We start from the raw sequence: 72,089 nt of genomic DNA, 5'->3' as shown, positions 1-72,089 counted from the left end.
CAGGGGCAGAAAAATTAGGCCTTAGGCACTGGTGGCAAAGCACAGAAAAACAAAATTTCTTACTAGCTATCAGCAAGAAAAGTGAGGTGGAGAAGGATATTCCATCAGCAGCATAACAGGACAGTCACTCAGCATCAGCAGTCTCAAAGGGATCTGACATTTCAACACAAAATTCTTATTCAGTAACATCAGCATCAGGTGCTGGTAGCTGGTGTTGATCCAAGCCTGATTCATTTTGATGAAGGTCAGTCGATCAACAGAGTCGGTAGAGAGGCGCACCCTGTGATCGGTCACAAAGCCTCCAGCAGCACTGAATGTGCGTTCTGAAAGAACACTGGATGCAGGGTAAGCCAGTAGCTCAATTGCGTACTGTGCAAGCTCTGGCCAGTGATCCATCCTCAAGACCCAGTAAGCCAGAGGATTTTCCGTGCGGACCATGTAAACCAGACGCTGGCGATGGTTGCTGAAACCAGTCAGACCTTGGGGCTGCGGACTAAAAAAATGTCTGAACGCATCGGTCAGACGGCCACCTTCTCCACCGCTCCTTCTCTGACTCACCGAAGCCTCAGCAAGACGTTGTCCAGAGCCAGGTTTTGGTAATCCCCCCGGTTCTGGGAACGCATTGCACAGACCCTTCTGCAAGGCCTCCCGCAGAAGTTTCATCTTCTGCTCCCTCTGCGATGGCAACATAAGGTCCGCTACCTTACTCTTGTAACGTGGATCAAGGAGAGTTGCCAGCCAGTAATGATCCCTCTCCTTGATAGCATGTACACGAGGATCCTTACGCAGGCTTTGCAGGATCAGGGAGGCCATGCAGCGTAGGTTTGCAGAGGCATTTGGTGCAGAGTCCTCTGGGTCACTGAGGACGACAGGCTCCGCAGCCACCTCATCCCAGCCACGTAAAAGTCCACGTGTTCCTTGGGACTGTAAATGATCCCTTGAAGACTGCTGCTGTTGATGCTGAGTGGTAGGCTCCACCTCCATGCTGCTGATACAATCCTCCTCCTCCTCATCCTCCTCCTCCTCTTCCTGTGTTCCAGGTGGGCAAGCAGGAACAGTGTCTGGATAAAGGGGGCCTTGAGAGGTAAGGAAGTCCTCCTCTTCCTCCCTCTGTTCTGCCTCAAGGGCCCTGTCCATTATTCCACGTAGGGTGTGCTCCAACATGTGAATAAGCGGGACAGTCTCACTGATGCATGCACTGTCACTGCTCACCATCCTCGTGGCCTCCTCAAATGGTGACAGGACAGTGCATGCATCCCTGATCAAGGCCCACTGGCGTGGTGAAAAAAACCCAAGCTCCCCTGAGCCAGTTCTGCTGCCATATTGGCACAGGTACTCATTGATGGCCCTCTGCTGCATGTGCAGCCGCTGCAGCATGGCCAACGTAGAGTTCCATCTGGTGGGCATGTCACAGATTAGGTGGTTCTTGGGCAGGTTGTATTCCCTCTGGAGGTCTGTCAGCCGAGCAGTGGCATTATATGACCTCCGGAAATGCACACAGACTTTTCTGGCCTGCCTCAGGACATCCTGTAAGCCAGGGTACCTGCCCAAGAACCGCTGCACCACCAAATTGAGAACATGCGCAAAACAGGGCACATGGGTGAGTTTTCCACGTCGCTGGGCAGAGAGGAGGTTGGTGCCATTGTCGCTGACCACCATTCCAGGCTTCAGCTGGCGTGGCGTCAACCACCTCTGAGCCTGCCCCTGCAGAGCTGAAAGAACCTCTTCCCCAGTGTGGCTCCTGTCTCCCAAGCACACCAGCTCTAGCACCGCATGGCATCTCTTGGCCTGCATTCCTGCGTAGCCCATCGTACGCCTACGGAGCACGGCTGGTTCTGAGCCAACATCACCACAGGAAGAGGCCACAGAGGAAGAAGAAGAGGAGGGGGTGGAGGAGAGAGGTGTGTCACAAGCAGTAGTAGTGTTTTGGCGGAACAACCTCCAAAACTACTGTACCTTGCCCTGCGTCTTTCCCACTGCCAGCAGAGTCACCCAATGGGCCGTAAAAGACAAGTAACGTCCCTGTCCATGCCTGCTGGACCATGAGTCAGCGGTAAGATGCACCTTACCACTGACCGCCCTGTCCAGTGAGGCATGGACATTGCCTTCCACATGCCGGTAGAGAGCTGGAATCGCCTTCCGTGAGAAAAAGTGGTGTTTGGGTACTTGCCACTGAGGTACTGCACATTCCACAAACTCACGGAAGGGGGCAGAATCTACCAACTGAAAAGGTAGCAGTTGAAGTGCTAGCAATTTTGCTAAGCTAGCATTCAACCGCTGGGCATGTGGATGGCTGGGAGCGTACTTCTTTCGGCGCTGCAGCAGCTGGGGCAGGGAAATTTGTCTGGTAATATCAGTAGATTGCCCGCATGTACTACCATAACTACATTGTGACACACCTATTTCTACACCTTCGGTGCAGGCTGCAGAGAGGACTGGGGGTCTAGTGGGGTTGGAGGTCACAGAAGGGCAAGGGGAGGACCGCTTTGGTCTTTGGTGTGGGTCTTTTTGGTATGCCTGCCAACGAGCTGCATGGCAGGTCGACATATGTCTGGACAAGCATGTGGTGCCCAAGCAGGTGATGTTTTGGCCACGCGAGATACGCTTGAGACATATGTTGCAAACAGCAAAGGTATGATCTGATGGACAGGTTTCAAAAAAGGCCCACACCAAAGAACTTTTGCTGTACCGTTGAGACACAGCAGCGCCACGTAATGCAGTTGGTGTGCTGCCCTTAAGCTGACCCCTGGAGGGCATCCTGCCTCTTTGGAGATGTGCCTGTGCCTCGTCCTCCTCTTCCTCCTCCTCCTCTCTCCTATCAGGCACCCAGGTAGAGTCAATGACCTTGTCATCCCCTCCCTCCTCATCATCACTGGCGACAACCTGGCAGTATGCTCCAGCTGGGGGAACATCACTCCCAGATTGTTGTCCCTCTCGGCCACCCCCTCTCCCTGGGCTCACATCAATGCCTTCCTCTATCAGTGTTCCGTCATCGGAGTCTTCAAAACGCTGCACATCTTCAGCTAGCATGTACCCAACACTGTGTTGAAACAGTTCGGGGGACTCCTCAGGAGGACACGGTGGGACTAGGGAAGGATTGTGTGATGCCATTGTGCAGAAGGTAGAGGATGCCTTGGCAGCTGCTTTGCCAGACAAACTATGATCAGTCTGTGTGAGAGAGGATGAGGAGGATGAGGACGGCTTGGTCATCCACTCAACTAATTTCTCAGCATGTTGAGGCTCAACGTGGCCAGCTCCCGAAAAGAAGGATGAGCGGCCACTGCCACGTGCTGAAGAGGATGCACCACATCCATCACCAGCGTTACCTCTAGATGCAGAGCCTGCTTGCCCTCGTGACTCTCTGCCTCTCTTTGTCCTTCCAGCCATAGTTATGCGTTCAGGTGTTATGTAACAAAATAGTCGCAGTCACACCAACTGCGTTTAGATGGTATTAAATAGCAACCACACAGTAAGAGCGACTTGGCTCAAGTGTTATGTAACAAAATAGTCGCAGTCACACCAACTGCGTTCAGATGGTATTAAATAGCAAACACACAGTAAGAGCGACTTGGCTCAAGTGTTATGTAACAAAATAGTAGCAGTCACACCAACTGCGTTCAGATGGTATTAAATAGCAAACACACAGTAAGAGCGACTTGGCTCAAGTGTTATGTAACAAAATAGTCGCAGTCACACCAACTGCGTTCAGGTGGTATTAAATAGCAACCACACAGTAAGAGCGACTTGGCGCAAGTGTTATGTAACAAAATAGTCGCAGTCACACCAACTGCGTTCAGATGGTATTAAATAGCAACCACACAGTAAGAGCGACTTGGCTCAAGTGTTATGTAACAGAATAGTCGCAGTCACACCAACTGCGTTCAGATGGTATTAAATAGCAACCACACAGTAAGAGCGACTTGGCTCAAGTGTTATGTAACAAAATAGTCGCAGTCACACCAACTGCGTTCAGATGGTATTAAATAGCAACCACACAGTAAGAGCGACTTGGCTCAAGTGTTATGTAACAAAATAGTCGCAGTCACACCAACTGCGTTCAGATGGTATTAAATAGCAAACACACAGTAAGAGCGACTTGGCTCAAGTGTTATGTATCAAAATAGTCGCAGTCACACCAACTGCGTTCAGATGGTATTAAATAGCAACCACACAGTAAGAGCGACTTGGCGCAAGTGTTATGTAACAAAATAGTCGCAGTCACACCAACTGCGTTCAGATGGTATTAAATAGCAACCACACAGTAAGAGCGACTTGGCTCATGTGATATGTAACAAAATAGTCGCAGTCACACCAACTGCGTTCAGATGGTATTAAATAGCAACCACACAGTAAGAGCGACTTGGCTCAAGTGTTATGTAACAAAATAGTCGCAGTCACACCAACTGCGTTCAGATGGTATTAAATAGCAAACACACAGTAAGAGCGACTTGGCGCAAGTGTTATGTAACAAAATAGTCGCAGTCACACCAACTGCGTTCAGATGGTATTAAATAGCAACCACACAGTAAGAGCGACTTGGCGCAAGTGTTATGTAACAAAATAGTCGCAGTCACACCAACTGCGTTCAGATGGTATTAAATAGCAACCACACAGTAAGAGCGACTTGGCTCAAGTGTTATGTAACAAAATAGTCGCAGTCACACCAACTGCGTTCAGATGGTATTAAATAGCAACCACACAGTAAGAGCGACTTGGCTCAAATGTTATGTAACAAAATAGTCGCAGTCACACCAACTGTGTTCAGATGGTATTAAATAGCAACCACACAGTAAGGGCGACTTGGCTCAAGTGTTATGTAACAAAATAGTCGCAGTCACACCAACTGCGTTCAGATGGTATTAAATAGCAACCACACAGTAAGAGCGACTAGGCTCAAGTGTTATGTAACAAAATAGTCGCAGTCACACCAACTGCGTTCAGATGGTATTAAATAGCAACCACACAGTAAGAGTGACATGGCTCAAGTGTTATGTAACAAAATAGTCGCAGTCACACCAACTGCGTTCAGATGGTATTAAATAGCAACCACACAGTAAGAGCGACTTGGCTCAAGTGTTATGTAACAAAATAGTCGCAGTCACACCAACTGCGTTCAGATGGTATTAAATAGCAACCACACAGTAAGAGCGACTTGGCTCAAGTGTTATGTAACAAAATAGTCGCAGTCACACCAACTGCGTTCAGATGGTATTAAACAGAAACCACACAGTAAGAGCGACTTGGCTCAAGTGTTATGTAACAAAATAGTCGCAGTCACACCAACTGCGTTCAGATGTTATTAAATAGCAACCACACAGTAAGAGCGACTTGGCTCAAGTGTTATGTAACAAAATAGTCGCAGTCACACCAACTGCGTTCAGATGGTATTAAATAGCAACCACACAGTAAGAGCGACTAGGCTCAAGTGTTATGTAACAAAATAGTCGCAGTCACACCAACTGTGTTCAGATGGTATTACAGTAGGTGTTTGTGATATTGTGCTTTTAGCACGACAGCGTCGCGCTGATACTCGGCGACAGGGTGCCGAGATCTCCCCGACACCTCGCACTCACTGGAATAGTGACAGCACATCCCAGCAAGCGCGTCATAGAAGCGACGGGAGATCCGACTTGGATTCCCGCCAATTCTACACGTGTGCGGCGTTTGTTATGAATCCTGAGGGGGAAGTCCCCGCCGGATTTTAAATAAAAATCCGGCATGGGTCCCCCCCTCAGGAGCATACCGGGCCCTTAGGTCTGTTATGGGTTGTAAGGAGAGCCCCCCTACGCCGAAAAAAACGGCGTAGGGGGTCCCCCTACAATCCATACCAGACCCGTATCCAAAGCACGCTACCCGGCCAGCCAGGAAGGGAGTGGGGCCGAGCGAGCGCCCCCCCCCCCTCCTGAGCCGTACCAGGCTGCATGCCCTCAACATGGGGGGGTTGGGTGCTCTGGGGCAGGGGGGCGCACTGCGGCCCCCCCCCACCTCAGAGCACCCTGTCCCCATGTTGATGAGGACAGGGCCCCTTCCCGACAACCCTGGCCGTTGGTTGTCGGGGTATGCGGGCGGGAGGCTTATCGGAATCTGGGAGCCCCCTTTAATAAGGGGGCCCCCAGATACCGGCCCCCCACCCTAAGTGAATGAGTATGGGGTACATCGTACCCCTACCCATTCACCTGCAAGAAAAGTGGTAAAAACACAAATAAACCACACAGTGTATTAAAATATTTTATTTTTCTGCTCCGGAGGCCGCCCCCTGTCTTCTTTATTAGCTCTTTTACCAGGGGGGGCTTCTTCTTTGACGTCTTCGGGTGGGTGGGGGCCGCCGTCTGGTTCTCTTCCACCGCCGGGGGGGGGGTGGCTTTTAAAAAAGCCCCCACCCCCCCGGCGGGTTTCCTCCGGCATCTTCGGCGGGGCTCTTCTTCTTCCGCTATCCCGACGGGTCTTCTCAACTCTCCGGGGTTCTCCTTCTGTCTTCGCCGCTCTCCGTTGTTGACTCGGCGCACCCCGGTTCTTCGTCTCGCTGTCCGGTGTCTTCTTCCGTACTGTACGTCTTCTCCTTCCGTGCTGTGATGAGTTCTTCTTCCGTGCTGTGACGTCATGTTCTTCACTTCTCTCCTTCTCCCGATGTTGACTCGCCGGTCCTCCTCGCTGAAATGACGGATGCGCGCCTTGCATCGGACCTATATAGGCCTCACAGTCCCATCATGCTCTGTACCTACCCATGTGATACCTACCCACGTGGTAGGTATCACATGGGTAGGTACAGAGCATGATGGGACTGTGAGGCCTATATAGGTCCGATGCACCCGCGCACCTGTCATTGCAGAGAGGAGCCGGCGACGTGTCAACACCGGGAGAAGGAGAGAAGTGAAGAACATGACGTCACAGCGCGGAAGAAGAACTCATTACAGCACGGAAGGAGAAGACGTACAGCACGGAAGAAGACACCGGACAGCGAGACGAAGAACCGGGGTGCGCCGAGTCAAGAGCGGAGAGCGGCGAAGACAGAAGGAGACCCCCGGAGAGTTGAGAAGACCCGTCGGGATAGCGGAAGAAGAAGAGCCCCGCCGAAGACGCCGGAGGAAACCCGCCGGGGGGTGGGGGCTTTTTTAAAAGCGACCCCCCCCGGCGGTGGAAGAGAACCAGACGGCGGCCCCCACCCACCAGAAGACGTCAAAGAAGAAGCCTCCCCTGGTAAAAGAGCTAATAAAGAAGACAGGGGAGGCCTCCGGAGCAGAAAAATAAAATATTTTAATACCCTGTGTGGTTTATTTGTGTTTTTACCACTTTTCTTGCAGGTGAATGGGTAGGGGTACGATGTACCCCATACTCATTCACTTAGGGTGGGGGGCCGGTATCTGGGGGCCCCCTTATTAAAGGGGGCTCCCAGATTCCGATAAGCCTCCCGCCCGCATACCCCGACAACCAACGGCCAGGGTTGTCGGGAAGGGGCCCTGTCCTCATCAACATGGGGACAGGGTGCTCTGAGGTGGGGGGGGCCGCAGTGCGCCCCCCTGCCCCAGAGCACCCAACCCCCCCATGTTGAGGGCATGCAGCCTGGTACGGCTCAGGAGGGGGGGGGGGCGCTCGCTCGTCCCCACTCCCTTCCCGGCTGGCCGGGTAGCGTGCTTTGGATACGGGTCTGGTATGGATTGTAGGGGGACCCCCTACGCCGTTTTTTTCGGCGTAGGGGGGCTCTCCTTACAACCCATAACAGACCTAAGGGCCCGGTATGCTCCTGAGGGGGGGACCCATGCCGGATTTTTATTTAAAATCTGGCGGGGACTTCCCCCTCAGGATTCATAACAAACGCCGCACACGTGTAGAATTGGCGGGAATCCAAGTCGGATCTCCCGTCGCTTCTATGACGGCTCTGTCTCCATCGCGGCAAGCCAGCTCGGCGCTGGCTCCCGCGATGGGGCTCGTAGGTGCTCAATCTCGCCGAGAAAGAGAGCGAGATTGACACAAAATCGGGTTCACCTACTGTAAATAGCAACCACACAGTAAGGGCGACTTGGCTCAAGTGTTATGTAACAAAATAGTCGCAGTCACACCAACTGCGTTCAGATGGTATTAAATAGCAACCACACAGTAAGAGCGACTAGGCTCAAGTGTTATGTAACAAAATAGTCGCAGTCACACCAACTGCGTTCAGATGGTATTAAATAGCAACCACACAGTAAGAGCGACATGGCTCAAGTGTTATGTAACAAAATAGTCGCAGTCACACCAACTGCGTTCAGATGGTATTAAATAGCAACCACACAGTAAGAGCGACTTGGCTCAAGTGTTATGTAACAAAATAGTCGCAGTCACACCAACTGCGTTCAGATGGTATTAAATAGCAACCACACAGTAAGAGCGACTTGGCTCAAGTGTTATGTAACAAAATAGTCGCAGTCACACCAACTGCGTTCAGATGGTATTAAACAGAAACCACACAGTAAGAGCGACTTGGCTCAAGTGTTATGTAACAAAATAGTCGCAGTCACACCAACTGCGTTCAGATGTTATTAAATAGCAACCACACAGTAAGAGCGACTTGGCTCAAGTGTTATGTAACAAAATAGTCGCAGTCACACCAACTGCGTTCAGATGGTATTAAATAGCATCCACACAGTAAGAGCGACTAGGCTCAAGTGTTATGTAACAAAATAGTCGCAGTCACACCAACTGCGTTCAGATGGTATTAAATAGCAACCACACAGTAAGAGCGACTTGGCTCAAGTGTTATGTAACAAAATAGTCGCAGTCACACCAACTGCGTTCAGATGGTATTAAATAGCAACCACACAGTAAGAGCGACTTGGCGCAAGTGTTATGTAACAAAATAGTCGCAGTCACACCAACTGCGTTCAGATGGTATTAAATAGCAACCACACAGTAAGAGCGACTTGGCGCAAGTGTTATGTAACAAAATAGTCGCAGTCACACCAACTGCGTTCAGATGGTATTAAATAGCAACCACACAGTAAGAGCGACTTGGCTCAAGTGTTATGTAACAAAATAGTCGCAGTCACACCAACTGCGTTCAGATGGTATTAAATAGCAACCACACAGTAAGAGCGACTTGGCTCAAATGTTATGTAACAAAATAGTCGCAGTCACACCAACTGCGTTCAGATGGTATTAAATAGCAACCACACAGTAAGGGCGACTTGGCTCAAGTGTTATGTAACAAAATAGTCGCAGTCACACCAACTGCGTTCAGATGGTATTAAATAGCAACCACACAGTAAGAGCGACTTGGCTCAAGTGTTATGTAACAAAATAGTCGCAGTCACACCAACTGCGTTCAGATGGTATTAAATAGCAACCACACAGTAAGAGCGACTTGGCTCAAGTGTTATGTAACAAAATAGTCGCAGTCACACCAACTGCGTTCAGATGGTATTAAATAGCAACCACACAGTAAGAGCGACTTGGCTCAAGTGTTATGTAACAAAATAGTCGCAGTCACACCAACTGCGTTCAGATGGTATTAAACAGAAACCACACAGTAAGAGCGACTTGGCTCAAGTGTTATGTAACAAAATAGTCGCAGTCACACCAACTGCGTTCAGATGTTATTAAATAGCAACCACACAGTAAGAGCGACTTGGCTCAAGTGTTATGTAACAAAATAGTCGCAGTCACACCAACTGCGTTCAGATGGTATTAAATAGCATCCACACAGTAAGAGCGACTAGGCTCAAGTGTTATGTAACAAAATAGTCGCAGTCACACCAACTGCGTTCAGATGGTATTAAATAGCAACCACACAGTAAGAGCGACTTGGCTCAAGTGTTATGTAACAAAATAGTCGCAGTCACACCAACTGCGTTCAGATGGTATTAAATAGCAACCACACAGTAAGAGCGACTTGGCGCAAGTGTTATGTAACAAAATAGTCGCAGTCACACCAACTGCGTTCAGATGGTATTAAATAGCAACCACACAGTAAGAGCGACTTGGCGCAAGTGTTATGTAACAAAATAGTCGCAGTCACACCAACTGCGTTCAGATGGTATTAAATAGCAACCACACAGTAAGAGCGACTTGGCTCAAGTGTTATGTAACAAAATAGTCGCAGTCACACCAACTGCGTTCAGATGGTATTAAATAGCAACCACACAGTAAGAGCGACTTGGCTCAAATGTTATGTAACAAAATAGTCGCAGTCACACCAACTGCGTTCAGATGGTATTAAATAGCAACCACACAGTAAGGGCGACTTGGCTCAAGTGTTATGTAACAAAATAGTCGCAGTCACACCAACTGCGTTCAGATGGTATTAAATAGCAACCACACAGTAAGAGCGACTTGGCTCAAGTGTTATGTAACAAAATAGTCGCAGTCACACCAACTGCGTTCAGATGGTATTAAATAGCAACCACACAGTAAGAGCGACTTGGCTCAAGTGTTATGTAACAAAATAGTCGCAGTCACACCAACTGCGTTCAGATGGTATTAAATAGCAACCACACAGTAAGAGCGACTTGGCTCAAGTGTTATGTAACAAAATAGTCGCAGTCACACCAACTGCGTTCAGATCGTATTAAACAGCAACCACACAGTAAGAGCGACTTGGCTCAAGTGTTATGTAACAAAATAGTCGCAGTCACACCAACTGCGTTCAGATGGTATTAAATAGCAACCACACAGTAAGAGCGACTTGGCTCAAGTGTTATGTAACAAAATAGTCGCAGTCACACCAACTGCGTTCAGATGGTATTAAATAGCAACCACACAGTAAGAGCGACTAGGCTCAAGTGTTATGTAACAAAATAGTCGCAGTCACACCAACTGCGTTCAGATGGTATTAAATAGCAACCACACAGTAAGAGCGACTTGGCTAGGGCACAAGTAAAGGTCCGGAGGGGCGTGACCGGATGCAGGAGAGAGTGAGAGCGAGAGTGGAGGTGTGAGTGGAGAGGACCTGCCTCCCCCCCCTGTATGGAAACCTATGCCGTGGAGCTGTACTTAGCGATGGACCCACACCTCAAGCAAAGTCTGTTCTAAAAACATACCTTGCCGTTTGTGTTTTGGCGGCTGGGCTGGAGACTGTGTTCTGCGCGTTGCCCGTGGGTCTCTGGGCTGTGTGTGCGGGTGTCCCTCTAGCTGGGAGCCGGCGCGTGCCTGCACTGAGGAGCGGGAGCGGGAGGTGATTGGACCCGATAGTATCTGTCTCCCGAGTTCCCGAGTTCTCGCGAGAGTATGAGACCCCGCTAGTGTGTCCTCCCTGCGTACAGAGCAGAGCTGAGCTGGGGGAGCGAATCGCTGAACCTGTGACACCGTGGAACCTGCGCTAATAGACGCCAACAGAGGAACCTGTACTGGACGTAAGGCTGCTGGTGGTAAGGAGATACCTGCTTCAACCTGTGGGAAGAGACAGTTCCCTGCATCTGTGACTATTTGTGACTATTCCTGGGCGCTTGCTGAGGGTGGATGTCCCTGGGTTTGATTTATGATTGACTTGTTCCCAGGGAAAGAAAAGCGAGGGGGGAGCAGGAAGGGGGGCAAAAAGTCTTGGGGGCGGATTTAATTAACCCTCGAGAGAAACAAGAAGGAGAACTGCCCTTTTAAAAAGAAGAGGGGAAAGAGAGAAAGATAAAGGGAAATATAATACAATTCCATAAATTGCTTAGCAGATGTGAACCTGCGCCAAGAAGGAGGTGGCGTGAGCAATTCAGTACAATAATTGTATATCAGCGACCGTCTTGTAGCAATTGTTAAATTGATTGCAGAAAATAAAAGAAGAAGCGCACTGTACTATGCACTTTATGCACTTTATACCTGTTTTACTGTGTCGCTGATTGGTTGCACCCTCTACGGTTCTAGCGTTCCCCAGACTATAAAAACCAAGAGATAATCACTCAGCAAAAAGAACCAGGCAATAGCCCACAATCCTAATGGGACACAAGCCTCACGGCAGCCGCATGTTGCCAACTATTAGAAGCGACTAGTAGTTATCCATCCTTTTTTTGAGAGACGCTCAATACATTCTTAAACGTACTTTGCTCGTTTGCGAAAGTGTATCAGTCCATTGATACAATTGCTGTGCGTTGCGGCTAATTGGCATACACGGTATACACGGTATACACGGGTTAAAAGCCAACTAAACACACTCTCTACCCCGATGTTCACTATGTCCAAAAGTGCACCCCACGTAGAGGGGGCTCCCGTCACAAGGTCCGCTAAGGACAAGGACAAGGACAAAGAAAAGGGTAGTCAGGTAGCAGCAGCCAAACTTGAACGTTTTTCCACCCCTCAAAGCCCAACTCTCACTCCCCAGCTAAGGGGGGGACGGCATCGGCTGCAGTGCATCCTAAGGGTACACTACCCGCGTCAGCAGATAGGCGGAGCCTGGGGACAGTATCAGCAGTACCCCCCAAGACGCCTAACCTAGTGAACCCTACCGGTCCTAAAAATCATGCTAACAAGGGCCCGGGTGGGGGGAGAAATGAGACCGGGGCAAAATTGGCTGAAGAGACCAATGCAGGACCCATTGTAGACACTGCACCGGAGTTATCTCAGGAGTCCACACTAAAAAATGTTAAAACAAACACGTCAGGTGACGTAACAGCAAGCGAGGGCGAACCTACATTGAAAGATCTTTTACACGCCATAAACGCTTGCAAGGACTCAATCACTGGCCTAGAGACCCAGTTGAAAGGCATTAAGGAGGACTTATGTTCAATGGGGGACAAACTGAGTAAGACTATGGAAAGAACCACCATCCTAGAGGAAAGATTAAGTACGGTTGAGGACGAACTATACCCGCTTAGGCAAGAAATCTCCGGGCTAAAGAAACAAATGGACATGCAGGGGGCTAAGATTGATGACTTGGAAAATAGAAGTCGCAGAAATAATATTCAAATTATTGGTATACCAGAGAGGAGTGAGGGAGCCAACCCCATAGAATTCCTCGAGGGCTGGTTTAGGGAGACCTTTGGGGCCACAACTTTTTCATCTTTTTTTGGCATCGAACGCGCCCATCGGGTCCCCTTTAAACCGCGCCTGCCAACTGAGCGCCCTAGACCACTGCTTGTCAAAATGTTCAACTATATCGATAAAGTGACCCTGCTCCGAAAAGCAAGAGAAAAAGGAGAGATTTTGTATAATGGGGTTAAAGTCTCACTGTATCAAGATTTCTCCCCCGATTTGCAGAGACGCAGAGCCGAATTTATTCCAATCAAGCGAACTCTTCAAAAACATGCTCTACTTTATCCAGCCCGCTTGCGTGTCTCTGCCTTGGGGGGAACTTCCTTTTTTGACTCACCGGCAAGCACAGTGAAATGGCTGGAAGACAATAAGAAAGACATCTAAAAGTCTTAAGAACCCAGGGAACCTTTGTGTCTTCTTTTTTTTTTTTTTTTATTATGCTTTTTCTAGAGGCTCAGCTATTTATTTGCACTTTGCACTTTCTCAACACATTCACTAATTTAATTAACACAGCAATATGGTAATATGCCGATCACTGGTTAGTTAAACCACAGGAAATTATAGGAAATTTTTTCCCCTATATAAATAAAATAAACACTTAGACTACACAAAATGGGAAGAAAAGAAAGCAAGAGGCACTGAACGGTAGCTGGGGGGGGGGGGGGTGGGAGGGAAGAGGGTCGCATGATTGAGTGTGGTAGAGGGAGGTATGAGAGTTCATCAATGATGAGTAGTATGGAGGTCACAGGTAGAGCCCCTTGGGGAGGCCTAAGAGGGCTAAGGGTGGGAGGATTGAGTAGGACGGGTAGGGAGAGGAGGGTGGGATCTAGTGGGGGGAGAGGGGGAAAGGGGGGGAGGATGGGATGGGGTACACACCACTGCTAAAAATTCGATGACACTATTTATAATTTTCTTACTTAGTTTGTTCCTTTTTATTACCTTCTTACTTTTTAGGGTATGTCGAAGCAGGTAGACACTTATTGGGGTTTCCCCCTTCTTCCTTTTTTTTCCTTCCTTTTTAAGGGAGGGGGAGGGGGGACAGGGGGGGAAACAAGGAGGGGAAGAAGGGTAGGAAGTAAAGAAGAGCACCCTGGGGAGCCTCTCTCATATAGCCAGTACTTTATTTCCAGATGTTTATGTTTCCAGTGGTGTTTCCCATTGAATGAATGAATGAATGAATGACTTGTATAGCGCAACGCATGCGAACTGAATCGCCTCTGGGCGCTTTTTCCAGCCAGTATCTGCTTGGTTGGTGCGGTCATTTTTACCCCGTAGGATCATGACACGCTAGGGACACACAGTCATACACACATATTGGTATACAGAACTTTTATGGTTGACCAGATTTTGGACTTCCCTCTTCCCTTTTTACTGCCAGGAATTTTTTTTTTCTCTTTTTTCTCTTTTTCCTTTTTTTTGTTTGGTGTTTCCAGACACAAATTCGGTATGGGTCAAAGGTCCATGCATTTTTACGACTGCATTAAATTTTTTCATTTGGATCCCTCTCGATACAGACAAGAGAGAATAAAAGGGGGACCAATGTTAAATTTAACTATAGGATATGGTAGATAAGACGTTCTGTATAAAATCTCTGAATGTGCGTGGAATGAGAGACTCCATTAAGAGAATGACCATTCTAGATATGTTGGGGGTGAGAGGAGCAGGCCTGCTCTGTCTGCAGGAGACGCACTTAACCGCAAAGACAGCCGCACAGCTGAGCGGCCCAAAATTCCAGTCCACTTATGACTCGTACCACTCATCCTATTCCAGGGGAGTGAGCGTGCTGGTGGGGAGAGGAGTGGTATTCTCCTGCAGAGAGAGCAGGATAGACGACCAGGGAAGGTTTATATTTTTATTCTGCTCCATTGAAAATAAATTATTTGTGATAGCCAGTGTCTATATCCCTCCTCCATTTAAATTCGATGTTCTACACAAATTGATAGAGTTCACATTGGACAAACCAGGGATACCGATACTTATTATAGGAGACTTTAATGAAGCCCTAGATAGGACTCAGGACAGGTTCCCGCCGGGAAATAGACCTAAAACAAAGGGAGAGGATCGACTAGCACTATTTCTGGATGAAGTTGGACTATGTGATATTTGGCGTACGTGTTATCCGCAGGAACGCCAATATTCCTGTTTCTCGAAGACCCACCATACTTTATCCAGAATAGACATGGCGTTGGGCAACGATGAGGCAGTAACACTGGTAACAAATATAGAATATGGCCCAAGAGGTATCTCCGATCACTCACCAGTTGAGCTGATGATAAAAGCTAGGGGTAAATGGTACCCCAGCGAATGGAAAATTAGTCCTCAATGGCTCGAGCTAATGAGCGAACATGATACGGTGATGTTTGCTCTTAAAGAATTTTTACAGATAAATTAGGGAACTTCACCAGTAGGGGTGGTATGGGATACCCTAAAAGCCCACCTCCGAGGTCTCCTGATTCAAAAGATAGCAGAAATTAAGAGGAAGAACAGAGAGGGAGAGTGCGAGGTAAGGAACCAGTTGCTACAGGCAGAGAAGAGATACATTGAAGCCCCAACCCCGCACAGCTTAAAAGAGTGGTTAGAAAAACAACAGACATACAAAATTACTATATTAAAAAGAACAGAGGGGAAACGTATATTTCAGAGACAGAATCAGTTTGGAGAGGGAGAGCGAGTAGGGCGTCTATTGTCTCTACTTATTAGAACTAATTCCCCCCCCTCCACTGTTACAGCAGTCAAGTTAGCAAGTGGGGAAACATCTATCGACAAAACTGTAATATTAAACACCTTTAGAGAATTCTACGTATCCCTTTATAGCTCCAAGAGGAGGGAGGGGACCGAAGGGCCGGGAAACTTCCTACAGGGAATGTCCGTCCCTACCTTGATGGAGGAAGATAATATTGATATGGAGATGCCAATCACTCTAGGTGAACTAAAACAGGCAGTGGCTGGGATGTCAACTCAAAAGTCACCTGGCCCAGACGGGTTGCCCGTCGAGATCTATAAAAGATATGGCGATATTCTGCTACCAGAACTCCTCAAGACATTAAACTGGGCATTGACCCATGGAACACTCCCTACCTCTATGATGGAAGCTACCATCATTGTCCTACATAAGGAGGGGAAGGATCCAATTGAGGCCTCGTCGTATCGCCCCATATCACTCCTATGCACTGACGCCAAGATTTTGGCTAAAGTATTAGCAACGCGCCTAAACCGATATATTCAAGCGCTCATACATTACGATCAATCTGGCTTCATCCCTAACAGGTCAACCAGTATTAATATCAGGAGATTATTCTTGAACATGCAAATTCCAACAGAAGGGGTGGGTTCCAGAGCTGTCTTGGCCCTGGATGCCGCCAAGGCCTTTGACAGTCTGGAATGGGACTACCTATGGAAGGTCTTGGAGAAGTTCGGGTTCGGCCCCAGGTTTATTGGTTGGGTGAAGCTGTTATACAACCAGCCAAGAGCAAAAATTAAAATCAACAACGAACTCTCTGATATCTTTCAATTAGAGAGAGGAACTAGACAGGGTTGCCCACTCTCACCCCTTCTGTTCGCACTGGCGATGGAACCATTGGCTATTAAAATTTGAGGATCAGGGGGGGCGTGGCCAAGACCGGCATGTGAGAGGACGCACTTCTCACAGCTCCTGCCTGATCCGACAATCGATCCTTCCCCGGCGTCTCTGATCCGGCTCTCTTCGACCCATCAGCTGGCTACCGAGTCCCTGCACCGCCCGAATCCACCCCCGGCCCTCTGTACTAGGGGAAAGACCCGCTGCGGAACGGCGGAGATGACGGGATCGGACATCCAAGATGGCGCCGCCGCGGCCCTCTCGCAGCGCACACCACGAGCTGATAAGGCTAAGGAAGGCACTGCCAGGAAACCACCAAAGACACAGGGTAAGGAGCAGCCGAGGGACATGCTCTTCTTTGCCCAAAAGCTCAAGGGCCCTGCTTGCACTGGGGCGGGGGGGTCGGCAGAGGGCGGAGGTGGTGGAGGCCGTGCAGCACAGCTAGAGTGGGGACATGAGATGGAGGAAACACCCCATAGCTCCAGGGCAGAGACAGATGCTGATGCTCCCCCCCCTCAGATGATACACAAGATAATGTGGGGCAACCGACGCTGGCAGACATACTAAAGGCGGCGCAGGTGGGCAATGCTGACATGAAGGAGCAGTTTGGGGGCCTGAGAGAGGAGGTGTCCCTTCTGCGGCAGGACCTCCAAAAAGTCAGGGAGAGAGCAACCGCTGTTGAGAGCAGAGTGAGTGACCTGGAGGATAAGCTCCCACATATAGCGACAGAAGTCAGAGCGGCACATCGTATGGCCCAAGACACGCTTAGCAGAGCTGAGGACACAGAAAACCGTTTACGCAGAAATAACGTTCGCATAGTTGGTCTCCCTGAGAAGACAGAGGGCAGAGACCCCACCATGTTTGTGGAGAACTGGCTCATAGAAGTGTTCGGGAGGGAAGTTTTCTCGCCATTTTTCACCGTGGAGAGAGCCCATAGAGTGCCGGGCCGACCCCTCCCACAAGGGGCCCCCCCCCGGTCGATGCTGGCCAAGCTTTTGCACTACCGCGACAGAGAGTCAGAGTGTCGTTTTACCCGGACTTCTCGGCCGAGGTGCAGAGGAGCAGAGCAAGATTTGTTGAAGTCAAAAAACGCCTGAGGGCTCTACAGTTACCATATGCCATGCTCTACCCGGCCAAGTTGCGGGTAACCGCAGAGGGGCATGCGCAATTTTTTGAGTCCCCCAGGGAGGCTATGGCCTGGCTGGATCATAATGAACAGGCCCTGTGCCATCGCAGGGCTGATGTGGGAGGAGACTGACCATGTCATGAACTGTGACACACTGACTGTGCTTCTGCTATGGGAATGATACTTTCCTCACATTGTTGAGCTGTTGCTCTGACTTTTGAATTACCCTGTCTGCAGGTTCGGTTCTCTTTTGTTTTTTGTACCAGATGCCGGGGAAATTTCTTCACTTTTCCAAAGCGCTAGGAAACGAACTGTGACTGTATTATGCAAATGAATAGGACTTCAGCTGAAATGTTGAGAGGAGTAGTGGGCTCACGTTTGAGCCGGATTGGAGTGCCTGATCTTGCCCTGTTGGCAATATGCCTGACCATGTTCGGGTTCCATCTGGGCCCTCCAGGGAACTGGGACGGCATGCCTGGATGGGACCTGCCTAAGCACCATTGCACTACTGTTTGGGGGCACCGTTGTGCCTGGTTATATTTTGAAGTATTCATTGTACTACAGTCCAAGGGAGTATTGATTTCCCTAACGTTTTTTTCTCTTTTACTTTTTTTACTTTGGCCACCTGACACTTTGCTACCGCGAAAGACTACCCGCATCGCCCCTCATGCCCGATTACTATTTTTGCTTTTGCAATGGAGGGCACCCCCCTGATCTCCTGGAATGTTAGGGGCATGAACTCCCCCCTGAAACGCACAATGATATTTACATGTATGAAGAAGTTTTACCCTGCTATCCTATGTTTTCAGGAAACGCATTTGACACATGATACCACAAGTTGTTTGAAATACTCATGGGTGGGCAGGGCTTACCATTTCACTCACACCTCCTTTTCTCGGGGTGTGAGTGTACTGGTACACAGGTCCCTGGATTACCAGGAATATGCCTCTAAAGTTGACCCAGAAGGGAGGTTTGTGTTTTTACATTGTCGGATGGGAATTTTGAACTGTATTTTGGCGTGTGTCTACATTCCTCCCCCATTTGACGCTCGGGTGTTGAGGCTCCTCTTGGAATTCCTGGAGGGTAGGCCTGACCTCCCGATGCTGCTTGTGGGGGACTTCAATAGCTGGTTGGACCCGGGGCTGGACAAACATCCGGCACCCGGGGCGAACCCTCATAGGGCCACCCCGTTGGCAAGGTTGTTACGGGAGGTGGGTTGGCTGGATGTGTGGAGACACCGAAACCCCACAGCTAGACAATTCTCATGTTTCACGAAGGCTCACGGGTCGTTATCTAGGATAGACCTGGCGGTGGGTAACTCTGCGATGCTCCCCTCGGTTTCGGACATTGCATACAGACCTAGATGTATTTCGGACCACTCTTACATGGTAATAACACTTGTGGTGTCCCATCCATCTGCGCTTCCCAGAGCGCCCTGGAAGTTCAATGCCTTTTGGCTTCAGCTATTTAGTGCCCCGGAGGAACTAGAGGGGAGCATCCGGAGGTTTTTTACAGACCAGCCAGACCCAGAATCTATCCTTACTGAATGGGAATCCTTTAAACTGTACCTTAAATGTCTGCTCAGTGGGGAGGTCAATAAGGTTAAGAGGCTCTCAGGGAGGCTCTGGAGATGCAGGTCCACACACTAGAGACTAAGTATGTCCAGGACCCCACTGAGACAGCTAAAGGGGCGTGGCAGTCGGCTCAATCTGCGTATGAGCACCTGCTCGCCTCCACGGCCGAAAAAACGTTTCTTCACCAAAACTGCATTCTTTGAGGAGGGAGAGACGACGGGCCGTCTCCTGGCTAGGATAGCGAATTCTGAACAGAAGTCCCCAGCTATTGGGACACTGCGGACCGCAGCTGGGCGACTGGTTCAATCTCCCGACCTTATCATACAGACACTAGCGGATTTTTATGAACAGCTGTATCACCCGGCTTCGACCTATAGCACTGAGGAACTGTCCGTCTATCTGGACGGAATAGCATTTCAGCGTTTATCCCTTTCCCAGAGCTCGGAGCTGGACTTTCCCTTGATTCTAAAAGAATTACAGGAGGCAGTGGCGACCTTCCCCAACTGTAAAGCCCCAGGGGGTGATGGAATCCCCATGGAGATTTATAAACAATACTCTGAGATCTTACTGCCCAGGCTACTGAGGGTATTTAATGCTGCAAGGGAGATTAGTGCCCTCCCATCCTCCATAGTACAATGTGGGCTAAGGCACACATTGTACTAATCCTTAAACCGGGCAAGGACCCAGTGGATCCGGCCTCATACAGGCCGATCTCACTACTCCAGTCTGACATCAAACTCCTTGCGAAGGTGCTGGCCCTCAGGTTAAATAAGGTGATCACCTCAGTCATACACCCGGATCAGGCAGGTTTATGCCCAACAAATCTACGGCCATAAACCTCAGAAGGCTATTTCTTAACATGCAGTCCAGGGCAGATAATGTGGGGAGGAGAGCTCTGCTGTCGCTCGACGCTATGAAGGCCTTCGATAGCGTGGAGTGGCCGTATCTCTGGGGGGTGCTGCGGCGATTCGGATTCGGTGAGGTGTTTATCTCCTGGGTGCGGTTGCTGTACCATCTCCCCCAGGCGGCTATCAGAGAGGCTGGGAGAGTGTCTGTGTCATTTGCTCTGGGCCGGGGTACGCGGCAGGGGTGTCCACTGTCCCCCCTGCTGTTTGCCCTAGCAATAGAGCCACTGGCGAGTCAGATTAGGGACCATAGGGGTATCACCGGCTTCTGCTATGGAGACAGACAGGAGAAGGTGATGCTGTACGCAGATGACACAATGATCCTGCTGGGTGATACTGAGCAATCCCTGAGCAGGACAATGGAAACGGTAGTCAAATTTGGGGAGTTTTCGGGCCTAAAAATAAACTGGTCTAAGTCTGCTTTGATGCCCCTGGATGACACCCAGCTGCAACATGGAGACAATGTGGGTGGTATCCCGGTGGCCACCACCTTTAAATACCTAGGAATACAAGTGACGCCGCGTATTGGGGAATATGGCTCGCTGAACATCTCCCCGCTGCTGGCTAGATTTCGCTCCCGGGCCAAGACGTGGAATGCTTTGTGTATGTCAGTTGCAGGCAAAGTGAATCTGATTAAGATGATTCTCATGCCTCAACTGCTCTACATGCTGCACAACTCCCCGGTGGTTATTCCCCTTAAGACCTTTAGGATAGTTAATACCATCTTTCGAGAACTGATCTGGAAGAACCGCCCACCCAGGATAAAATTAGAGCACCTGCAGCGCCCCAAGGAGGAGGGGGGGCTTGCCCTGCCGAATCCTTGGCTGTATTATCTGGCGTCGCAACTGCAGCATTTGATAGGTACCATGGTTCCAGAGGGGGGGCAGTCAGACAGGGTCCCCAGCGCCTCTGAGCATATTATGCTCAGGACGGTGGGAGGAGCGTCGATCCCGACAGCACTAGAGTCCTTGGCCTTTGAAAGACCCCATAAAAGCTTCCCCACCTATAGCCTAAGGCCCCATACACACGAGAGGATTTATCCGCGAATACGGTCCAGCGGACCGTTTCCACGGATAAATCCTCTCAAAGATATCCGCTGATTTCGATGGGATGGAGTGTACACACCATCCCATTGAAATCCGCGCGGAAATCCTCTGCCGATGACGTGTCGCGCCGTCGCCGCGATTATGACGCGGCGACGGGCGCGACGCTGTCATATAAGGAATTCCACGCATGCGTCAAATCATTACGACGCGTGCGGGGAATCCCTTTGGACGAATGGATCCGGTAAGTCTGTACAGACGAGCGGATCCATCCGTTGGAATGGATTCCAGCAGATGGATTTGTTGTGCAGCACAACAAATATTCGATCTGCTGAAATCCATCCCAGAGGAGATTTCTCCGCGGAAAAAGATCCGCTGGCATGTACACACCATAGGATCTATCCGCAGAAACCCATTTGCTGGGATTTATCTGCGGATGGATTCTATCGTGTGTATGGGGCCTTATACAGAAGATATGGAACAAAACCAAGTATTTACAAGGGGCCTCGGGGGTCACCGAGTTTAGCCCTATTTGGGCAAATGAATCGTACCCTGAACTAGCCAAACTGCAACAAGGGGAAAGGTGGAAGAGGTATGGGATCCGCTATTTATCACAGATTTTGGGCAATGGTGGCTTATTGTCTTTTGAAACGCTGAGGGAGACATACCAGCTGCCAGCGAGCATGTTCTTCTACTACATGCAGCTTAGGCATGCATTTGTCGCCCAATCCAGGGCCTCGGAGTGGCATGTGGAATCCCTTCCAATCCTCTCCCAGCTCAAGAGCGCAGAGACGTCTAAGGGGTTTATATCCCAGAGCTATAATATACTGCTTTGCAGGTACCTTAAAAAACACCCTCTGACAGTTAGGAGGAAGTGGGAAGTGGATGTAGGCCCCCTGGAAGAGGAGCAGTGGGAGGAGGCCCTGCAGTCAGTTACCAGCTGCTCCCTAAATGTGACACAGCGACTTACACAACTGTATACACTCCTAAGAGTATACTATACGCCCCACAGATTACATCTTATGGGTGTGCGGCCCACACCGACATGTGCAAGGTGTAAAAGAGATCATGGGGATTTGATACACATGCTCTGGCGCTGCCCCAAGTTGCACATCTACTGGGCGGGAGTGACAGACACACTAAACACAGTGTTCCAGGTCTCGATCCCATTAGATCCTAAGCAGTGCCTCCTGAATCTTCTGGACGAGCTGGAGTGGGAACCCCACACTAGAGAGGCCATCACCAGGGCCCTGTTCATGGCTAGGAAACTAATTATGCTGCACTGGATATCCGAGGAGCCCCCCACGGTTAGGGAATGGATAACTGCACTTGGTAGCACGTTAAGGATGGAAAAGGTTATATACCAGCATAGGGGTTGCTCCGGAAAATTTGAACGGCTATGGGATTCGTGGCTAGGAACACCGGGGCTAGCCCCCGATGACCTGGTCATGGACAGAATCCTGGGCTAGTGGGACAGGAGGGGGTGTGAGGGCGGGATGCGGTCTATGGGTCCTGTCAGTATGTTATTTTCTATTTACATTTGCTAATGTTTTGTACATGGCAATGTATGGGTCTGTTCTATTGTTTATGAATACGGTACTTTGGACTGTAAGTGACAAATTTATGATCAATAAACTTGTTTTTTGGATTAAAAAAAAAAAAATTGAGGATCAGAAGATATACAGGGGTTCCGTAGACTAACCAAGGAGGATAAGATCGCATTGTTTGCGGACGATGTCCTTTTTTTCCTGGGAGATACAGAAAACTCGTTAAAAAATGTGATCAAAACGGTGGGCGAGTTTGGGCTATGCTCTGGGTTGGTCATTAATTGGGAAAAGTCGGCACTATTGCCAATTGACTCCCTTGGTGTGCAGATACCCCATGGTGTCCCCCAGTTAAAAGTAGTAGATATGATGAAATACCTGGGGATATGGATCACGAGGGATATTAACAGCTTCGTCTCAAACAACTTAATTCCCCTCTTGTCCAAATGGGAACAAAAAAGAGACATCTGGTGTAGACTACCGCTATCCATAGCAGGGCGATGCAACCTAATAAAGATGCTCTGGCTGCCCCAGCTACTCTATATCCTTCATAATTCCCCAGTCTGGATAGATCAAAAATGGTTCAAAAGGATAGAATCCATTTTCAGAGATCTAATTTGGAAGAAGGGACAAGCCCGGATTGGTCTCCGGACCATGCAGTTACCAGCTAAAGAGGGGGGAATGGCAGTTCCCCACCCGAAAACCTACTTCCTAGCTTCGCAACTACAACATCTTGCGAATTGTGGACCGGAGGGAGATGGGAATCTCGGTACACTGATGTTATTAGGGGCACCACACGGGACAATATTGGAGGCACTCGAGGCTGCCTCATTTATTTATAAGGGTCCAACTATAAAACTAATCCTTAAAGTATGGCAAACAACAAAAGTACTGTTGGGCTACAAGGGAATAACAACGTTTGCCCCTCTTTGGTGCAACCAGAACTTAAGGGAATTAAAAGACATTGAGAGATGCAAGGAATGGGAGAGACAAGGGATAAAATGCTTGAATCAATTGTACGATGGAGAACACATGAAATCCTTTGCAGATTTGCGACAGGAATTCAACATAGCAAATAAAACATTTTACAGATACCTCCAGATCCGGCATGGCATCCAAGCCCAGTTTGGGTCAGAACCCATTGTATGGTCCTCGGCCCCTACCCTCTCGAAAATAACCTCTTCAAAAACAACCAAAGGCCTGATCTCTGAACTGTATTCCAGAATAGGAGTTAAAACAATAAGTAGGGCAGGCCCCATCAAGAGCAGGATGGGGTGGGAGAAAGACCTGGGGCAAATGACCACGGAACAGTGGAGCGCGATCTTGAGGGGGGGGGTACTGGTCTCGATCTCTCCGGCTCAGAAAGTATCACACCTGTTCCTCTTGCATAGAGTATACTATACCCCCAGGAGAATGTTCAACCTTGGGTGGAGAAGTACCGACGAATGTCCAAGGTGCAGAGCGACAGGCAGTCTCATCCACATGATGTGGAAATGCCCCAAGCTATTCAGATACTGGGAGGAGGTAATAGACACAATAAATAAAACTTTCAAAACGAATCTGGAAGCTGAATCTAAGACATGCTTACTAGGTAGTATCGAGGAGAACAGAGTGCCTGCTGGTGCCCTTGAGGTGGTACTGAGATGCCTCTTCCAGGCCAGGAAGTTAATTGCATGGAGGTGGCAGGCCCAGATTCCACCTACTGTTAAATCTTGGGTTGAAACCATTAACACAATGATCTGGAGCGAGAGAGTGACACTCACTAGACAGGGCAAATATGGAAAATATGTGAGGATGTGGAAACCCTGGCTAGACATAATGGGATGCCCTATATAATTGATATATACTTTAACCAGCTATCTGACACCCCTATATGGGGAGGATTTATTTAATGTAACAAACTAACTTCAAGAAACTAGTCCACGGTGTGATGGGAGGGTGGAGGGGTGGGAGAGGGGTGGTGGGGGGGAGGGCGGACATAAGGGAAGAGAACTTTGGACTTTAAATGGGGCTTCTCCCACTCAATCACAATGACACGGAGACGCAGGGGGGGGGGAAATGTATGCTTGCGTATGTAGTGTGCTAATTCCATGCAAACTGGTGTACCACTTTTTGTATTCTGTGTATGCAAACAACAATAAAAAATGTTATAATGAAAAAAAAAAAAAGAGCGACTTGGCTCAAGTGTTATGTAACAAAATAGTCGCAGTCACACCAACTGCGTTCAGATGGTATTAAATAGCAACCACACAGTAAGATCGACTTGGCTCAAGTGTTATGTAACCAAATAGTCTCAGTCACACCAACTGCATTCAGATGGTATTAAACAGCAACCACACAGTAAGAGCGACTTGACTCAAGTGTTATGTAACAAAATAGTCGCAGTCACACCAACTGCGTTCAGATGGTATTAAATAGCAACCACACAGTAAGATCGACTTGGCTCAAGTGTTATGTAACAAAATAGTTGCAGTCACACCAACTGCGTTCAGATGGTATTAAATAGTAACCACACAGTAAGAGCGACTTGGCTCAATTGTTATGTAACAAAATAGTCGCAGTCACACCAACTGCGTTCAGATGGTATTAAATAGCAACCACACAGTAAGAGCGACTTGGCGCAAGTGTTATGTAACAAAATAGTCGCAGTCACACCAACTGCGTTCAGATGGTATTAAATAGCAACCACACAGTAAGAGCGACTTGGCTCAAGTGTTATGTAACAAAATAGTCGCAGTCACACCAACTGCGTTCAGATGGTATTAAATAGCAACCACACAGTAAGAGCGACTTGGCTCAAGTGTTATGTAACAAAATAGTCGCAGTCACACCAACTGCGTTCAGATGGTATTAAACAGCAACCACACAGTAAGAGCGACTTGGCTCAAGTGTTATGTAACAAAATAGTCGCAGTCACACCAACTGCGTTCAGATGGTATTAAATAGCAACCACACAGTAAGAGCGACTTGGCTCAAGTGTTATGTAACAAAATAGTCGCAGTCACACCAACTGCATTCAGATGGTATTAAATAGCAACCACACAGTAAGAGCGACTAGGCTCAAGTGTTATGTAACAAAATTGTCGCAGTCACACCAACTGCGTTCAGATGGTATTAAATAGCAACCACACAGTAAGAGCGACTTGGCTCAAGTGTTATGTAACAAAATAGTCGCAGTCACACCAACTGCGTTCAGATGGTATTAAATAGCAACCACACAGTAAGAGCGACTTGGCTCAAGTGTTATGTAACAAAATAGTCGCAGTCACACCAACTGCGTTCAGATGGTATTAAATAGCAACCACACAGTAAGAGCGACTAGGCTCAAGTGTTATGTAACAAAATAGTCGCAGTCACACCAACTGCGTTCAGATGGTATTAAATAGCAACCACACAGTAAGAGAGACTTGGCTCAAGTGTTATGTAACAAAATAGTCGCAGTCACACCAACTGCGTTCAGATGGTATTAAATAGCAACCACACGAGGGGCGTGGCCTGACACAGCATGGAGTAGGACGTGTGCACCATAGGCTCCGTCCATTACTCCTTCTGCCTTAATCCTGGACTCTGCTAATCCTCCCTCCAGTTCCTGCCGCCTGCCTGGGGTCCCCCTCCACATCCTGCCTGGCCTCACCTGCCCTCCAGCCATCCGGCGGCCAGAGCGGAGCGGCGGCCCTCCCGCACGGCGATCGGGATTAGGAAAGTCCGCGGCTCCGGCCTACTTGCGGAGGTCCGCGGCCATCTTGGCACTCTCCCTCCGCGCCCAGCGCCGGGCTCGATCCCTGCCTCCGGACAAGAGGCACACCCCACGCCACACCAGGCCTCCGCTGACCCCCAGCAACCGGGTGCTCTGATCGGAGCAGCGCTCCTTCCGCACGGGGGCCGTGTTTAGGCAAGACCGCGGCTTTGGCCTACCCACGGAGGTCGGCGGCCATATTGGTACTCCTCTTTGCATTAGGCCTTGTTCCTGTTGCCGGCCCGGGGGCCCTCCTTGCTCCACACCTGGCCTCCTCTGACGTTTGTTCACCCAGTGGAGACTGCAGCTTTGGCCTGTGTGCGGAGGTCCGTGATAGTTCTGGTACCCCTGATCCAGTGTGGGGCCTTGTCACTGCTAACGGCCTGGAGGCCTTCTCTCCGCCCTCCCTGGCATACTGAACCTGGTAGCCACCCATCACACCCGATACCATGTCTCCACCAAAGAGCCAAAAATCTACCGCGGCAAAGCTCGCACAGTACCGCCGAAATGAGGGGGAAGAGGCTGAGGGAGATGGCAGCGCTGAAAAGACCGGAGGTGAGCGCGGGCAAGGAGACACGGATAAACTGCTGGAGGCAATTACTCTCTGCAGGACCTCCCTCACTGCCCAGATTGAAGAGGTTCAGGTAGACATTTCTTTGATTAGGCAGGATTTTCAGAAACTTTGCGACCGGGTCACGGAAACGGAAACCTGCATCAGCATGGTGGAGGACGTCCTGCCGCCACTACAGGCCGGATCTGACCACATGCAGAGGCAGATCAACCAGCTGATCGCCAAGCAAGATGACATGGAGAATCGCCTGAGGAGATGCAATCTTCGATTCATTGGTCTCCCGGAGGGTACGGAGGGGAGGGACCCGACGTCGTTCCTGGGGCAGCTCCTGGTTACCACATATGGCCGGGAGGCCTTCTCCCCCATGCTGGCGGTAGAGAGGGCTCATAGGATGCCTGCTAAACCTCCCCCTCAGGGAGCTCCACCCCGTACCTTCATTGCAAAACTCCTGAACTACAAAGATCGGGATGCTGCGCTGCGGCTGGCGAGAGAGAAGGGCAACATCCCAGTAGGAAACATCAAAGTGGCAATATTCCCTGACTTCTCGGCCGAGGTACAGAAACGCCGACAGAGCTTCATGGAGGCCAAGCGCAGGCTGCGCAGCCGTCACCTGAAGTATTCTATGCTTTTCCCTGCACGTCTGTGGGTGGAGCACGATGGTCGCGTATCGTTCTTTGAGGATCCAGAGGAGGTCATCTCCTGGCTGGAGCGCAGGCCTGAACATGGAGAAGCTGACTGACCGTTCACCAGGTGAGCCACATGGCGGGACACTTTGTTTCTTGTTTCTACTGCTACTCGACCTGCCTGAATTCCTCATTGCACTGCTATCCTGAACTATGTCACACATTGGCATGAATAATTTTTTGTTTATTTTTTATTATTTTTTTCCCCTTTATATCTTGAGTCAACTTACTATTTTTCGTTACCCCCCCATGGGGGTCTTTTTTCATACTCCTCAACTTATTTGTCACACGGAGCCACGGGGGCACACTAGTCCTACCAGCTGCATGCACAGTGCAGCGAATTTACGCCCTACTAACCGCTGGGAACCCGGACTATGCGGATGAACAGAGAAACTGGGTCTTTTTGCTTTTTTCTCATGCCAACTTGCTGGGGCACACTACTGGGCCCCGTCCTAATCATTCCGTATGGTGGCGGTCCTGGAACCACTACCTGACCCAGTTGCTAAGACTGTTCCTCATTTTCTCCTTGCAAGTACAGCCACTATTGTTCCCAGATGGCGGTAAAGAGTTGTTAAGGGTTCATGCCTGCACAAGTTGGGGTGGGTGTAAGGCGGGAGGGGGGAGGGGATTGTTCAACAGTTATTTTTCCAATCTTTAAAAGTGCATACAGTGTCTCAGAAACCGTTCAGGGAAGAATGTATATATGCTGAATGGGTGTCATATACAGTGTCTAATGCATTTCAGGTCTGTTATGTTTTATGTTTTCCACTAGACCTTAGGATACGTGTTTTATTGGGGCGAGGTCATAATCCATGCCCAGCACTATGGCGACTATAAAATTCCTCACGTGGAATGTTCGGGGCTTGCGCGAGAAAATTAAACGCTCGGCTGCCCTTGCATTCCTCAAAAAACAACGTGCAGACGTGGTGGTGCTGGTTGAGACGCACGTCGAGGGCAGACTTCAAATGGCCCTCCGCCGTCCTTGGGTTGGGTGGGCGTATCACTCCACTCACACGTCTCATGCCAGGGGTGTTTCCGTATTGATCGCCAAATCGGTGCATTTTGAACTCTGTGAGCTCCGCACTGACCCCGAAGGTCGATATGTATTTCTCCATGCTAAGTTATACGGTGAGCCGTTCCTTATCATGGCTTTCTACATACCTCCTCCATTTAGCACAACAGTGGTTCTGGAAGGCTTTACCTTTATGTCTCGTAACCCCTCAGTACAGGCAATATGGTTAGGTGATTTCAACACTACACTATGTCCGGCCCTTGACAGACTCCAAACGACACAGACATCGGGCGGTAGTGCTGACGCGACTAAATTCTCTAAACTCATCTCCAACTTCCACCTTATAGACACGTGGCGACACAACTTCCCACATGTGCGAGCTTACTCCTGTTTCTCCCCTGCTCACAACTCCATGTCCCGCATAGACTTCATCCTTGTGTCTCACACCCTGGCGCCGCGGGTCCTGCAGACGGCGTTTTGCCCCAGGCTACTGTCTGACCACAGTCCATATTGGACCACCCTTAGTGTCCCTATCGAGAAGCCACAGAGGCCGTGGCGGCTGAACCCGTTCTGGCTCACGCTTCTCCCGGAAGATGATGGGCTCATCGCCCAATGGAAGCAATATTTTCTGGAAAATGACCACACGGCTTCTGTTGCACCAGACCCTGCTGTATCATTACAGACGCATATGGGACTTAGCTTCTACCAAGCTAGGGATACCAATCTACAATGATTATACTCCCTTATGGCACAATAAAAACCTGTCAGAATTTCTACATCTGCCTGACGCAGACCGATGGTCTAATTATGGTATCCTCTACCTGAACCAACTGTTCGCTAACGGAACCCTCAAACCTTTCTCCACGCTTAGTGAAGAATTCTCACTCCCCAGACACATGCTCTTTCAATTCTTGCAGATGAGACACACGGTTCTGGCTCAGTTTTCGGGGGCCAACCCCCAGTCTGCCCCTAATCCACTTATAGCCATAATTAAAAGTACTGATCCCTGCAAATTAACGTCCGCCTTTTACGGTATGCTCATTGCCCCCGTTTCAACCAAATTGGCATATAAGCTTAAACCTCGCTGGGAGAGAGTGTTGGGCCCCCTGGAGGATGAGGAGTGGGAAGAGGCTTTGGAATCCTGCAAGGCTGTCTCGCCCAAGCTCTCCGACAGGTTGACCCAAATCTATATAGTTCATCAGGCATATCTCACCCCCCTCCAGGTTGCCAGATATAGAAGCACCCAATCTACGCTCTGTCAGATGTGTGGGAGGGAGGTGGGTACGTTCTTTCATTTATTATGGTCATGTCCCAAGGTGCAGGGCCTGTGGACACAAGCGTGACATTTCTGCACGATCACATGGGCTCTCCGGTTGCGCTGGACCCAAAACAGTGCCTACTTGGGGTGCTTCCGGATACTATAGACAAATACACGAAGACGTTCCTGCATGAGACCTTGTTCTCGGTGCGGAAGGTCATTTCTCGGAACTGGATGCGACCCGTACCCCCTAGACTTGTGGAGTGGAAGGTGGAGGTCAATAATAATCTTCCATACAAAAGGATTATGTATATTAACAGGGAATGCCCGACCAAATATGATAACATTTGGGACCGCTGGTTACAGGACCCTGATACTTGTACGTGAGTCACCACATGTCTATGTTGCCAGATGGGTGGCCTGCGCCTAGCTGGGCGCTCCGGTGCGGGTCTAGAGTACCTGCATGGTGGGCACCAGACTGCTCTCTTGGCCATGACACCGGCTTTGAACTGTTGGTATTCTGAATGCTGCACACCCTCATATCATCATTGACACTTTAGATGTATGTAATGACATGTATGCACTCTCTGTTACAATAAAGTTGTGTGGGAAGGGGAAGAAAAGGGGGGAAAAAAAAAAAGGGAAAAGAACACTCCCTTACTGAATCCGGATATGTTAAATGTCACATTTTTCATGCTAAAATTCATGTACAAATGCTAGTATGATTGTACGACTGTTACTTTTGATTATAAATAAAACTTTGTTTTGATAAAAAAAAAAAATAGCAACCACACAGTAAGATCGACTTGGCTCAAGTGTTATGTAACAAAATAGTCGCAGTCACACCAACTGCGTTCAGATGGTATTAAACAGCAACCACACAGTAAGAGCGACTTGGCTCAAGTGTTATGTAACAAAATAGTCGCAGTCACACCAACTGCGTTCAGATGGTATTAAATAGCAACCACACAGTAAGAGCGACTTGGCTCAAGTGTTATGTAACAAAATAGTCGCAGTCACACCAACTGCGTTCAGATGGTATTAAATAGCAACCACACAGTAAGAGCGACTAGGCTCAAGTGTTATGTATCAAAATAGTCGCAGTCACACCAACTGCGTTCAGATGGTATTAAATAGCAACCACACAGTAAGAGCGACTTGGCTCAATTGTTATGTAACAAAATAGTCGCAGTCACACCAACTGCGTTCAGATGGTATTAAATAGCAACCACACAGTAAGAGCGACTTGGCTCAAGTGTTATGTAACAAAATAGTCGCAGTCACACCAACTGCGTTCAGATGGTATTAAATAGCAACCACACAGTAAGAGCGACTTGGCTCAAGTGTTATGTAACAAAATAGTCGCAGTCACACCAACTGCGTTCAGATGGTATTAAATAGCAACCACACAGTAAGAGCGACTTGGCGCAAGTGTTATGTAACAAAATAGTCACAGTCACACCAACTGCGTTCAGATGGTATTAAATAGCAACCACACAGTAAGAGCGACTTGGCTCAAGTGTTATGTAACAAAATAGTCGCAGTCACACCAACTGCGTTCAGATGGTATTAAATAGCAACCACACAGTAAGAGCGACTTGGCTCAAGTGTTATGTAACAAAATAGTCGCAGTCACACCAATTGCGTTCAGATGGTATTAAACAGCAACCACACAGTAAGAGCGACTTGGCTCAAGTGTTATGTAACAAAATAGTCGCAGTCACACCAACTGCGTTCAGATGGTATTAAATAGCAACCACACAGTAAGAGCGACTGCGGTCAAATGCGATTTAACAGCACACACGCAGTGACACCAACTGCGTTTAGTTGCTATTAAACAGCACACACGCAGTAATAGCGACTGCGGTCAAATGCGATTTAACAGCACACACGCAGTGACACTGACTGCGTTTAGTTGCTATTAAACAGCACACACGCAGTAATAGCGACTGCGGTCAAACGCGATTTAACAGCACACACGCAGTGACACCGACTGCGTTTAGTTGCTATTAAACAGCACACACGCAGTAATAGCGACTGCGGTCAAATGCGATTTAACAGCACACACGCAGTGACACCAAATGCGTTTAGTTGCTATTAAACAGCACACACGCAGTAAGAATGTCTGCGTTTCTGTGCAATTCAATAGCCCAGTTGCATTAACCGCAACTGCGCTTCTGTGCAAATAAATTGCACACGTGCAGTAACAGGTAATGCGTCTGTGTGTGCAATTAAACTAGCACACGTTCAATAACTCAGAATAATATTTTCAAGCTAATCCCTAATGCAGGCAATACAACACGTGCCAAACACATCGAGTTCCTCGGCCAGTTCAGCCCTGAAGCCGCCGAGGACCTCGGCAGGCCGAGAGCTCCCATAGAACAACGAGGAAATAGAGAACATGTTCTCTATTTCCTCGCCGAGGTCCTCGTCGGCTTCCTCGGCCGAAAGTGTACACACGGCCGGGTTTCTCGGCAGAATTCAGCCAGAAACTCGGTCGGAAGCTGAATTCTGCCGAGGAAACTGGTCGTGTGTACGGGGCCTTAGAGCACTGCATGTAGAACAATCTCCTGCCTGACAGATACTAATAGATCAACTAGATGAGCTATACAGTTTATAAATATATTGACAACGCCTAAGGATGTGAATATATTCTCTACAAACTGTAGTTTAAACTATACTGACTACACTTCCTACTCTATCTATCTATCTATCTATCTATCTATCTATCTATCTATCTATCTATCTATCTATCTATCTATCTATCTATCTATCTATCTATCTATCTATCTATCTATCTATCTATCTATCTATCTATCTATCTATCTATCTATCTATCTATCTATCTATCTATCTATCTATCTATCTATCTATCTATCTATCTATCTATGTCTGACTGATCTCCTCTCTGTAACAAGCTGGAACACACTACAGAAGGCAGCCGTGCAGGCTGCCTTTTATAGTGTGGGGCGTGTACTAATCCCCCTGAGCCATAATTGGCCAAAGCCACCCTGGCTTTGGCCAATTATGGCTTTTCGTTTTTTGAGCGCTGTGATTGGCCAAGCATGCGGGACATACAGCATGCTTGGCCAATCATCAGCGCTCAACGCCGCAGTGAATTATGGGACGTTTTGCGTCATTCGAATTTGGCGCGAACGACCCGTTTCGTTCGAGTTTCGACGAACGATCGAACGCCCGATGTTCGATTCCAACATATGTTCGAATCGAACGCGGAGCTCATCCCTAGTGGTGATATGCTTAAAAGATCGTCTCTGTGGTAAGAGGCTTATCTGGCCGCTTTTTATCTCATTATCTACACTGCATGGATGTTCATACATTTCCATACTGAAGCAAGTTGATCGATGTTGTCAAAACCAGGAATGTTTTTTGTGGACTGTAATTGATTCCAGGCATTCAATACCACTATCTTACAAGCTTTGGACTGTTTCTTTTCACAGAAGTTTTTGATATAGACTTTATTCATTTTATTTTTTTTACACATATGTTTGTGGGTTGCGCACATTTTCACTGACATATACTATTTGCTTGCTGAATATTCCAGCAGACTTTATTATTGCAGCACCTTATTGAAAGTTTTTTCATCACAAAACTTTTTCTTTCACTCATTGTTACACTTAATCAGAGCCTTGAGCTGCTTGATTGGGTTTTTGTGTTTAACCCTTTATCATCACTCACCGACAGGTTGTTATCTGCTATCACATTTTATATTTAATATTCCTGAGGAGAAGCGCAAATTCACCTTGCCCTACATACAGTCATGCATGTGCCCCTCGTGATGTCTGCATCATGGGGGGGACAGTCATACCTGACACCCATGTCACTCACCAACCAGCCAGTTGTCCCCGTACATGTTCTGTTCAAATTCGGTGGGGATGCTGCTTTGACGGAATATAAAGCTGTCATGACAGGACCCTGGGTGTTTGGCACGGACGTGCCATATGAGGCCTTGGGCATCCACTATCACCTGGACATTGATGGAATGCCAATGCTTTCTATTGCAGTATATGTGCTCGGTCTCACGGGGGGGCTGTAGTGCCACATGGGTGCAATCAATGGCGCCCGCGGTGCGTGGAAATCTGGCAATTTGATAGAAATCTGTCACTGCCCTCTGCCGCTGGACCTCCTGGGTGGGTTTGATGAAGTGGTGGGACATGCGTCTCAGGATTGCAGGAATAACCTGGTGCACACATCTGCTCATGGAGGATTGTGACATCCCAGCCACAATTCCACCTGTGCGTTGAAAAGATCCACTTGCCAGAAAATACAGGGTTGCCACTACCTTGACCAGTGGCTCCACTGCATGTCCACGATGTGTCTGGCTTGTGATGTCATCATGCAGGATTGTGGCTAATTCCAGGATGACTTCAGGGCTGAATCTAAACATGCAATACACCTCCGAATCCCCCATGTCAAAGATGTTCCTGCGCACTCGGTATATCCTCTCCCGTGCCCTCCTACGAGTCGGTTCACTCAGTAGTATTGCTAGAACCATAGCTGCCCCTGGCATGTTGGCACACAGATGTGAGGTCCAGAAAGTGTGGGTGCTCTGCTTGCTCAGCTCGTCCGTAACGGTGCTGCTGTAGTTGCTCTCCAGCTGACCTGTGGATGTCTGTTGCCAAGTTGCCCCTGCTTTTATGAGGAGCAATTTTGCCCTGGCCAAACAGCTTGCGCCCTTGGTGTGCAAACTGCGCCTCACACGCGCAGGTTTTTGAATCAGCGTTAGTTCCTCATTTGCATATTTGCTGAGGGAAAACAATGAGAGTGCAAGTTGCACCCTGCGCAAAAATGCACATTACATGTGTCGGGGCAGAGAAACTGCGTCAGTTGAAAAAAGCCTCATTTCAGGCTTAGCTTGTTTTCTGGGTCATCCGCATATTTGCCTGGGCGCAAATCCGTACTTGCGCGGTGCATATCGCGATTGCGCACGCGCAAGTCGTACCTGAATCCGGGCCAGTGTCTTTTCTACCAGATAGATAGATAGATAGATAGATAGATAGATAGATCGATAGAGCAGGAAGGCTAGTCAGTATAGTTTAATCTACAGTTTGTAGAGAATATATTCACATCCCTAGGAGTTGTCAATATATTTATAAACTGTATAGCTCAGCTAGATCTGCTATTAGTATCTGTCAGGCAGGAGATTGTTCTTCATGCAGTGCAACGTGTAACGTGTAACGTGTTGTATTGCCTGCATTAGGGATTAGCTTAAACATAGTACTCCGTTTTATTCAAAGTGTGCTAGTTAATTGCACATACACGCATTACCTGTTACTGCACGTGTGCAATTTATTTGCACAGAAACGCAGTCGCTGTTACTGCGTGTGTGCTGTTTAAAAGCAACTAAACGCAGTTGGTGTCACTGCGTGTGTGCTGTTACATAGCACCTGAACGCAGTCGCTCTTACTGCGTGTGTGCAGTTTACTAACACCTGAATGCAGTTGGTGTCACTGCGTCTGTTTTGTTACATAGCACCTGAACGCAGTCGCTCTTACTGTGTATGTGCAGTTTACTAACACCTGAACGCAGTTGGTGTGACTGCGTCTGTTTTGTTACATATCACCTGAACGCAGTCGCTCTTACTGCGTGTGTGCAGTTTACTAACACCTGAACGCAGTTGGTGTCACTGCGACTATTTTGTTACATAGCACCTGAACGCAGTCTCTCTTACTGCGTGTGTGCAGTTTACTAACACCTGAACGCAGTTGGTGTGACTGCGTCTGTTTTGTTACATAGCACCTGAACGCAGTCGCTCTTAATGCGTGTGTGCAGTTTACTAACACCTGAACGCAGTTGGTGTGACTGCGACTATTTTGTTACATAGCACCTGAACGCAGTCGCTCTTACTGCGTGTGTGCAGTTTACTAACACCTGAACGCAGTTGGTGTGACTGCGTCTGTTTTGTTACATAGCACCTGAACGCAGTCGCTCTTACTGCGTGTGTGCAGTTTACTAACACCTGAACACAGTTGGTGTGACTGCGTCTGTTTTGTTACATAGCACCTGAACGCAGTCTCTCTTACTGCGTGTGTGCAGTTTACTAACACCTGAACGCAGTTGGTGTGACTGCGTCTGTTTTGTTACATAGCACCTGAACGCAGTCGCTCTTAATGCGTGTGTGCAGTTTACTAACACCTGAACGCAGTTGGTGTGACTGCGACTATTTTGTTACATAGCACCTGAACGCAGTCGCTCTTACTGCATGTGTGCAGATTACTAACACCTGAACGCAGTTGGTGTCACTGCGACTATTTTGTTACATAGTACCTGAACGCAGTTGCTCTTACTGCGTGTGTGCAGTTTACAAACACCTGAACGCAGTTGGTGTCACTGCGACTATTTTGTTACATAGCACCTGAACGTAGTCTCTCTTACTGCGTGTGTGCAGTTTACTAACACCTGAACGCAGTTGGTGTCACAGCGACTATTTTGTTACATAGCACCTGAACGCAGTCGCTCTTACTGCGTGTGTGCAGTTTACTAACACCTGAACGCAGTTGGTGTCACTGCGAATATTTTGTTACATAGGCGGTTTGGAGACAGGCGGCCAAAAGCTCTATCTGTACCCTTTATAAGGAGAATGCATACAAAGTGCTGTTTTTCTGGTACCTGACCCCGGACGTTCTCCACAAGATCTACCCTTCCACCTCTGACCGGTGCTGGCGATGCAACCAAGCTAGGGGCACACTGTTTCACATATACTGGGCCTGCCCCTTGATTGTCCCGTTCTGGAGTCAGACACGAGAGCTTCTGACTCGCCTCCTGGAGGTGCCCATACCCCTCTCCCCGAAGCTATTCCTTCTGGGCCTGTCCCAACCTCGCATAGCCAAACCTTATAAGAAGCTGTTAAGACATATTACCACGGCGGCGAAGTGCTTGATAGCACTAAACTGGAAGAAACCGATGCCCCCATCCCAAGAGGCCCTCTACGTTAGGGTCAAGGATGTAGAACTCATGGAAAAAATGACGGCTAGGATCCGGGACAAACTGGAGGATCATGACCTTGTCTGGGAGAGGTGGCATGTGAGGGAGGATCCGCCGTGAGCCGACGACAGACCACCGAGGTACACTATTACACCCACCCCTCTTGCCTGCTTCCCACCCCCTCTTGCCTGCTTCCCACCCCCTCTTTCCCTTTTTCTTTCCTCTCTTTTTTTTTCTTCTCTTTTCCTCTCCTTCTCCACTTGCCTCTCCCACTCTTCCATCCCCCCCCTTCCCGCCCCACCTCCTCTTTCCTTTCTCTCTCTTATTTGAATCCTGTTATTATACAAGCTACCGATAGTACAAATAACTATGAAACCACTGTGTAAGCACATTAAGCTGGAATTGTGTACCTCTTCTTTGCTCTTACACCAGATATGTTGCCATATTTTGTACTGACCTTTTTCGAAAATAAAAAACTGTTATTTGAAAAATATTTTGTTACATAGCATCTGAACGCACTCGCTCTTTCTGCGTGTGTGCAGTTTACTAACACCTGAACGCAGTTGGTGTCACTGGGACTGTTTTGTTACATAGCACCTGAACGCAGTCGCTCTTACTGCGTGTGTGCAGTTTACTAACACCTGAACGCAGTTGGTGTGACTGCGTCTGTTTTGTTACATAGCACCTGAACGCAGTCGCTCTTACTGCGTGTGTGCAGTTTACTAAAACCTGAACGCAGTTGGTGTGACTGCGTCTGTTTTGTTACATAGCACCTGAACGCAGTCGCTTTACTGCGTGTGTGCAGTTTACTAACACCTGAACGCAGTTGGTGTCACTGCGACTATTTTGTTACATAGTACCTGAACGCAGTCGCTCTAATTGCGTGTGTGCAGTTTACAAACACCTGAATGCAGTTGGTGTCACTGCGACTATTTTGTTACATAGCACCTGAACGCAGTCTCTCTTACTGCGTGTGTGCAGTTTACTAACACCTGAACGCAGTTGGTGTCACTGCGACTATTTTGTTACATAGCACCTGAACGCAGTCGCTCTTACTGCGTGTGTGCAGTTTACTAACACCTGAACGCAGTTGGTGTCACTGCGACTATTTTGTTACATAGCACCTGAACGCAGTCGCTCTTACTGCGTGTGTGCAGTTTACTAACACCTGAACGCAGTTGGTGTCACTGTGACTATTTTGTTACATAGCACCGGAACGCACTCGCTCTTACTGCGTGTGTGCAGTTTACTAACACCTGAACGCAGTTGGTGTCACTGCGAATATTTTGTTACATAGCACATGAACGCACTCGCTCTTACTCATGTGTGCAGTTTACTAACACCTGAACGCAGTTGGTGTCACTGGGACTGTTTTGTTACATAGCACCTGAACGCAGTCGCTCTTACTGCGTGTGTGCAGTTTACTAACACCTGAACGTAGTTGGTGTGACTGCGTCTGTTTTGTTACATAGGACCTGAACGCAGTCGCTCTTACTGCGTGTGTGCAGTTTACTAACACCTGAACGCAGTTGGTGTGACTGCGTCTGTTTTGTTACATAGCACCTGAACGCAGTCGCTCTTACTGCGTGTGTGCTGTTTACTAACACCTGAACGCAGTTGGTGTGACTGCGTCTGTTTTGTTACATAGCACCTGAACGCAGTCGCTCTTACTGCGTGTGTGCAGTTTACTAACACCTGAACGCAGTTGGTGTGACTGCGTCTGTTTTGTTACATAGCACCTGAACGCAGTCGCTCTTACTGCGTGTGTGCAGTTTACTAACACCTGAACGCAGTTGGTGTGACTGCGTCTGTTTTGTTACATAGCACCTGAACGCAGTTGCTCTTACTGCGTGTGTGCAGTTTACTAACACCTGAACGCAGTTGGTGTGACTGCGTCTGTTTTTTTACATAGCACCTGAACGCAGTCGCTCTTACTGCGTGTGTGCAGGTGTCACTGTGACTATTTTGTTACATAGCACCTGAACGCAGTCTCTCTTACTGCGTGTGTGCAGTTTACTAACACCTGAACGCAGTTGGTGTGACTGCGTCTGTTTTGTTACATAGCACCTGAACGCAGTCGCTCTTAATGCGTGTGTGCAGTTTACTAACACCTGAACGCAGTTGGTGTGACTGCGACTATTTTGTTACATAGCACCTGAACGCAGTCGCTCTTACTGCGTGTGTGCAGTTTACTAACACCTGAACGCAGTTGGTGTCGCTGCGACTATTTTCTTACATAGCACCTGAACGCAGTCGCTCTTACTGCGTGTGTGCAGTTTACTAACACCTGAACGCAGTTGGTGTGACTGCGTCTGTTTTGATACATAGCACCTGAACGCAGTCGCTCTTACTGCGTGTGTGCAGTTTACTAACACCTGAACGCAGTTGGTGTGACTGCGTCTGTTTTGTTACATAGCACCTGAACGCAGTCTCTCTTACTGCGTGTGTGCAGTTTACTAACACCTGAATGCAGTTGGTGTCACTGCGACTATTTTGTTACATAGCACCTGAATGCAGTCGCTCTTACTGCGTGTGTGCAGTTTACTAACACCTGAACGCAGTTGGTGTCACTGCGACTATTTTGTTACATAGCACCTGAACACAGTTGCTCTTACTGCGTGTGTGCAGTTTACTAACACCTGAACACAGTTGGTGTCACTGCGACTATTTTGTTACATAGCACCTGAACACAGTCTCTCTTACTGCGTGTGTGCAGTTTACTAACACCTGAACGCAGTTGGTGTGACTGCGTCTGTTTTGTTACATAGCACCTGAACGCAGTCGCTCTTAATGCGTGTGTGCAGTTTACTAACACCTGAACGCAGTTGGTGTCACTGCGACTATTTTGTTACATAGCACCTGAACGCAGTCTCTCTTACTGCGTGTGTGCAGTTTACTAACACCTGAACGCAGTTGGTGTCACAGCGACTATTTTGTTACATAGCACCTGAACGCAGTCGCTCTTACTGCGTGTGTGCAGTTTACTAACACCTGAACGCAGTTGGTGTCACTGCGACTATTTTGTTACATAGCACCGGAACGCACTCGCTCTTACTGCGTGTGTGCAGTTTACTAACACCTGAACGCAGTTGGTGTCACTGGGACTGTTTTGTTACATAGCACCTGAACGCAGTCGCTCTTACTGCGTGTGTGCAGTTTACTAACACCTGAACGCAGTTGGTGTCACTGGGACTGTTTTGTTACATAGCACCTGAACGCAGTCGCTCTTACTGCGTGTGTGCAGTTTACTAAAACCTGAACGCAGTTGGTGTGACTGCGTCTGTTTTGTTACATAGCACCTGAACGCAGTCGCTCTTACTGCGTGTTTGCAGTTTACTAACACCTGAACGCAGTTGGTGTCACAGCGACTATTTTGTTACATAGCACCTGAACGCAGTCGCTCTTACTGCGTGTGTGCAGTTTACTAACACCTGAACGCAGTTGGTGTCACTGTGACTATTTTGTTACATAGCACCGGAACGCACTCGCTCTTACTGCGTGTGTGCAGTTTACTAACACCTGAACGCAGTTGGTGTCACTGCGAATATTTTGTTACATAGCACATGAACGCACTCGCTCTTACTGTGTGTGTGCAGTTTACTAACACCTGAACGCAGTTGGTGTCACTGGGACTGTTTTGTTACATAGCACCTGAACGCAGTCGCTCTTACTGCGTGTGTGCAGTTTACTAACACCTGAACGTAGTTGGTGTGACTGCGTCTGTTTTGTTACATAGCACCTGAACGCAGTCGCTCGTACTGAGTGTGTGCAGTTTACTAACACCTGAACGCAGTTGGTGTGACTGCGTCTGTTTTGTTACATAGCACCTGAACGCAGTCGCTCTTACTGCGTGTGTGCAGTTTACTAACACCTGAACGCAGTTGGTGTGACTGCGTCTGTTTTGTTACATAGCACCTGAACGCAGTCGCTCTTACTGCGTGTGTGCAGTTTACTAACACCTGAACGCAGTTGGTGTGACTGCGTCTGTTTTGTTACATAGCACCTGAACGCAGTCGCTCTTACTGCGTGTGTGCAGTTTACTAACACCTGAACGCAGTTGGTGTGACTGCGTCTGTTTTGTTACATAGCACATGAACGCAGTCGGTGTGACTGTGTTAGTAAACTGCACACACGCAGTAAGAGCGACTGCGTTCAGGTGCTATGTAACAAAATAGTTTACTAACACAGTCACAGCAACTGCGTTCAGGTGTCACTGCGACTATTTTGTTACATAGCACCTGAACGCAGTCTCTCTTAATGCGTGTGTGCAGTTTACTAACACCTGAACGCAGTTGGTGTCACTGCGACTATTTTGTTACATAGCACCTGAACGCAGTCTCTCTTACTGCGTGTGTGCAGTTTACTAACACCTGAACGCAGTTGGTGTGACTGCGTCTGTTTTGTTACATAGCACCTGAATGCAGTCGCTCTTACTGCGTGTGTGCAGTTTACCAACACCTGAACGCAGTTGGTGTCACTGCGACTATTTTGTTACATAGCACCTGAACGCAGTCGCTCTTACTGCGGGTGTGCAGTTTACTAACACCTGAACTCAGTTGGTGTCACTACGACTATTTTGTTACATAACACCTGAAGCAGTCTCTCTTACTGCGTGTGTGCAGTTTACTAACACCTGAACGCAGTTGGTGTCACTGCGACTATTTTGTTACATAGCACCTGAACGCAGTCGCTCTTACTGCGTGTGTGCAGTTTACTAACACCTGAACGCAGTTGGTGTCACTGCGACTATTTTGTTACATAGCACCTGAACACAGTTGCTTACTGCGTGTGTGCAGTTTACTAACACTTGAACACAGTTGGTGTCACTGTGACTATTTTGTTACATAGCACCTGAACGCCGTATCTCTTACTGTGTGTGTGCAGTTTACTAACACCTGAACGCAGTTGGTTTCACTGCGACTATTTTGTTACATAGCACCTGAAGCCATCTCTCTTACTGCGTGTGTGCAGTTTACTAACACCTGAACGCAGTTGGTGTCACTGTGACTATTTTGTTACATAGCACCTAAACGCACTCGCTCTTACTGCGTGTGTGCAGTTTACTAACACCTGAACGCAGTTGGTGTGACTGCGTCTGTTTTGTTACATAGCACCTGAACGCAGTTGGTTTGACTGCGTCTGTTTTGTTACATAGCACCTGAACGCAGCCGCTCTTACTGCGTGTGTGCAGTTTACTAACACCTGAACGCAGTTGGTGTGACTGCGACTATTTTGTTACATAGCACCTGAACGCAGTCGCTCTTACTGCGTGTGTGCAGTTTACTAACACCTGAATGCAGTTGGTGTGACTGCGTCTGTTTTGTTACATAGCACCTGAACGCAGTCGATCCTACTGTGTGTGTGCAGATTACTAACACCTGAACGCAGTTGGTGTCACTGCGACTATTTTGTTACATAGCACCAGAACGCAGTCGCTCTTACTGCGTGTGTGCAGTTTACTAACACCTGAACGCAGTTGGTGTCACTGCGACTATTTTGTTACATAGCACCTGAATGCAGTCGCTCTTACTGCGTGTGTGCAGTTTACTAACACCTGAACGCAGTTGGTGTCACTGCGACTATTTTGTTACATAGCACCTGAACACAGTTGTTCTTACTGCGTGTGTGCAGTTTACTAACACCTGAACACAGTTGGTGTCACTGCGACTATTTTGTTACATAGCACCTGAACGCAGTCGCTCTTACTGCGTGTGTGCAGTTTACTAACACCTGAACGCAGTTGGTGTGACTGCGACTATTTTGTTACATAGCACCTGAACACAGTTGCTCTTACTGCGTGTGTGCAGTTTACTCACACCTGAACGCAGTTGGTGTGACTGCGTCTGTTTTGTTACATAGCACCTGAACGCAGTCGCTCTTACTGCGTGTGTGCAGTTTACTAACACCTGAACGCAGTTGGTGTCACTGCGACTATTTTGTTACATAGCACCTGAACACAGTTGCTCTTACTACGTGTGTGCAGTTTCCTAACACCTGAACACAGTTGGTGTCACTGTGACTATTTTGTTACATAGCACCTGAAGCAGTCTCTCTTACTGCGTGTGTGCAGTTTACTAACACCTGAACGCAGTTGGTGTCACTGCGACTATTTTGTTACATAGCACCTGAACACAGTTGCTCTTACTGCGTGTGTGCAGTTTCCTAACACCTGAACGCAGTTGGTGTGACTGCGTCTGTTTTGTTACATAGCACCTGAACGCAGTCGCTCTTACTGCGTGTGTGCAGTTTACTAACACCTGAACGCAGTTGGTGTCACTGCGACTATTTTGTTACATAGCACCTGAACACAGTTGCTTACTGCGTGTGTGCAGTTTACTAACACCTGAACACAGTTGGTGTCACTGTGACTATTTTGTTACATAGCACCTGAACGCAGTATCTCTTACTGTGTGTGTGCAGTTTACTAACACCTGAACGCAGTTGGTGTCACTGCGACTATTTTGTTACATAGCACCTAAGCGCACTCGCTCTTACTGCGTTTGTGCAGTTTACTAACACCTGAACGCAGTTGGTGTGACTGCGTCTGTTTTGTTACATAGCACCTGAACGCAGTTGGTTTTACTGCGTCTGTTTTGTTACATAGCACCTGAACGCAGTCGCTCTTACTGCGTGTGTGCAGTTTACTAACACCTGAACGCAGTTGGTGTGACTGCGACTATTTTGTTACATAGCACCTGAACGCAGTCGCTCTTACTGCGTGTGTGCAGTTTACTAACACCTGAATGCAGTTGGTGTGACTGTGTCTGTTTTGTTACATAGCACCTGAACGCAGTCGATCCTACTGTGTGTGTGCAGATTACTATCACCTGAATGCAGTTGGTGTCACTGCGACTATTTTGTTACATAGCACCTGAACGCAGTCGCTCTTACTGCGTGTGTGCAGTTTACTAACACCTGAACGCAGTTGGTGTCACTGCGTCTGTTTTGTTAGATAGCACCTGAACGCATTCGCTCTTAATGCGTGTGTGCAGTTTACAAACACCTGAACGCAGTTGGTGTCACTGCGACTATTTTGTTACGTAGCACCTGAACGCAGTCTCTCTTACTGCGTGTGTGCAGTTTACTTACACCTGAACGCAGTTGGTGTGACTGCGTCTGTTTTGTTACATAGCACCTGAACGCAGTCGCTCTTACTGCGTGTGTGCAGTTTACTAACACCTGAACGCAGTTGGTGTGACTGCGTCTGTTTTGTTACATAGCACCTGAATACAGTCGCTCTTACTGCGTGTGTGCAGTTTACTAACACCTGAACGCAGTTGGTGTGACTGCGTCTGTTTTGTTACATAGCACCTGAACGCAGTTGCTCTTACTGCATGTGTGCAGTTTACTAACACCTGAACGCAGTTGGTGTGACTGTGTCTGTTTTGTTACATAACACCTGAATACAGTCGCTCTTACTGCGTGTGTGCAGTTTACTAACACCTGAACGCAGTTGGTGTGACTGCGTCTGTTTTGTTACATAGCACCTGAACGCAGTCGCTCTTACTGCGTGTGTGCAGTTTACTAACACCTGAACGCAGTTAGTGTCACTGCGACTATTTTGTTACATATCACCTGAACGCAGTCGCTCTTACTGCATGTGTGCAGTTTAATAACACCTGAACGCAGTTGGTGTCACTGCGACTATTTTGTTACATAGCACCTGAACGCAGTCGCTCTTACTGCGTGTGTGCAGTTTACTAACACCTGAACGCAGTTGGTGTCACTGCGACTATTTTGAAACATAGCACTGAACGCAGTCGCTCTTACTGCATGTGTGCAGTTTACTAACACCTGAACGCAGTTGGTGTCACTGCGACTATTTTGTTACATAGCACCTGAACGCAGTCGCTCTTACTGCGTGTGTGCAGTTTATAAACACCTGAACGCAGTTGGTGTCACTGCGACTATTTTGTTACGTAGCACCTGAACGCAGTCTCTCTTACTGCGTGTGTACAGTTTACTTACACCTGAACGCAGTTGGTGTGACTGCGTCTGTTTTGTTACATAGCACCTGAACGCAGTTGCTCTTACTGCGTGTGTGCAGTTTACTAACACCTGAACGCAGTTGGTGTGACTGCATCTGTTTTGTTACATAGCACCTGAACGCAGTCGCTCTTACTGCGTGTGTGCAGTTTACTAACACCTGAACGCAGTTGGTGTGACTGCGTCTGTTTTGTTACATAGCACCTGAATGCAGTCGCTCTTACTGCGTGTGTGCAGTTTACTAACACCTGAACGCAGTTGGTGTGACTGCGTCTGTTTTGTTACATAGCACCTGAACGCAGTCGCTCTTACTGCATGTGTGCAGTTTACTAACACCTGAACGCAGTTGGTGTGACTGTGTCTGTTTTGTTACATAGCACCTGAACGCAGTCGCTCTTACTGCGTGTGTGCAGTTTACTAACACCTGAACGCAGTTAGTGTCACTGCGACTATTTTGTTACATAGCACCTGAACGCAGTCGCTCTTACTGCATGTGTGCAATTTAATAACACCTGAACGCAGTTGGTGTCACTGCGACTATTTTGTTACATAGCACCTGAATGCAGTCGCTCTTACTGCGTGTGTGCAGTTTACTAACACCTGAACGCAGTTGGTGTCACTGCGACTATTTTGAAACATAGCACCTGAACACAGTCGCTCTTACTGCATGTGTGCAGTTTACTAACACCTGAACGCAGTTGGTGTCACTGCGACTATTTTGTTACATAGCACCTGAACGCAGTCGCTCTTACTGCGTGTGTGCAGTTTATAAACACCTGAACGCAGTTGGTGTCACTGCGACTATTTTGTTACGTAGCACCTGAACGCAGTCTCTCTTACTGCGTGTGTGCAGTTTACTTACACCTGAACGCAGTTGGTGTGACTGCGTCTGTTTTGTTACATAGCACCTGAACGCAGTCGCTCTTACTGCGTGTGTGCAGTTTACTAACACCTGAACGCAGTTGGTGTGACTGCGTCTGTTTTGTTACATAGCACCTGAACGCAGTCGCTCTTACTGCATGTGTGCAGTTTAATAACACCTGAACGCAGTTGGTGTGACTGCGTCTGTTTTGTTACATAGCACCTGAACGCAGTCGCTCTTACTGCATGTGTGCAGTTTACTAACACCTGAACGCAGTTGGTGTGACTGTGTCTGTTTTGTTACATAGCACCTGAACGCAGTCGCTCTTACTGCGTGTGTGCAGTTTACTAACACCTGAACGCAGTTAGTGTCACTGCGACTATTTTGTTACATAGCACCTGAACGCAGTCGCTCTTACTGCATGTGTGCAATTTAATAACACCTGAACGCAGTTGGTGTCACTGCGACTATTTTGTTACATAGCACCTGAATGCAGTCGCTCTTACTGCGTGTGTGCAGTTTACTAACACCTGAACGCAGTTGGTGTCACTGCGACTATTTTGAAACATAGCACCTGAACACAGTCGCTCTTACTGCATGTGTGCAGTTTACTAACACCTGAACGCAGTTGGTGTCACTGCGACTATTTTGTTACATAGCATCTGAACGCAGTCGCTCTAACTGCGTGTGTGCAGTTTACTAACACCTGAACGCAGTTGGTGTGACTGCGTCTGTTTTGTTACATAGCACCTGAATACAGTCGCTCTTACTGCGTGTGTGCAGTTTACTAACACCTGAACGCAGTTGGTGTGACTGCGTCTGTTTTGTTACATAGCACTTGAACGCAGTCGCTCTTACTGCATGTGTGCAGTTTACTAACACCTGAACGCAGTTGGTGTGACTGTGTCTGTTTTGTTACATAACACCTGAACGCAGTCGCTCTTACTGCGTGTGTGCAGTTTACTAACACCTGAACGCAGTTAGTGTCACTGCGACTATTTTGTTACATATCACCTGAACGCAGTCGCTCTTACTGCATGTGTGCAGTTTAATAACACCTGAACGCAGTTGGTGTCACTGCGACTATTTTGTTACATAGCACCTGAACGCAGTCGCTCTTACTGCGTGTGTGCAGTTTACTAACACCTGAACGCAGTTGGTGTCACTGCGACTATTTTGAAACATAGCACTGAACGCAGTCGCTCTTACTGCATGTGTGCAGTTTACTAACACCTGAACGCAGTTGGTGTCACTGCGACTATTTTGTTACGTAGCACCTGAACGCAGTCTCTCTTACTGCGTGTGTGCAGTTTACTTACACCTGAACGCAGTTGGTGTGACTGCGTCTGTTTTGTTACATAGCACCTGAACGCAGTCGCTCTTACTGCGTGTGTGCAGTTTATAAACACCTGAACGCAGTTGGTGTCACTGCGACTATTTTGTTACGTAGCACCTGAACGCAGTCTCTCTTACTGCGTGTGTGCAGTTTACTTACACCTGAACGCAGTTGGTGTGACTGCGTCTGTTTTGTTACATAGCACCTGAACGCAGTTGCTCTTACTGCGTGTGTGCAGTTTACTAACACCTGAACGCAGTTGGTGTGACTGCGTCTGTTTTGTTACATAGCACCTGAACGCAGTCGCTCTTACTGCGTGTGTGCAGTTTACTAACACCTGAACGCAGTTGGTGTGACTGCGTCTGTTTTGTTACATAGCACCTGAATGCAGTCGCTCTTACTGCGTGTGTGCAGTTTACTAACACCTGAACGCAGTTGGTGTGACTGCGTCTGTTTTGTTACATAGCACCTGAACGCAGTCGCTCTTACTGCATGTGTGCAGTTTACTAACACCTGAACGCAGTTGGTGTGACTGTGTCTGTTTTGTTACATAGCACCTGAACGCAGTCGCTCTTACTGCGTGTGTGCAGTTTACTAACACCTGAACGCAGTTAGTGTCACTGCGACTATTTTGTTACATAGCACCTGAACGCAGTCGCTCTTACTGCATGTGTGCAATTTAATAACACCTGAACGCAGTTGGTGTCACTGCGACTATTTTGTTACATAGCACCTGAATGCAGTCGCTCTTACTGCGTGTGTGCAGTTTACTAACACCTGAACGCAGTTGGTGTCACTGCGACTATTTTGAAACATAGCACCTGAACACAGTCGCTCTTACTGCATGTGTGCAGTTTACTAACACCTGAACGCAGTTGGTGTCACTGCGACTATTTTGTTACATAGCACCTGAACGCAGTTGCTCTAACTGCGTGTGTGCAGTTTACTAACACCTGAACACAGTTGGTGTGACTGCGTCTGTTTTGTTACATAGCACCTGAATGCAGTCTCTCTTACTGCGTGTGTGCAGTTTACTAACACCTGAACGCAGTTGGTGTGACTGCGTCTGTTTTGTTACATAGCACCTGAATGCAGTCGCTCTTACTGCGTGTGTGCAGTTTACTAACACCTGAACGCAGTTGGTGTAACTGCGTCTGTTTTGTTACATAGCACCTGAACGCGGTCGCTCTTACTGCGTGTGTGCAGTTTACTAACACCAGAACGCAGTTGGTGTGACTGCGTCTGTTTTGTTACATAGCACCTGAACGCAGTCGCTCTTACTGCGTGTGTGCAGTTTACTAACACCTGAATGCAGTTGGTGTGACTGCGTCTGTTTTGTTACATAGCACCGGAACGCAGTCGCTCTTACTGCGTGTGTGCAGTTTACTAACACCTGAACGCAGTTGGTGTGACTGCGTCTGTTTTGTTACATAGCACCTGAACGCAGTCGCTCTTACTGCGTGTGTGCAGTTCACTAACACTTGAACGCAGTTGGTGTGACTGCGTTTGTTTTGTTACATAGCACCTTAACGCAGTCGGTGTGACTGTGTTAGTAAACTGCACACACGCAGTAAGAGCGACTGCGTTCAGGTGCTATGTAACAAAATAGTTTACTAACACAGTCACACCAACTGCGTTCAGGTGTCACTGCGGCTATTTTGTTACATAGCACCTGAACGCAGTCTCTCTTACTGCGTGTGTGCAGTTTACTAACACCTGAACGCAGTTGGTGTCACTGCGACTATTTTGTTACATAGCACCTGAAGCAGTCTCTCTTACTGCGTGTGTGCAGTTTACTAACACCTGAACGCAGTTGGTGTCACTGCGACTATTTTGTTACGTAGCACCTGAACGCAGTCTCTCTTACTGCGTGTGTGCAGTTTACTAACACCTGAACGCAGTTGGTGTGACTGCGTCTGTTTTGTTACATAGCACCTGAATGCAGTCGCTCTTACTGCGTGTGTGCAGTTTACTAACACCTGAACGCAGTTGGTGTGACTGCGTCTGTTTTGTTACATAGCACCTGAACGCAGTCGCTCTTACTGCATGTGTGCAGTTTACTAACACCTGAACGCAGTTGGTGTGACTGCGTCTGTTTTGTTACATAGCACCTGAACGCAGTCGCTCTTACTGCGTGTGTGCAGTTTACTAACACCTGAACGCAGTTAGTGTCACTGCGACTATTTTGTTACATAGCACCTGAACGCAGTCGCTCTTACTGCGTGTGTGCAGTTTACTAACACCTGAACGCAGTTGGTGTCACTGCGACTATTTTGAAACATAGCCCCTGAACGCAGTCGCTCTTACTGCATGTGTGCAGTTTACTAACACCTGAACGCAGTTGGTGTCACTGCGACTATTTTGTTACATAGAACCTGAACGCACTCGCTCTTAATGCGTGTGTGCAGTTTACTAACACCTGAATGCAGTTGGTGTGACTGCGTCTGTTTTGTTACATAGCACCGGAACGCAGTCGCTCTTACTACGTGTGTGCAGTTTACTAACACCTGAACGCAGTTGGTGTGACTGCGTCTGTTTTGTTACATAGCACCTGAACGCAGTCGCTCTTACTGCGTGTGTGCAGTTTACTAACACCTGAACGCAGTTGGTGTGACTGCGTTTGTTTTGTTACATAGCACCTTAACGCAGTCGGTGTGACTGTGTCCCTAACTGTGTGTAAAACTGTATGTTTTGGATTTAATAAACAGTTTAAGCTCTGCATGTTTAACCCTCAACACCTCTGTGGATTGTCTCGTGATTGAGGGGTTAAGGGCTGGGTATGGCGAACCTGCAGGCTGCGGGTGCGTTTGGAGGACAGAAGACACAGGTCTGGCCGATTTCCCCCTCTGGGGTATCTGAGATCCGTCACAGTGGTGGCAGCAGTGGGACGTCTCCTGCAGTCCAGGACACCCAAACCACCACCAGGATTCAAGATCTGGGAAGCTGCCGAGGAGCGATACGAGGACCAGCCAGCATGAGGGCGGAGTTCGGGAGGAGGCTGCAAGGCATGCGGAAGAAACATCAGGGACCAGCCACGGAGCGCACCATGCTCGGCTGGGAGGATGTGATCCGCCGGCAACTCTGGCATGAGGCGCTAAGCCACGAGCGGCACCATCAGGGGAAGATCCTTCCCTCCTCCACAGAGATGTACTGGATGCAGTATCGTGTGCGTGAGGTGTACCTGAGGGAACGTCCAGAAGGAAATGAGGCTGGACGCCAGCTACAGAGCCCTCCGGTGGTTCGCGGCTCAACTGTGGCCAAGTACAGCAGATGGCAGCCCGACAGAAGGCGTTGGCTATGGCGGCGTGGGGCTGCTCCATCAAAAAAATGTAAAAAAGAGGAAAAAACTGCGCTAAATCTGGAAATATAAAGTAAGCAGCTACACAAGCAATATGACAAAAATTGAAATAGAAACAGTGAAAAAAATATGCAGCGCTGAAAATTCTTACAAAGAAACAAATTATGCGTCAATGTGATAAGATCACAGTGACCTGTGAATGAGTGTCCATTTGTAATGAAAAACACAAAAGAGAACATAAAACAAAAAGTCCATCAAGAGGGGGTGTATGACCACATCCTCATCATTGGAAAAACTTTCTGCACGATAAAATCAGGAGTAGATGGAATACTCTTACCAGAAGACGTGGATCTGCTTGTCAGCGACAACAGATCGTAAACGCATGGAAGGACTCCACTCGAATCTGTTCGGCTGGACGATGGCACAATGGTAGACTCACCACGGGGTATCCTGATGGATGGCTGTAAGCCTGGACTGGAACCTCACCGTAGGTGTACTTGCTCCAACTCTGATTCGTGAACAGGAACAGAAGGTCAGCTTCTTTCAAGCGACAAATGATGGTATGAACAGTGGTGTCCACTGATGCAAGGTGCACACAGACATGGAGTTTGAAAAACTTTGTATCCAAGCAGGTCATGCAGGGGAAAGAAAGCAAACAATGCTCCGGATGGTGCAGATAAAAGAGGATAGGTTTTATTGTAATAAAACCAAAAACATAAAAGTGATCACTTCAGTATAAAAAGAGAATAAAAGCAATATGGGGTGCAGGTATAGCAAGCCCGACGCGTTTCGTCCAAGTGGACTTCAACTGGGGCATCTACCTTCACCCCCATATTGCCACATATATATAATAAAAGTGCTTAATCAAACTGAGTGGGCGGACCAATCAAGCAAACTCAGTGATTAGTCGATGTGATTGGATGTAACGGGTCACATGATAATGTGGCCTGTGACCCATCTATATAGCCAATCGGATCAGGCAGTACTCCTGACTCAAATGGTTACTAATCATCAATCGATTTTTAGAAGGACAGGGGATGGATCATGTATCAACAAAACCTTATCACAAAACATAACAATAAAAGGAAAAAGAAAAATATTGCACCGTTCCTAGTACATGACCTGTATCATTCTTGTGTTATAAAGGTTGCTTTAAACATAAACCGAAGGAGGGGGGGTGGAGAGTGAGAAGGCGTATTGACCACCTGCATCAAGGCTGTCCTCAGTGCTCGCCACCTTTTTGTTACATCCGCCTCGATTTATCTATATTAGATCTCAACTTGGAGCCAGGCTGGCCTACAGCGGTGCAGGAAGTATCCAAAAATGCTCTGTCTGGGGACACAAGCCAGAGCGCCGCTCGATCCTCCATGCAGCGCAAGCCTAGCGTCCCCAGACGTCCAGGGACCACCCTGGAACGCAACGCCACTGTGCAAGTCGCGCTGCGCATGACGTCATCGCGCGACGCGAAAGCACATGACGCTTGATGGCCAATAGGAGCGCGGCATGTCCGGCGTACGGATCTGACTCCAAGACGCCGCACGTCCGCGCTCATTGAGACCAAGTCATGTCTCGATGTACTGGCAATACTGCCAGGCAATCAGCAGACAGGGCGGAGAGATGGAAACATGAAGTTTCGTTTAAATATATGGCCAATGGGATAGCCACCCCTGTGTGCTCCTGACGTGCAGCACACAAGGGGAGTCAAAAGAGGAATGTCGCCCTCAAGGGGGGAAGAAAGGGCAACACACCACCAAGACACATTGAGCCATAAATGGGGAAAGATATCTTTAGATGCAAAGAAATGTACATAAATCTATGGGCTAAAAATGTATAGCCCAAAAAAGACCAAACATAGTTCCTGGATCCATTTGGGGTCCCAATTAGGTTGGAAAGAGTATGTCTGTAATTTACATTGCGGGGGAAAAATAAAATCAGAAATATCTCAATCAGTAATTACGTTAGGCCTTGTTAATAAATGAATTTATATCCCATTCCACGTTCATACCAAATGGTTGGTATGTGCGTAGTTCATGTATCCAGTATGTTTCCAACTGTGATACACCCCGTACACGGGATTCGCCTCTCCAATGGGGTACAAAACGATCAATCACCAAAAACTGGGTCCCCTGGTTTTTTTTATTGTGATATTGTAAATAGTGTCGTGGAACGCTATGGTTAGTTTTGCCCAACAGGATGTTAGCTATATGTTCATTCACTCGAACTGTGAAGGTTCTGATGGTCCTTCCGATATATTGTTTCTTGCAAGGGCAAGTTAAAAGGTAAACAACATATCGGGTGGCACATGTGGTGAAATGTTTCATCTGGTATATTTTTGAGGTGGTCGTAGACTGGAAAGTTTCACTTTTGTGTCTGCCGCTCGTGTTATGCAAACACACATTACACCTGCGGCAGGGGAAAAAAGCCTTACAGTCCTGAAAGAAGGTGACCTGTTTCGGGGGGTCGATAACATTCGGGGCTATTTGTCCTTGAATGGATCTAGCACCCCTAAAAATGACACCCGCCTTGTCTGGTAGGGCTGGACCCAAAATTTTATCGTTTCTTAGAACACCCCAATGTTTGGCTAGAATCTCTTTGATTTGTCTAGACTGAACAGAATATGTGGTAAAGAAAGACCACCGGAACTTGTCGTCCGTGGCCTTCTTTGGGCGAACCTCCAGAAGTGAACTGCGATCCAAATGTAAAGTTCGCTCAATTTCAGCTTCTAGTTCGCCCACCTCATATCCCTTCTCTACGAATCTATCTTTCAGAACCATGGATTGAGCAATAAAGTCCTCAGTCTTAGTACAGTTCCGCCTCAGGCGCAAAAACTGGCTCCGAGGAACTGATTTTAACCACTGCGGATGGTGGCAGCTGTCCAACGGGATGTAACCATTACGGTCGGTCGGTTTGAAATATGTACTAAACTCAAGATGTTGTTCAACTACTTTAATCTCCAAGTCTAGGAAATGCACAGAGGTAGAACTAGCCTCATGGCTCAGTCGAATACCTCTGTCGTTGTTGTTCAATATCGACATGAAATCGTTAAGCGATTCTTGGTCGCCTTTCCATAGGAGGAGGATGTCGTCTATATATCGAGCCCAGAGAACCAATTCTGGTCTCTTCAGGGCATAGACGACATCCTCCTCCCATTTGGCCATGTAGAGGTTGGCCAAACTGGGGGCAAATTTAGCCCCCATGGCCACACCCCTAGTTTGCAAATAAAAAGTGTTTTGAAACCAAAAATAATTATGCTGAGCTGCAAAAATGAGGAGCTGCATAATAAAGTTACGTTGTATCACCGATAGGGTAGTGCTTAGGGACAGGTAGTACTCCACTGCATCATCAAACCCAATTGGTGGGGAATACACGTATATAGTGCAGTCACATCTGCAATGGCCAGAATCATACCATCACTAAAGGAAACTGATTCCAATAACCTAATAGTGTCACCCGTATCCTTAAGGTAGGATGGCATGAGTCTGACCAATGGTTGAAGATGAAAGTCCACATATTTGCCTATCCTGGATGTGACCGAATCAATCCCGCTAACTATCGGGCGGCCGGGGGGATTGATGGGGTCTTTGTGGACTTTAGGGAGGTAATATATAGCTGGAATCCTGGGTACAACTGGTATCAGGAAATCACGCTCTTTTTTATTCAAAATCCCCAGGGAGAAACCCTCATTGACCAACTCAATGAGGCACTTCTTATACTGGGAAGTAGGAAAAAATGTACGGAGACCCAGACTTTGGGAGCGATGAGGAGTGGCGGCTGGAAAACATCCTGGACTTCCGAGATGAGGTGCTGGACCTCCCCGAAGAGGCGTGTGACCTGGAGGAATTGGAGTTCCTGGTTGAGCAGGAATGGGAGCTCGAGATTGCCTACAAGTGGCTGTTGACGGTGATCAGCAACCTGGCATGGCTCCCGTTGCCTGGGACTGTCCGAGAGAAATAGCAGACAGTCACAAAGATGAGAAGCAAATGGGGCCAGGGGTCCCCCTGCTTTTTCCCGTTTTAACCGCAATGGAAGAAGCGGCAACGATACAGAGGGCACTGCGAGTGCTAGAATGCCGGAACACACCGGAGGTCCCCCAGGCAGCGAGACTATCTAATAGCATGAAGGTCTCAGAAAGGGGAGTTGAGACAGGCACTGGGAGGCTGGGAAATGGTGATCAGCAACAAGTCCAGAGTATCACATCCGGTGCCCCAGCCATGACTAAGCACTCATTGTAAGTGCGAAACGCGTCGGCCATACTGTGTGTTGTGGGTTGCAGTGACTGTATGTACAGTTGAAAAATAAAAGACCACTTATTTTAAGATATTTGGAGTGCGGCTATCCAGTTTTCTTCCTTTCATTTGCTAGAAGCGCTGGCTACATGGCAGAGTGCCACTGGCATCTGCCCAGCATCAGAAAAAGAGTTGGATCTGGAGAGTCTGAGAGAGGATCTGCATGAGCTGTTGCCCCAACAGCAGATATCCCCACCAGGAGTAGAGAAAGCAATTCTCCCTCCCAGCAATTCGACACTACCAGTGTTTATCCCCCCAGCAGAAGTGCTGGCTACGGGGCAGAGTGCCTTTTACCTCTGCCCACCCTCAGAGTTAGATCCAGGGAGTCCGAGGGAGGACCTCAGTGAGCTGTTTCCCCAGCACTTGGACACTTCCCCAGTGTTTATCCCCCCAGCAGAAGCGCTGGCTATGGGGCAGAGGTCCGCTGGCCCCTGCCCAGCCCTCAGTATGTTTTTGGAAGGTTTGGGAGACAGCCCCTGTCAGAAGTCACCTCAGTGGATGGTCACAGAACCGGCAGGGGAGAAAACCCTTCCCCCTCTCCAGCGGCTGTACCCAACTTTTGTATATGTCCCACCGACAGAAATGCTGACTACAGGACAGAGTGCTGATGGTCTCTGCCAAACATCAGAAAAAGAGATGGAGAATCCTGGAGATAGTCCCTGCAAGATACCTTCTCAGCGGCTGGAAACTATACCAGGAGAAAAGCAATTACCTTTTCCTCCCCAAATGCATAGCCCTACCAGCTGAAGCGCTGGCATCAGGGCAGAGGATTATTCAGCTCCCCCCAATATCTGCAACCCAGCCCCTGGATCATAGGAGTGCAAACAGCTGTTCCCACTCTGCAGCGGCTGGTTTTGTTCCCGGGAGACTGTATGTGCGATTTTGCTCCCCAGCGCCAGTCTTACTTTTACTTTTCCTGGTCGCCTGGGGTGTAAGTTTGTGACTAACACAGGTCCAGACCAGGTATATATTACCAATTAAGGGATAGGGCATGGGACTATATAGTCATAGTCAAATTATCATTATTTCATTGTTCCAGTGTTATACCCAATTTGCATTCATATGAATGCAAATTGGGTATAACACTGGAACAATGAAATAATGATAATAGCTCTGGAACCACAGAGATCATACAGGGAGACAAGGTTTATAAAAAATATATAGTTTTAATTGTACACTCAACATTTAATTGCAATTCAACATTGATTGACTTATATAGTATCATATACTGTGGGTCCTACATGTTTCGCCCATTGGGGCTTCCTCAGGGACACGTAAGTATAGAATCTAGAATAACAATCTAGAACAGATAGATGAAAACTTAATAAGACATTGCAAATACATAGATCATTTTACAAGAATGTTAGAAGTATCAAAATCATCATGATTCATCATATAAAAATAGAATAACTAATTCAATAGCCATATGAAAATAAATTATATATGTGGAAAAGGTATACAGTAAATACAATAAAGCAAAAAATATTTGTCCATCATTATCTTTCAACAAACATTGAAGTAGAGCACATAGGTACCTCTGGAATGATCGTGGAACGTGGGCCAATGGATCAACAAGCAGGAATTGCTATGTTGAATACAACAAAAGGTGCGACTGAATCAAGGCATGCGAAACATACACCACCCGTCAACCCTATTTTGGGAGTGTATAAAAGCAATCTTAGAGTGTGGTACAGCATATATTGTAATGAGGTAACCTAGCATGAGTAGAGAAATATCTTAAGGAAATGAACAAAGATATGAGGTGTATTATAAGTATTGAAATACAATAAATTAAAAATAGTGAGTGTGGATATAAATGAGGCTGATGGCCCATACGTATTAGCTCCAGGTAAGGGAGATTGATTCAAATGAATTATGTTCAAAAAAGATTTATATTAAGTAAGGGATATACCTATGAGGGAGCTTTTTATGTTACTACGGCTCTGATTTCAATATTGATTGGATCAATTGATCACAGGTGGAGGGCTATGTCTCCACATCTGCGATGTCCAATTAATAGTATGTTCATATATAGATTTACATAGTTGCTTTACATAAAAAACAAATATAAATAGATTATATGTATGTGTATACAGTGTCCCACAATGGACACAAATTAGATTCAAAGCGGTATTGAACTTACATAAGGCTGTTTCTATATCGCATAAAACGCAGGGAAGACAAGGAAACCTCACACACACACACAGCAGTGAAATATTTACCGCTGGGTAATTATGCCTGGGCGGCAGTCTTGAAAAATGATAAAAGGAAATAAACAAGATTGGTACCAAAGAAAAAACAGATTGCTAGTAATTAGTTAAATTACTGTGTGTATATATATATATATATATATATATATATATATATATATATATATGAGATACCTCAAGACAACACTTCCGATGTAGGAGTGTGAGTAGATGCTCAGGTCCTCAATGAGAGGTACAGAAAAAACGGCTAAAGAAAACAACCAAAAGAAAAAAAACATATAAGTGCGCTGGATTGCGCAAGTTATATTGATTTGTAGCGCTAAAGCAGTCCACCATTGTGGACATTAGCAGTTTGTTTAAAGAAGAGTACTGTTACCTTGTTCACAGCTCGTGTAAGTGAGGTCTTCCCCGAATGGCCTGTGCGGCTTGTGTGCGCTCGCAGGGCTGCTTTATAGTCCCACAGCGTGTGACGTATGAAACGTCAGAACGCTGAGATGGGCGTGTATGGTGCGTCATTGGGGGTGTCAGGAAGATACCTCCAACGTGTCCCGCACCAGAGGGCCGACCATGTCCGTATGGTTGGACATGATGACACGCCCCATGGGCGGAGCATGAGTGTGATGTCAGATCTCTATGCAGATTGAATCATAGCGCGGGATGTAAGCACTGAATTAGGGTGGCCACAACACCACAGCCTCCGTCTTGGTTCAGAGCTGAGTATCAGCGTCTGGTGATCGTCCCTGGGCGCCCATCTATAGAGGGTTGACAGACAGGAGTATATGCGCATAAGATCCAGATAGCACCAAGGATTTTGATGGATGTCCCCTTTGGTTGTATAACCGTGGCAAATGGCAAATTGGGTACACGGATCGGTACGATCATCGAGGGGCATCCAGGGTGCCTCTACATCTGTAGGAAAAACAAAATGACGAAAGATATGAAAAGAACACACAAATTAGAATTATGAATATTAAGGATATTCACAAAGGTATAACCTTGGTTTACACAGGCAATAAGCCGTTCTCCAATGGTTATCCCTTTGGAACATAGCACTAGTATAAGTTCCATATCCAGGGGGAATGAATATGACTGGACTGACTCATATGTAAGGGTCAGGGGTCACAAAAAAAAAGGGAAAAATGTATCAGAGCATCTACAATGGGGGTGACCATTATGTTCTAAAGAAAAGGTTTATAACTAATACTTTCATTCAGGCCTGGATGTTGGGTGTCTTTGAGGATATTGATCCACCTGGCTTCTATTTGTAAGAGGCGTATGTCCACTTGCCGTCCTCTTTCATTGGGAGCAATGTGGGCAAGAGCATAAAAAAACCATCATTTGCAAGTCATGGCCATGAAATAGGCCCATATGTCTACTGATCGGAGTTTCGAGTAGTTTTTTTTTAAACTGCTGACACATGGTCACGTATACGACAGAAAAAATTACGCTTGGTTTTCCCAATATAGAACGCTCCACAGTTGCATTTCATCATATAAATGATGCCTGTGGTTTGACAAGTGGCTCTGAACCTAGGTGTGCATGTGTCTCCATTGGGTAAGCCTATACTGTTACCTCTGATAATATATCTACAATAGTTGCACCTAGTGCAGGGAAAGGTACCCGTTTGCGTTGGTTTTGGTACTGTCTGAGTAGAGTAATGGCTTGACACTGCACTATCACATATGGATCGAGAACGTTTAAAGGTAATTTTGCGGTAGGTATTAATGAATCTACTAATTTTCACGTCTGAGGTCAAGAGATACCAAAATTGGTTATAGATTTTTCTTATTTTGGTGTGTTGTCTATTGTACCGAGTAATTACTCTGGTAGTATTAGAGTTCTTTTTGTTTTTAGGTATATATAGCAGTGCATTCCTTTCCTGGGAATTTACTCTATTGAAGGCTTTCCGTAGGCAGCTGTTGGTGTAACCTCTAGCCCTCAGACGAGCATATAGTTGTTTTGATTCTTGCAAAAAGTCATGTTGCTCAGAACAGTTACGTTTCAATCGCAAATATTGACTGTATGGGATACTGCGACCAGCGATTTCGGGTGCGAACTCGATGCATGGAGCAAGCTGTTCCCTGCTGTGGGTTTCCTATACAATGTCGAACAGAGACAGCCGTCTGTGTCGACATACAGTTCCACGTCAAAAAAGGTGATCTTTTTTTGACTGCAGTTATGAGTAAATTTAAGGTTGTACGTATTCACTTTGATTCAAAAAAATATCCAAACTTTCTTTTGATCCTGCCCAAATCATAAAAACGTCATCAATATACCTGTGCCATGTCAGCACATTTTCCAGTGGCGTATTGCTTTCTTCTCCCCCGAGAGACTGATACATACAGTAACATATTATTGACTAATGATAATTCCAACCTTGATCAGGTCTCTCTACAGGAACTTCAGGCTCTACAGGACCTTATGTCCCTGTGGGACGAATGCAATCCTGAAGAAGAGGGATGGACCTTCCAGGTCCCAGGGGTGGTACCTGGAACATCCATCCAATCTCGTTCTAGTAAACCTATCTATGTGACCCCCAAAACATATAAACCAAAGTCTTGGTCATTCCCCGTTCTACAAGGCAACCCCAATATCTGGGCCTTTGTTTTACAGGTCACTAAATCTATAGAAAATGCTCAGTGGAAAACAGGCCCCCCCTAATATTAGCCCAACTCTGAAAAAAGCTATAAATGATTTACGCAACAACGACGACATTGTAATCAAGCCCTCTGATAAGGGCAGGAATGTTGTCATCCTAAATAGATCAGGATACGAATCTATGTGCTTAGATATCCTTAAAAACAATGGTATAAACTTGTTCCGGCTTCTTTAGTAACTCGCAATATTAGTAAATATCGAGAGATCCTCAACCGTGCACACAGAACAGGCACGATTGACGACAATACCCTTCAATTCTTAAATATTGAACATCCTACAACCCCTACCTTTTACGTACTCCCCAAGGTGCACAAGGGCGTCATTCCACCTCCAGGACGACGTATTGTCTCAGGCTGTGGTTCATTAACAGAAAATGCCAGTAGAATTATAGACAAGTACTTACATCCCCATGTACGGGGATTATTTTCCCACGTGAAAGATACCATTGAACTTTTGAAAATCACAGATGGATTAGTAATCCCTATGGATGCTTGGTTAGTCGCTATTGACATTGAAGCCTTATACAACTCCATTCCCCATTCACATGGAATACAGATCATTAGGAGTTTTCTTAGTGAGCGCGACAAGGATTCACGCAAGTATAACAATTTTATTGTCGAAATGTTGGAATTCATTCTAACAAGCAATGTGTTTCTCTTCAAGCGCTCCCACTACCTCCAGGTGCAGGGAGTGGCTATGGGGCGGGCTGCGCCCCCTCCTATGCCAACCTGTACCTGGGGGGGTGGGAGCGTGACCTCTTCAGGGGAGAAGAAAGCAATACGCCTCTGGCAAATGTGCTGACATGGCACAGGTATATTGATGACATTTTTATGATTTGGGCAGGATCAAAAGAAAGTTTGGATATTTTTTTGAATCAACTGCAAGTGAATACGTACAACCTTAAATTTACTCATAACTGCAGTTAAAAAAAGATCACCTTTCTTGAGGTGGAACTGTATGTCGACACAGACGGCTGTCTCTGTTCGACATTGTATAGGAAACCCACAGCAGGGAACAGCTTGCTCCATGCATCGAGTTTGCACCCGAAATCGCTGGTCGCAAGTATCCCATACAGTCAATATTTGCGATTCAAACGTAACTGTTCTGAGCAACATGACTTTTTGCAAGAATCAAAACAACTATATGCTCGTCTGAGGGCTAGAGGTTACACCAACAGCTGCCTACGGAAAGCCTTCAATAGAGAGTAAATTCCCAGGAACGGAATGCACTGCTATATATACCTAAAAACAAAAAGAACTCTAAAACTACCAGAGTAATTACTCAGTACAATAGACAGCACACCAAAATAAGAAAAATCTATAACCAATGTTGGTATCTCTTGACCTCAGACGTGAAAATTAGTAGATTCATTAATACCTACCCCGCAATTACCTTTAAACGTTCTCGATCCATACGTGATAGTGCACTGTCAAGCCATTACTCTACTCAGACAGTACCAAAACCAACGCAAACGGGTACCTTTCCCTGCACTAAGTGCAACTATTGTAGATATATTATCAGATATAAAGACTGAACCTGCGCTGGGACTGAGATAAAGGCTGCTGCCCCCCTAAAAACTGTCCCCCTAAGGAGAAAGGTGATAAAGTAAAATGTGTTGGGGTGGTGGCGCTGCCTGATGCACAAATGAGACAATTAACCCAATGGCCTATATTGAATAGGCTAATATTGGGCAATGTCTAGTGCACCCAATGGCTAAGAGCTAATACCAGCAGGTAGAAGGGTCTGAAGACCCAATCCGCAAAGCAGCTATGGATGTATCTACGTGCCAGTGAGCTATGTACTGGTGGAGTGCTCAGAGTCTAAGATAAGCTCAGAGTCTAGGTGATGACATATGAGCAAACCAGGAAATATATGAGTGAATGCGTGTATCAAGTATCTGCCCTCATATGCACAAAGATGTGTGAGCAAGGTAATAATGCATCAATGTACTACCAGCGAGAGCATACCTGAAAATATATACAAATAAGGATAGATGGCAAGCAATAAACAGTGAACCAGCAACAGTCCAGGTGTGATACTAGCAGTCCGGTTCCTGGTGTTTATACAATGAATACAGTAAATTAATAAATCCACAATACTGTTGCTCAACACAGCCTGCACAGTAAAATAATCAGTCCACAGTACTGTTGTTCAACACGGCATATACTTCTAATACATTCTGGAAAGATAACATATAGAGTCCAATCGGTTAAGCCCTGGGAACAATTAGCATATGGAGTCCAATCAGTTAAGCTCTGTGGAGGGGGTGGTCCTAGCTGCACAGATTCGGAGTGATCCCGGTGCTCCCCTCAGGGTTCCCCACTCACCAGACAAAGGTCCCCTCTTGGGGTGATAGGCATGCAGTAATCACTCCTATATATCACCAGCTCACTCCACCGCTAACACGATCGGCTTCCTCCCTGTTGGTCACGATTGGATCAGCTGTTCTGCAGGTGATGGTCCTCCCGTGTCTCCGTATCTCAGGAACAAAAAAGGGAACTCCAATAGTGCAGTATGTATAGTAAAATGTATTAAAAATTAAATATCTCCAAAGAGTCTCCAATAGGAGTGGTTAAAATAAAGAAAAAAACACCCCTAAAAGTAGTACAGACAATAAAAACAAAAACAGGCAGCAAAGTCCAGAGTGTACAGCGTGTATTCGGTAGAGTGTGGCGTGCGCTCCAGCCACAACCACCGTACGCGGACCCAGAAATGACGTAAGTGCGCGCGGCCTGACGTACGTTTCGATGATTCGATCGTCTTCTGCACTAAGTGCAACTATTGTAGATATATTATCAGAGGTAACAGTGAAGGCTTACCCAATGGAGACACATGCACACCTAGGTTCAGAGCCACTTGTCAAACCACAGGCATCATTTATATGATGAAATGCAACTGTGGAGCGTTCTATATTGGGAAAACCAAGCGTAATTTTTTCTGTCGTATATGTGACCATGTGTCAGCAGTTTCAAAAAAACGACTTGAAACTCCGATCAGTAGACATATGGGCCTATATCATGGCTATGACTTGCAAAAGATGGGTTTTTATGCTCTTGCCCACATTGCTCCCAATAGAGGAGGGCAAGTGGACAAACGCCTCTTACAAATAGAAGCCAGGTGGATCTATATCCTCAAGGACACCCAACATCCAGGCCTGAATGAAAGTATTAGTTATAAACCTTTTCTTTAGAACATAATGGTCATTCCCATTGTAGATGCTCTGATACATTCTTCCCTCTCTTTTCTGTGACCCCTGACCCTTACATCTGAGTCAGTCCAGTCATATTCGTTCCCCCTGGATATGGAACTTATACTAGTGATATGTTCCAACCATAACTTTAAATGCCTTTTTTTACCTGCCACTAACCATCTTCACCATTCCCTTGCTCGCTGTGAGATAGAGTGTACATACCATAATGTTTCCTCTGGGATACAATCCAGTGTCTCCCCTACACACAAGGGGGACCCCTTGGCTTGATCCGATGAATCTAACCGATAAGATTAGAACTATATAATTCTTATATTCACTGTCTGTCGGACAGTAGATATATACCCATAAATGGAGATGGTACGGACATATATTTGTGACTGAGTGTCACAACACACTTTGCATTTTTGTGCACATTATTATTTACACCACATATGCTTATTTGAGTGTTCTAACACATATCATTGTATGCACTCACGCATGAAGTTCATCTAGGCACTTCTATTGATTAGATCCATCATCCACTCACCTAGATTTGGATCTCATATAAGTTAGCACTGTACCACTCATTTGGTACATTCAGCCTCTAGTTGAGACAGCGCCACGACCCCTTTACTTTCTTATTTATATACATTATTGTATCCTCGAGGGGATCACTTACCAGGGGGGCTGCAGTCTCCATTTGATTACTCTATTTGATTACTTGATTATTTGATTATTTGGTTCTGTGGTACTCAGATACCGCCTCTACTATCACCATATTTTCCACTTTATTTGATCCTAAGCGTGGTACCCCTTATTATTTAACCTTTCTCACACCTCTCGGTGTGATTTCACTGCAGCTATGGAACTGTTTGGCTATATGAGTAATAGAAACATAGACGTTGGGGGCATCTTCAGTCAGGAAGAAATTATTAACAGACAGGACATGCAAGGGTTGGTTAAACAGTTGAGACATACAATGGAGAAACAACTGAGAGTATGGTGGGACATTGCCACCTTAGAAACATACATAAAAGGAAAAATGACCCCAAGGAGGTTACGATGGGATGTACACCCGAATGACAATGTTGAGGATGCTGTGCTTATGAACGAATGGTACTGTTTCTTTAATACATGCGAGAATGAACTCTTGCACAATATTGTTAAAAGGAGGAAATTCAAACTCAAAGCAATAGAAAAAAGTATTACAGAAATACAGAATCTACTGACACCATTTGCAAGCCAGCAAGATTACAAGGATAAATCTAAGGAACTGCAGGATGTCATTAAAAAATATGATAGTGATATCCAGATAAAGAAACAAAAGAAATTTAAAAGGGACGTCCTTGATTATAAAAACATGCAGGTATACAAGTGGCAAGCCTCCATGGACGAGCCTACTGAAGGCCTTGATGACACCCTTATGGATGAAAGTGACCCCACACTAATGGCCAATGATGATGGGATTACCCTTAGGTACCCCACTAATCAAGCTACAACTACCGGGCCGGGAGAGCCCCCACCGGGTGCTCCTCGCACACACAGATGGCAGCAGGGGAGACCTGAGAACAGAAGGGTCAGATACCAAGACAACGAATACTATAGGAGCCCTAACCCACCAAGATGGAGGTCACATAGCCGTAACAGGAACTCCCCAGGAAGGGACTACTATCCCAACGATTCGCATTACAATCAAGGAAGAAACAATGGGGATAATAGGGATTTTCACAGGGGAGGCCCCAACACCCGACCCCCAGGAAGATGGAGACCGAGACCAGGGTATGGGAACCCAGAGCTTAGTGCTCTGAAGAAAGGGGTACGCCCCTGAAACGCGTCAGCTGTAACATTGACTGTTGGTTCAAACGATTATTCACGTTCCACTGATGTTGCTGGACATCTGCTGCACTAATTTTAAAGCCTGATTTTAACTCCAATTTTGTGAGTATAACTATTGATTTTAATATTTGAATAAATTCATTTTATCAGTATCACACTAGGTCGGTGCGCCCTCCGCTCTTTTTTTCTCCTTTATAGTTCTATGAATTCCCACGATTCTGAGGAGGGCTGCAAGACTCTAGAAGATAACTTTTAATTGAACTGCACCACCTCATAGCACTTCCCGAAAATACCAGAGCGCAGGAGATTTGTTTTTGTATATCTCCCATTGACACTGTGCCATTACCTCACCCTCTGCCTTTTTGGGTCAATTCAGTAACACTCATGCTCTCCTTTTCCAGCTTTACACTGAATATATTCACCTGCCCTATTGGGCACCTTCAGGGCACCCCCGTGTAGATGTGGAGATGTTTGCACATTCCATATCCTATTCTTTGTTTAGGGCTCGTCCCTGTCCATATAGACTGACAGCCAACTGACTCCTGCCCACACATGTAGGGCTAGTTATTATGGGCATCTAGTATGCTTTCTTACATTTAATTTTATATATTTGTATATTATTATGCTTCACGGCAACCTATTCACTCATTTACCTATCGTTGCAACACGACTTGATAGTTCACTTACATATCCGCCCAGGTTCCTTTCACACTGGTTGGTCTATTTACCATTTATATGGGCGTCACGTAAACACTTAGTTTGCAATTCTTTATTATACTACCTCATTCGTTTAGGTATCTCCCACACTGTTTGGTATAACTTATTATCCCAAAGGGCCACACGTAAACACATCTCATACTGTGTATCTCAGTAATTAACATAGCCCGATGCCGTATCCAAACCCATTGATTAATTGCATTAACTATGTCTCAGCAAGTAAGCGCCAACATGCTAACAAGGGACGTCCACAGAGACACTCCAAAATTAGCCCGATTGGATGGGTACTTCCCTAAAAATTCCCGGATTGGCTATCACTGTACAGTGGGAGGGCTGTTTCCATGATGACGCTTGCTATTTAAATCACAAGCCGTGGTATGCGTGTACCCGCTTCAGAAGACTTAATCATAACGAAACGTGCGTAAAGCGGCTACACGCACACCCACACGCACTTCCGGGTTAACCAGCTGACTGTCAGTGGAACGCACGCCGTTCCCAGGCTGGCGCTGACATCTTTTCACCGGCTACAAGTGCTGTGCTGGGAGGTTTGCTATCGCCAGATAGCTGTCTACCTGCTTCTGTTTTTATTTTTAATTTCTTTATTTTAACCATTTTTATAGGAACCTTGGTTCTATTTTTATCACACATTTTGTATTTACCTGCCTTCTGTGCACGCCATTATTAGTGGCAGTGCGAATAAATTATCTTTGATTTTGTACATACTACGCTATGTAAGACTGTTTTTTGGAGGATCCTGGACAAAGATCAGAATCACCTGGACCAGAACACCCATCCATCCAAAGGATCCAGGGAGTCGAAAGCCGAGCTGCTGGAGATCACATACATTTGCACTTTACCCCTGCAGGGGTGAGTGCCTCTGGTGAGTGGGGACCCAGGAGGGGGAGCACCGGAATCACTGCGTGAATCCTCACAATTGCATATTGTGATTACCTACCCAGAATTGGATGCACCTGCTCACGAACAAATCGCACTTACCTTTGATATTTTACCAATGTTATATGGACTGCTGATCAACTTTTGAGTTTTTGATCATTTGATTTTTTATTTACTGGACTACCTATTAGTATTATTATTACCACTATTTTTTGGCACTTACTGTATGGGCTGCTCACTGGTACACTGCCACTCCTGAATCACCCAGTGCACTTAGTGACACACCTACTTTGTGACTGAGTGTCACAACACACTTTGCATTTTTGTGCACATTATTATTTACACCACATATGCTTATTTGAGTGTTCTAACACATATCATTGTATGCACTCATGCATGAAGTTTATCTAGGCACTTCTATTGATTAGATCCATCATCCACTCACCTAGATTTGGATCTCATATAAGTTAGCACTGTACCACTCATTTGGTACATTCAGCCTCTAGTTGAGACAGCGCCACGACCCCTTTACTTTCTTATTTATATAGAAATATCATGTCCAAAGTATGACCATTGTTTAATTAGATTACCGGTTAGCATACCGTTGAACAAAGGGTTAACCATTGGAGAACGCCTTATTGCCTGTGTAAACCAAGGTTATACCTGTAAGGTACCTGTGAAAGGTAGTGTCCGAAGTGGAGCTTGTATGCTGAAGATTCAGGCAAAACGTCGTTAGGCAGATTCCGTCGGCAACAGATCAGGCAAAGTAGTACACAATCGAAATCCAAAGAGTGGTCAGGCAGGCAAAGGTCAAGCTGGAGAGTAGTCAGGAATTCAGGCAGCAACCCAGGGAACTAATCCACATAAACGGGCGCAGAGTGATAGCATCACTTCCTATTCATAGGCTGCATAGATACTCAAATTGTCCACAGCTGGCAGCAGGTGGAGCTAGTGAGTCCGAGGTAATGCTGAACACTGCAAGGACATTCCCAAAAGACCAGATCTCCTCTGCAGCACAGCAGGTAAGGCTACGGCCGTGAGACCAGAAAGGTACCGGTTCGAGTACACCCAGGGACATTACAGGGCCCCCTCCCTAGTGGACCCCTCCGGGGGCCTAGCGGGGCTTAGTAGGAAACTAGGCATGGAAGTCTCGAATAAGAGAAGGGGCATGCAAATCTTTGGCTGGAACCCAGGAGCGGTCTGTGACAGGATATCCCTTCCAATGAACCAGATACCGAAGGCCACGGCCCTGTCTTCTAGAATCAAGAATTTGAGACTTCAAACTCATTTTGTCCATCAACGAGAACAGGAGGAGGTAGCTGTTGCTATCTGGAGTAGTAAATGAAAATTGCTTTTTTGAGGAGGGAAACGTGGAACACGGGATGTATCCGGAGAGAGGAGGGTAATTTTAAGCGATAGGAGACTGGCCCGACTCAGGCAATAATTCTGTAAGGACCAATAAAACGAGGACCCAACTTGGTAGAAGGTTGTTTCAGTCTCACATACTTGGTTGATAGCCAAACTTTGTCCCCCACCACATATGGAGGTATATGACGTCTTCGTTGGAAAAAAGCGCATACTTGCCTGCTGACTTCCGTAGTAATGAGCGAATCTTTTTCCAATGTAGTAGAATATTTCTCACCCGCTGATCTGCTGCTGGTACACCAGAAGAAGGCTGAAGTAGGGGAAAAGTCTGAGGGTGATAGCCTAGGGCTGTGTAGAATGGTGTGGTATGAAGAGCACTGTGCCAACAGGAATTAAGGGCGAACTCAGCTAAAGGTAAATACTCAGACCAGTTGGAGTGTAAGGCATTGACATAATGTCGAAGATAGGTTTCTAGGGTCTGGTTCATGCGTTCCGTTTGACCATCAGTTTGAGGGTGGTGTGAGGTAGAGAGTGAGAGCGTTACTCCCAGTTTCTTGCAGAACGCTCTCCAGAATCGGGAAACAAACTGGGATCCACGGTCTGAGACGACATTGGTAGGTATGCCATGATTTCTTACAATATGGGAAAGAAAGAGAGTGGACAGTGCTTCCGCTGTAGGTAATCCCGGAAGCGGCACAAAATGAGACATTTTGGAAAAACGATCCACCGTGACCCATATAGCAGTTATGCCCTCGGACTTGGTAAGTCTGTAATGAAGTCCATGGTCAAATAAGTCCAAGGCTGGCGAGGTGCCGGAAGCGGTTGTAACAGTCCAGTAGGTAATGTGCGGGGTATCTTATTAGCAGCACAAGTTGGGCAGGCAGCCACATAGTCAGTAACATCTCTTTTCATATGAGGCCACCAGACATGACGCTGCAAGGTCTTATGAGTGATGGTGACACCAGGATGACCGGATAACCCGCCATCATGTGCCCAGAGGAGTACAGGTCTCCTGAGGCTAGGGGCTACGTACGGGCGACCTGGTGGTATCTTCAAGCCTCGGGGAACACGATTCTGGGTTACTTGTAGCTGTTGGGAAAGAGCCGTAGAGATCTGTGCGACAATCTTGTGAGGTGGGATTATATACTGCTCGGTTGGTTGATCTTCTTCAGAGGTAGCGAACTGTCTGGAAAGAGCATCGTTTTTTTGTTTCTATGCCCAGGAACATAAGAAAGAACAAAATTAAAACGGGAAAAATACAGAGCCCATCGAGCCTGACTTGAGTTCAGATGTCTTGCAGTCTGAAGATACAGTAGGTTTTTATGGTCAGTGAGGATAGAAAAAGGTTTGGGAGCCCCTTCCAGAAGATGTCGCCATTCAGACAATGCCAATTTGATGGCCAGTAGTTCTCGATTCCCAACATCATAATTCATCTCCGCTGGAAAAAACTTCCTAGAAAAAAATGCTACTGGATGGATTCTACCGGACTTTGGCTGCCTCTGGGAGAGTACGGCACCTGCTCCTACCTCAGAGGCATCAACCTCAACTATGTACTGGAGATCAGGATTTGGATGCTGAAGAATTGGAGCTTATTCAGTAGAATATGTCTTTTAATCGCTGGAAAGCTGATTTTGCTTCTGAGGACCACATCTTGCAATTTGTACCCTTCCTAGTCATAGCAGTCAGGGGGGGCGCAACAGAGGCAAAACCTTTGACAAAGCGTCTGTAGTAATTTGCAAACCCTAAAAAGCTTTGGAGTCCTCTTAAAGTGGTCGGTTGGGGCCATTGCAAGACAGCGGAAAGTTTTTGAGGGTCCATTTGGAAACCAACAGCACTTATAATGTATCCAAGGAAAGGAATACGGCTTTGATGGAAACTGCATTTCTCAATCTTTGCGTAAAGATGGTTCTCTCTCAGTCATTGTAATACCAGCTTTACATGCGAGGTGTGCTCTAGATGAGTCTTTGAAAATATTAAAATGTCGTCCAAGTAGATGATCACAAAACGGTTGCTGAAATCATGAAAAATTTCATTCATGAAACGTTGGAAGACAGCAGGGGCGTTACATAATCCAAATGGCATAACTAGATATTCAAAGTGTCCATTACGAGTGTTGAATGCTGTCTTCCACTTGTCCCCATCTTTAATTTGAATCAGATTATAAGCCCCCCCCGGGGGCATGGCCAACACGGCATGTGAGCAGACGCTTTAGCACAGAGCTCCCGCATATTACCCTACATTGATCCGATTTCCAGCGGTGTATTTCGCCCGGTTCTGGCCCGAGTGACGACCGGAATCCTTGCTGCATACCCCGAGTGCCTTGTCGGTGGATAACAGGCTATGATGACCCGAGGAAACAGAGGAGAAGGCTCGAAGTCGGATTTCCAACATGGCAGCGCTCCGTCCTCTGCACAGAAGGCTCGAGGGGGAGACAGGGCCAAGGAGGGAGTAAACAAATCAGCTAAGGATAAATCCGGAGAAGCTCCCAAAGACATGCGATACTATGCGCTGAAAATGACCGAAAAGGCTGACCTCTCGGCCCCGTCGGATGCAGCAGAGGGACGCGGTGGTGAGAACGTGGAGGACGGTGAGGCAGGGTGGGAGACGCCGGCCATACTAGGGCAGACAGGCAGCGCTGCTGAGGAGATGGAGGAGACGGAGCCCACGGAGGAGGAGGAGGAGGGTGAGCAGCCGACCTTAGCAGTTATCCTGAAAGCCATTAACAAGTGCACGGCCTCAGTTAATCACTTGCAAACCCACTTTGAGAGACTGGAGGAAAAGGTCAGCTTGGTCAGGCAGGACCTGCAGAAAATAAGGGAAAGAACGACGGCAGCAGAGGGTCGGATCAGTGACATTGAGGATAAACTGCCAGCCATGATCAGAGAGTCTCAGGACACTACCCGCTTGGCTAAAGCCATTGACCTGCGTGCAGAAGATTTTGAAAATCGCATGAGACGCAATAATGTGCGAATTGTAGGCATGCCTGAGAAGGTGGAGGGGCGGGATCCGACTCAATTCATAGAGCAATGGCTACTCACTGTTTTTGGCAAGGAAGCATTTACCCATTTGTATGCAGTGGAGCGCGCCCATAGAGTCCCTACTAGACCATTACCGCCGGGCCACCCTCCGCGTCCACTACTGGCAAGGTTATTGAACTATCGAGACAGAGAAATTATTCTGCGGCTAGCGAGGGAATGCAGGAACGTGCAATTTAACGGGACACGGATCTCCTTCTATCCGGATTTCTCGGCCGCGGTTCAGCGGAGCAGATCACGATTTTCTGATGTCAAAAAGCGTCTGCAAAGGCTACAAGCCACCTATGCAATGTTGTATCCTGCAAAACTCCGTATCACCTCCAGAGGTCGTGCCCACTTCTTTGAGAATGCAAAGGATGCCTCAGAGTGGCTGGATGCAAATGAGAATGCTCTCAGACAGGCCCGGGAACAGGTGGCTGATGAAGATTGAGTACCAAGTCACCTCGGTGCTTGCGATTATACACCCTTAAGTTCTTCCCCCCTTTTTTTTTTTTTCTTACGGGGCGAGTGGGCTGCTGGAAATATACATCGATATACTGTTCCTTTAAAATGCGAGTTCGGAACTGTGTTTATCCATGGTATTTCCTGGATGGTTACCCATGATTGGATTTTTTTTCTTTTCGTTTTTTCTTGCTGCGCAAAGCAGCCATGTGAATGGTATCACAGATAGTGTTGAGCAGAATATGCCATATTCGATTTCACGATATATCTCGAATATGAATTCGAATATTCGAGATATATTCGCTAAATTCGAATATTCGTGATATTTTATCGAAATTAAATGATTGCGATTTTTCGCTATTGCGAATGCGAAAATAATTGCGATTTTTTGATAACTGCGGTAGGAGCACTCTGATTGGCTCAGAATATTCGTGATATTTTATCGAAATATCGCAACATGCGAATGCGATATTTATTGCGCAATTTCGAGAAATGCTGGAGGAGCGCTCTGATTGGCTCAGAATATTCGTGATATTTTATCGAAATATCGCAACATGCGAATGCGATATTTACTGCGCAATTTCGACAAATGCTGTAGGAGCACTCTGATTGGCTCAGAATATTCGTGATATTTTACAATACAAAATAATTGCGAATATTCGGCAAATGCGGAAGGAGCACTCTGATTGGCTCAGAATATTCTTGATATTTTACAATACAAAATAATTGCGAATATTCGGCAAATGCGGAAGGAGCACTCTGATTGGCTCAGAATATTCTTGATATTTTACAATACAAAATAATTGCGAATATTCGGCAAATGCGGAAGGAGCACTCTGATTGGCTCAGAATATTCTTGATATTTTACAATAGAAAATAAAAAGTGTTTTGCATTGGTGGTGATTCTTTACTCTATCCATCTGTCACAGCCGTTTGTCAATCAAACACCTTGAAGATTGAACACGTTCATGCTGCATGCTTTGGACTTTTTTTCACTTCACATATCAAAGACATTTTTATGAAAGATTATTTTTCTATTATTGGGACTATATTTCTTTATATATTTGTTTCACTGTG

The sequence above is a fragment of the Rana temporaria genome, chromosome 10 (genome assembly GCF_905171775.1).
Source record: "Rana temporaria chromosome 10, aRanTem1.1, whole genome shotgun sequence".
Classification (NCBI taxonomy): domain Eukaryota; kingdom Metazoa; phylum Chordata; class Amphibia; order Anura; family Ranidae; genus Rana; species Rana temporaria.
Note: the sequence above shows the minus strand (reverse complement) of the source record.